The sequence below is a fragment of the Vigna unguiculata genome, chromosome 1 (assembly GCF_037176805.1).
Source record: "Vigna unguiculata cultivar grain cowpea cultivar isolate G323 ecotype 2 chromosome 1, ASM3717680v1, whole genome shotgun sequence".
Taxonomy (NCBI): domain Eukaryota; kingdom Viridiplantae; phylum Streptophyta; class Magnoliopsida; order Fabales; family Fabaceae; genus Vigna; species Vigna unguiculata.
The window spans coordinates 47,643,607-47,710,880 of NC_140792.1; the positions used below are offsets into that span (position 1 = coordinate 47,643,607).

Below are 67,274 nucleotides of genomic sequence, written 5' to 3' on the forward strand. Positions count from 1 at the left end.
ATCACAAACACCAATTCTACGATGTAATCAGTAAATATATATATATATATATATATATTTTGATTACTAAATTTTAACGACTTTCTTTTATAATTTTAGGTGATATCTTTTAAATAATCTTTTATTTTTTTTATTTTAAATATTTCAAAATTATTTAGAAGATGACACATCATATATAAAAAAACTGTCAAAATTTACATATTAAAGAACTCTGTAATTAATTAGGCTATAATTAGACGCATTGTGTTAACATGTTTTTTTCCATCCGAAGGTTCAAGTAGATGTCTCATTGTCATTGATCCCTTGTGCAGATACACCAATAACAATGATTTAACAACTCAACATTATTAGGTGTTGAATCTGAATCTATTATTTGTTCAAAGGAACAAGATGGGTGTTCAACTGTTTATCTTGTTATCTCTGTCCTAGTCACTGTGTGCTGTGGACTCCGCTAAGCATCGTGAACAGAGATTAAAAACAAAAACAAAAAAACACCTATAATATTTTCTACTGAGCCTTCAGATCCATTTGTTTGTGTCTCAACTCAACTCAATTCCAATGAACAAGTCATGTCTTGGATTTGCCGAGTCATCCGCAAAAGACGGTCAAATGTTTGTGCCTTCTTGTTTCACAGCAAATTCATCACTCACTAAACCAGTGCTAGATTCATGGACTCGTGTCTGAACTAAAGGACATGATAAATTGTTGTGTTTCAAAGGAAAATTTTACCCTTCGAAAAAAAAAACACATCTACATTTTTTTTATCTAGTATAAAACAAAATTTGGCTGCATTCGCCATGCACAGTCATCTCGATAATCCTGAAGGAACAAAAACCTGAGGAAGTAGAGTTTATTTTATTTAGCACGCACACACAAAGAAAACTATAGATTAAGGCATTCTTAGTTGGGAGTTGAAGATGATGCATCCAGCAAAATCATTGATTATAAAAGGCACATGCACATGCACATGGCTGTTTTTCATTTGTAGTTGCTTCCTAAGAAATTTGTATATAAAACGTGAAATGGAAGACATGAGAGAAAAGACTAAAGATATATATGTGTGTTAGCACTGAACACAGAGATTCCCTTTTGTTCATAAGATGCTGGTAAAATATGTAACACAATGAATGGACACAGTACATTAATATCTTCACACTAACAAATAATGGGTCCTATTACAAAAAATAAATGGTGGTGGCTGATTCTGCCGCGACCGTGGGAAAGCGACCATTCATCCATCAATACCTCATCATATCATGCACCACCATGCTATATATATCAAATGCAATGTATTTCATTACCAATCAACATCTTCTTAAACATCTTTTTCTTAATAATACTTTCAAATTTTTTTATTTTATTTGTTATTCAATTTTAACTAATAAAAAAGGTGTTGTTATGGAGGTTGTGTGAGTGATCAGTGTCCAACTTCGATTAATTAATTAAAGCCAGAGAAGTGAACAGGTTTTTGTTTGTATTTGCCACAGGACTTTTGGATCTTCTTCCAGCTTTCTATTAGCTGTTCCTCCACATTTCTCAAAACTCTTTTATTATATTTCTCAAACATATTTGCCCTAAAAGATCTCATTAACCTTGCGTCTCTCAAAAACAGAGAAATAAATAACATCAAAAGTAGGTCATCCAGAAAATAAAATAGTGAAAATAGATAAGTAAGTTTGACTCCCCATCCAAGGAAATAAATAAAAATAAAAAAAAACTCATTTTTATAGTCTTTATCTTTTCTTCCTCTTTTTTTATTTTAAGGCCGCAAAAAAAAAGAAAAATAATTGACCCAAGTTGCGAGATTCAGTTGGTTAGACATTATACCAGACGCATCTCCAACTCGATTCCAATTACATCGTTAATTTAATGATTAGAGTAATTAAATCCTTAATAATAATTATTGGAAATTTGATATGTAGACAATAGACGCACGAAACAACTGAACTTATCAGCAGATTGATGAAAAAGGGTGTTGTTGTTTAAGACCATGCACTAAAACAGAGTCTTTTCAATGAAGTAAGCAACGAGCAAAAGGAAAGTGCAACATCACATCAAAATAGGAGTAGAAACAAGTTTTTTTCTTTCTTAAATTTCTGAATACCAATTTCATTCATTTCTCTTTCGATTCTATCCCTTTTGGAATTTTCCCGAAGGATCTTAGCCCTACCACTCAAAAAAGTTATGCCACCACTCAAACCTTTCCCTGTTTATGATAACTTTCCAAGTTATTGCAATTTACGAAGATAGTATTACTCTTATTATTAAAAAGTATTGTTTGAATCTATTATTTTTCCATTAATCAAAGAATTTTCGATGCTAATTTGGTAGTAGCATAATTATTGACGATCATTTGTTCAGGAGTGCAATTATTGATGAGATTTTTTTACACGTGATAAACGACACCTGCAACGGAGGAAAACGTGTTTTCACCTGCCTTTAGATAGGTCAGAAAATAAGAATAAAATACAAGTAAGACATACTTGAAATAAAAATGACTTTTTCATTTCTATAAAATGAATAGTCAAGTTTAAATCTTATTAAAGAAAAACAAGAACTTAAATAGGAGGGGTTTGATTTTTTTTTTTCTGTTGCAGTTTAATTAAAAATAAAATTAACTTGGAGAATTTTATTATTTTGTTTTCATTTTATTTTTGATTTTTTTAATGGTGAGTTCCTAACTTTAGTAAAGTGAACCTGTCACTTCAACAAAATCTCCACTTTTTATACAACTTTACTCTAATTTTGTCTCCTAAAAATGAAAAGAGAGAATATCCCTCAAAATTTCACAGAGAACATCAAAGTGAACTTTCAAACAAGAACATTGAAAAACAAAAAAAAAACTTATTTATAGTCTAAAATTACATATATTTGGCAATCAAATGTGTGGATAAGTTAAGATAAAATTATTATTAGTGATAAAATCTGGAGTTGGAATTTTAGAAGAAAAAGGAGATGATTTCTTGGTTGTTGAAGCTCAATTAGACAAACGCCAAATAGAATAATAAAAGTAGCATATAGCAACACCAAAACACGATTCTTAAAATCACAATTCATAGGTATTCTTATTGCATCATCATCAACCCACCACATTGCACAAGAAGGAAAATCCAGCCACCTGGGTACACCCATGTTGGTACCCAAAACACAGAATCAAACAAACAAACGAAACTGAAAGACCCGAAAGAACCACACAAACAACAACAACAAGGGTCTCACATCTCTCAAATCTCCGAAAAACACCAATAGCAATTATCAGTGTTCCCTGAAACCGAGTGACCCTGTCACCGCCACGTGCACAACCTCTTTATTTAATTATTCCAGTAACGGCAACACGTGACCGCGTTTTAGTTATTTATATATTTTATTATTATTGTTTATATTGCCAGAACCAAACCGGGCACGGATTTCCCGACCCGACCCGATAAGCTGCTCTCCCACACGCAGGGGAAGCGGCCGGTGCCGGAGCTTGCGGGAACAATCTCGCCGGAGTTTTCGAAGCGGGTGACGGTGAGGGCAGTGTTAAAGTACTCTCTCACCTGAGTAATTATCCCATCCGCGACGGTCCAGGCGTGAACCCAGGCAATGTTGCGGGCGGTGTCGCAGCCCTCGACGAGGACGGTGGAGCCGAAGGCGGCGGTGGATTGAGGAACGAATCGGAAGGTTTCGGCGGTGGAATCGCCGGTGAGCATGCGCATCAAAAACTGGTGTGAGGGGGGACCATGGAACCACCACTCGAGGTCGGCGGCGAGGATCTTGGCGACGGCGGCGGAGTCGCCGGAGCTTAGGGCGTCATACAGTGCTAGCACCAGCCGCTTGTTGCTGGAATCAGCGTCCGAAGCACTTGCCTGAGAGTTAGCCAGTTCGAGAAAAAGGTTTCGAGTTTCGGTGGAAAGAAAGACGATTCGAGAATCGGAATTAGCCAAACAATGTCTTGTTTCGTTGTTTTGAGTCTTGCAAGGGGACCGAGGAGGGGTTTATATAGGAAGGCTGCGCCGCGATGTTTGCGATCCGGTGCGGCCAATGTTTTTTGGAGTCGGTTTTGTTGGGGTACGTGTCAGAATTTTATTGGCTGTCGGGAATGATTAGTGGATGAAGTGGGAACAGCGTAGGGTTTTAATGGGTATAAATGTTGCAACGTCATGAGGTATGAGAATGGTAACAAAAGGAAGAGAGACGGTCAAGCCTACTTTTTTGACTTGGGTTTTAGTGATGTGTTTGTGTGTGCCAAAGAGTAGATGTGAGCAAGAAAAATCTTTGCTAATGTTAAATATTTCCATTTGGATATGGATTTCCAATTCCTTAAAAAAGGTTGAATTTTTTTTTTATAAATTCATGTTAAGCATCAATCATTTGAAAAAAATACTGTGTTATTATTAAAAATTAAATAAATGTTTATATTGTAATGCAAATATTTTTGTTTTTTGTATAAACATCTTGTCTTTATTTTTCCTTTACTCGCAAAAAAGTTAAAGATAACTAGTAGTGGTTTTGGAATAAAGTATCGAAACCACTTCGGTGGGTTTAACTGTGAAAATTGAAAAACAACTGTTAACATTATAGGTTAAAAAATGTTGTTACTTTTGTGTCGACTTTAAAAAAGAAGAATAAAGTGATAAGCGAAAGCGTGTATATAAAAATGCGATTGCGGGTCTCTGTTTTTTGGGTTACTTTCTTACGTTAACGGATTTAGCTTAACTTGGTTGGCTTCCTTAACCACAAGGTATGGTTATGGTTGGTAGCAGCAGAGTAGTTGTTAGTAGTTATGTCTTTTTTTTCTCACAATAAATGATATTCTGTTTAAGCTATCACCCATAAAACCTGTTTTTGTTCTGATTAAACATACCTACACTTTCCAACCACACAATAATTAACTTAATTTTTTAGCTTATTTTATTATTATATCACTGTCTTTTCTAGTTTATTATTTGAAAAAGACCAATATTGTTCATTCAAATGTCATAATAAATGTGTACATATCGGCAAGATGGAATACACTTCTACTTACCGGAACCATTCTTAGAACCTAAAAAAGAAGTAAAATATATAATCAATTCATATTAATTCGTTGAATTTGTAATATTAAGTATAAACTCTTGAACTCGGTTTATTAAATAATTAAATTATATTATTTATCTAAAGCATTTCTAATGGATCTCATACACAGAGTTATGTCTTTAAGATATAGATTTTATAGTTCACTTTCTCAGACTCTAAATCTTAAATAAAACTTGAATGATAAAAACTACAAAAATTAATTTTAAAAATTGAGAAACTATTTTTTTTAATGATAGGGCCCAATAAAGTTCACATGAAATAAAATAAAACTCCATATTATAACTTTTACGTTGGAGACAAGTTAAGTAAAGTATCATGTATAATTTAATTAAAAGTGTGCTAAAGGTTATGAAAATCTATTTAGCATTTATCTTCTGTAATTTATTTATTGCGTATGTCTACAGAGAAGGTACGATAAACTTGTATGATTAAAATGTTGAAGATTTATTAGCTCAAGCTATTTTATTATTTTATATAAACTAAATACGTGTATCTGAAAGTATCTGAAACGTATGGATTCATGCATGCTTAAAATATAAACAGAGAGGAAATCATTTACTTTTGGGATTTTAAAGTATTATCAGATTTTATGACAACTGTACAGATTAATATAAATTAAGAAAATGTAAAGACGCAGTTGATAAATTAGTACTAATAATATCTGTTTCAAAGCGACACTGAAATAAAAAAATAAATTAACTACGAAGGTGGTGGTATCTTGTACGCAATTTCATCATTGCAGGAATTAGAATAACACAAAATTAAATTTTAAAAAAAATTGATCCATTTACAACTCGTTTATTTTAATTTTATTATGTTTTTAATTTGTCATTATTAAAAAAATAATCCATATAATTCTTTCTGTTAAATTATTATAAATATTATACTAATATAAGATATAAATAATAAATGATAAAATATTAACTAAAGTCAATTTATTGTTAAAATAATATTTAAGACCAACGCTAAATATTATGTATTACTATAATAATACTATTTTCGGGAATATAACATAAAAAATAGATTGATTCATTAAATTAAATTAAAATAATTAAAACAATTTGGAAAATGTTCATGATAGAAGTAGGAAAGACTGTTAAGATGAATGAAAAAGAAAAAAATTAAAGAAACAAGGAAATCCGCAAAAATAGCAACTTTTTTCGTTTTTTTGGTCGGAAAGCGCTTTCCACCTAATTTTAGATTTCAACCAGCCTACATAACTTTTAATCCTTATTTTTTTTATCCACAATATTTTATTATTATTTTAAGAAGTGAATGTAATGTATAATAGGTGTAAAACATCAATGATTTTAAATATAAAAAAGTAAAAATAGTAATAGTTTAGAGTTAAAAGTGAAAAAAGAAAGACAGTGGTACATGTTATTTATTTTGATAGGTTTGGTGCGTGTAAAGGGAACTAGGAAATATAATGACACAATAAAGAAACAAAATTAAGATGTAATTATATAATTAACAAAAAATTAACACTAACATAAATAGGTGGTTAAGTTGATAGGTTCACAATAAATGAATGGTTTTAAGTAGTTAGCTAGTTTTAGTTCATTTTGCCTAATTTGTCAACTCCGCAGACCTACATACAATAGGACAGGTTCTACTTCGACATGTTTTGTTAATTCTTTGTTTGTTTGTTTCTAGGAATAGATTTAAGGAAGGGATAAACAATAAATTTGTGGAGAAAAATAATAAAAAGTGGTATTGTTTGTATTAAAGAAAATATAATGAAAAAATGTAATAAAAAGAATTATCAGAATTTGTGAATAATTTACTTGATATATTAATATATTTAAACAGTGATTTATAAAAAATAAATTAAAATAATTTAATGAAAAAATAAATTCATAAAACATAAATCTAGTTAATATAAATTATCAAAAAAATTAAACAAAGTGATTTTATTTTTTTATTTTTTTAATATTAATTATTTATGTACTTTGACTAATTATGTTTTCTTTGTTGTGTTGAATTTTATTACTTTTTTCATAAAATTGTAGAATTTTTAAAAAATTACATTATTTTTTGTGTTTTGATGCTTTGATTTTTGGTTAAGGCATCATAAAAAAATAATATACTATTTTTTATCTTGTGGTTTAATTTTACTGTGGATGAAATGATGTTAGATTTTTTTTTTTTAAATTTCAAACTTGTTGATCAATTGTTTTTCTTGAATTTTTTTAATTCACCAATTAATTCACTTTTTATTATTTAAGAAATAATTGAGTTAAAAAATTGAGAAGAAATGAAACAAATCAATCAACAAGTTGAAAACTAAAAGACAACAATAATAACTACAGCATCATTAGGGTGATCAAATCAAATGATGATAAAATTTTAGAAATTTTTTACTAAAGAAATATTTCAATAAAAAATAATTGAAAAATATCAAACAAATTATAAAATGCTTAAAATTTAATAAATCTTTTTCTAGAGAAAATAAAACTCAACCGACATTCTAAAAATACTATTTTTCTTATATTTTTTCTAAGATGTCCATGCTTACTTTCATATAAATAGTCAAATGCAATTTCAATATGTTTGACAAAGATCAACTGATATTTTATTTACGTTAAAAGAATTAGGTACCATGAATCACGAAACTTTAAAGTTTCAAAGAGTCAAGGCAATTTTCAATATTGAACTGCGTGCTTCGCGAAAGCTATAAGACCATAGAGAACATATTGATAAAAAATAAAATCAAAATATATTTGTTTATGGATAAACAGAATAAAAAAAATAGTGATCTATTTTTATAAATAATAAAAAAAAATTGATTAATTAATGTGTTTTTCATAACTTTATATTACTTTATGCATAAATTTATTTTTAAAACTAGTTTATTGAACTTTTCGGATTTTTGTATTTACTTGTGCATATCCTATTTTTATATTACAAGAAAATTTATTTATTTAATTTTATTATGTAGTTTAGAAAGATTTAATATAGTTTAAATTTTAAAATGGTTTTTTTAATTAAGTAGATTGAACTATCACAAGAAAAAAACATTATTAGTGGATATTATTGTAACTTACAAAATTAATATATAAATTTTTTCCTTACAATTGAGAAAATTTAATATTTCTTTAAAATATTTAACGAATTATTTATATCTTATTTGACCAGAGTCTAACATTGAAATCACAACAACAAATAATCCTACAACTCTATTTGACAAAAACGACAAAAAAATAAGTTATTTTTCTATTCTTTTATAGAATCAGAACTATGTTCATTCGTGCATGTGAGTAAGATTGAGTCACATGTGGCTCAATTCTATTCAAGTTGATTCTCTGCATGTTAGTGATCCTAATGGTATATTCATATTCGATGTTCTTGTGTGTAGATAGGATCACATGTAGGAATAAGATATGGGATAAATGTTTTGAAAGCTTTTGGAGTATCATACAAGATAAAGAAATCTAGTCTTTTAACAAAAATGATCTTTACTGCAAACTTAAATAATTGTTTTTTATAGTTGAATATGGTGCATGACTAGTATAAGAACTTGTTTGATTTAAGACTCACTGTATTAGTATTGAATTAATACTTGTGAATAAATGTGGAAGATAAAATGATTGATTTGCCATCATAAAATTGTGTGTACTTTGATTTATTTATATCGAAATATTTCAATTGCTTTGTCTAAAGGATGTGTTTGAATTATGAACTATAAAATAATTGATAAAAGAGTAAAATTCTTTTAGACAATCCAAATTGGATAACTTAATACAGAAAATCAAGATTTTGTATATCCTGAGTGAAAATCAAGATCGTTGAACACTATATTGAGAACATTGGACGTTATTTTAACAAAAAGCATTAGAAAATGTTGATGTTAAATGCAATGCACCTAAAAAAATCATTGAACTTTGGAATTAAAGGTATTCAATAATAAATAATATAATAAGTTCAATTATGATATACTTTAAATAGTTTTGGTACTATATTAATCTTAATATCTATCAATATAGTAAAATAAAATAGGTCAATTTGATTTTTGTTAAAAACTAAAGGGCCATGGATAGTGGTGCAAATGTTGGGTGTGGTGGATGGCAATTCCCAAATAGGCACTACCCCAGAAGGAACTTTCCAGCACTCCTATGTGCCATGCCAAAAACAACCTATTCACTAATGCATCAATGTCACTCTCACTCTGTCGCTATCCACTTCATCTTATGTTTCACTTCAACCAAGGAAACAAGATCTATAACTCCCTTTCCCTGCATTCAAAGTGGCCCCAAACTACCATTTTCTTTGACTTTTTTAGTGCTCCTAAACTTTTAGGACTCGGTGCCTTATATTGCTTTGCTGACTCAGATTATTATTGCAAACACAACACTGGTATCGACTTTTTAAAAAGCACAATTAGTCGTTGTTCGTTTTGATATTTTTGTAGAAATGAATGTGAAAACAACTTAAAAATAAATTATATTATGTGACAGTTATATTTTTTTTATTTGTTTGGTAATGTTATAAAGTGGGTTTGGCAGAGAAAAGAAAACGATTAATATCTCAAGAAGCTTTTGTATATAAAAAATGCATTCCAGCTCATACATCTCAGTGTCGAGTATCAATGTCCATGAAATCAATCACGGCCATGCTGATTTATGCATAAAAGATGATAAGACAGAGTTGAAATCTATGTTTTTTAGTACTGATTAATCTGAATTAAACTAATTTAGCTTTTCTATTAGCAAGATATTTTGGTGACAAGCTCATATCATTAGTTCTGGTGACAAGATATTAGTTTTTCACTACTGATTAATCTGAATTAAACTAATTTAAGACATTGGTTTTCATCATACAAGGTGAAGAGTTGCCACCCACAGAACTTGTGCCAGATTTGGTTGATACTACATCTTCCCTAGCCAAAGCTGAGATCGAAGGTTCGTTGCAAGTTTCATCATTTTGTTTACCATAGGACTTGTCGATTACAAGATCGTAGTTATTTCCTGTTCTTGCTTCTTGAGCAAGAGAGCACCAAGAACAGCATAGCCAAAGTGTGCAATCAGAAGCCGAAGGTTTGCCAAAACAGAAGTCATAGGCAGGTAAGTTGAACCTCTTTCTCATTTGGATCCTCCAAAATCCACCATATAGTAAACCAAGAAAACAAAGAACGATTCCAACACCTCCCAGACCCTGCCTAACACTGTCATCATCTATGTTAACAGAAGCCAAAATGAAAATCCAGAAAGGTGCCATGCAAAATAGCATAAAAGTGGCAATATGGACATACATGTTTCCAAAGCCATGTCTCTCCATATTCCACCCAAAGACACAAAAGGTGCAGAAAAGTGAGAGATATGCTAAGGAAATATCGTTCCATATGTCAAGTATTCCTCCACTCCACTCTGGTCTATTTTCAACAACCCTTTGTTGATCTTTGCATGCAAATGAATATTTCTTCTCACATGGTTTCTCTCTCAGATGCTGTTGCCTCTGAGAGCCACTAATTTGAACCTGTACTTCTTCATCCGTGTCACTGTCATAGTCCTTCCCGAGTGGACTAAGAATGGTGTACAAACCAGCAACTGCAGGAGCAGCAATTGCAAAAGAGATACATATTCCAACTCCAATGGCGGGTCTCTCAGACCTTTCATACCCCAAGTTTAGACCACAAAGTGCATATTGAGCAAAACAATTAACATGAAGGAGAATAACCACTACCATCATATGTGTCCACTCGTGGGGCTTGTAAGTACCATTCTTGCAGTAAAAATATCTAAGTCTAGAGATGTCATTTGGTCTCCATCTGATCAGAAGAATAAGGTGGTAGAACCTCTTAGGGTGTTGATACAAGCACATGAGTGTAAACAATGCATTGAGTATTTGGTTATTTATTTCAAACCATGCATTTCTCTGAGACTTCCTCGGAAGCACACGATTCAACATGCCTGTCATGACCAGGAACAGAATTGCACCAGAAATAGCAACACATGTGATCCACACAAAAAGGGCCATGTTCACTGGACTTCTAATCCACTCCACGCACATCTTCTTCACCGAACCCCCATCAAGTTTCAGAGCAAGCATTCCTCTGAAACGTGCTCTTAGGCCCTTTGAACGAGGAGAAGGCACAGATAGTGAAATCTTGTCTCTCTCAATAGCAAGCCTCTTGAATTTGGCAGATGCCGAACCAAATTTAAGAAAATTTGTCCTTTTAGGAACAGAAGAACTTAAAGTGCCTTGAAGCTTTCTCTGGGAATCTTCACTGCTCAGAAATGTTTCTTGAGTTGTTGAAATATCTATAGAAACACAGTCCTTCACTTTACTGCCACTACATTCCTCAATTTCATCTTTGGGATTCAGAATCCCGTTATCAACGGGTATCATTCTGATGAAAAAAACTCTGATAGTTCTTGATCAAATCAGAACCGTATCATCAATGGATTACGTAAAGAACAAATACTGAGAAGACATAACAGAGGAAACTATGGCAAGATTACAAATCTGTAAAAAATTACCTACGGATCCAGGTAAGTACCGAAGAAAGTATTAAAGCAATAAGAACAGAATTAATTGGTTCAAAACAACTGTAAAACCAGAAACGAAAAACCAAAATCTAATCTAATCTAATTCTAATAATACAAAAACTTCAGTTGACATATGCATGAAAGACAGCACCGAAAATCAGAATATACAAACAGGAAAAGAAATTCCATAATTATAGCATTGAATTTTTAAGGCATAAACTGGTGGTGAAAATCAAGCATACCAATTAGCTGATTCGTCACGCCGATGTGTGAATGCAAGTTATTCCCTCAAAGGCAGTTATATGTTTGATAAAATCCAGAAACAATGAATCATATCGAATAAAAAGTTTTGGCACTAATACAAAAGTAAAGGTAAAACAATAAAGGAGTGTCATTCATAAAGTAAGAAAAAATAAAATAATGTATCCTCGTAGTCGCAGGTAACAATAACAACGCAGTCAAACAATTGGGGAATGGATTAAGACTGTCTGTGCCACCGGCCATATAAGGTAAAGGCAAAGGAAGTACTGAAAATATAGAAATTTCATATTTTGAAAGAACAAACCGAGAAAGAAGAGAAGTAAAAACAATTTGACATGCATCATCTCTTTTATTTCCATGCACGAACGCTTCATTGTGTAATTAGTTATGATTTACGAGAACATACATTCGTTAAGAAAAAAATCAATAAAAAACATTATAATTGAATTGAAAAATGAAAAAAGGAACCGAAAGATTAGATAATGGAGCGAAAAGGTAGAAAAAAATAAGCCGCCTTGTATTTGACGTTTTTCCTTGGAATCTTTCCTTTACAAAAAGAGTTGGTCGGAAAGTAAAGAGTTTGGGGAAAAGAAAAGAAATAAAGCGAGACACGCCCGATGAAAGGAATAATTTAGACAACTCCGTGTGTGTATATCAAATGACAAAGTAACTATGTAATCATATAAATAAATTGTGATGCTTAATTTTTATTTTTTCCTTGGTGAAGAATTATTGTATAATTAAGTAATGGTGTAGTAATTCAATTTATACTCAGCACCCTCGTTAAAACTCATTTCTTGAATTCAGTCAGACCAATTCAATTGAAACCAAAGCAAGTACACTCAGTAAGTAGATGTGTAAGATGAACAACTGAACAGCACGCGTAGTACACCTGTAAATCATCGAACAATAGTTCCAACCACACAATTATCAAGGTTTAAAAAAAAAAAATTTTTGACAAACAAATTGTTAATGAAGTTGACAAAGTTATCAAATAGAGTGATTTTTTTTTTTTTTTTATGAAAGATAATTCAACTAAGATCATCCTCCTCAAATTCTTTCGCTTTCAGGTTTTCCTTCACCCTCAAAAGAGGTGTGGTCTTCCAAGAATCCTGCACAAATCCATGGGCAATGTTGTTGAGCAACGGACACTAATACTACTTATGGAATGCAAAGGAAATACTACTTAAAAATTTACTTTTCAGAACACAAAAAACAATTTCAAAAACTTTTTTCCGGAAAACAAATGGGAGAAGAAATTGACGCAGAAAGTAATTGCCTAAAATTGAATATGTAGTTAAAAAAACAAAAGGTACATATTTATCGTTGAAGGAAAAGAACCAGATACATCATGAGTGAAGAAAACACAATCTTGTGACCAACAGGAATAATTCGAGAGAAAATGTCACTGACAAAAGAAACAATGAAGAGCGTGACATTTACATATAGAAGAATCGGCAGGGAATTTGTAGAATTTGATGAGCTCAAAATAACTGCTTCAGAAACACTGTTGCAACTCATCGCTTTAACTCTTTAGTTGAACATTTTTATGGCCAAAAACAACAAATGCTTTTACGTAAAATCCCACCAAATTTGGTTACATATTTACGTATTATTTTAGCGATGGAAACAAGACTATACATAAGTCGCAGTACTTTGATGAATATCAGAAAACAAAAATTACACTCAAGGTAATCAAATAGAGCATAAATTTCGGGAGATATTTAAGTCCAGTGCAGAACATGAACAAAAAATTTTAGAGAAGTCAAATTAAATATTTTATATATATAATATTATTTCTAATTAAAAAAAATCTTTATTTTTTCTATTTAAAACAAACACACATGATAGTAAAATAAAAAAAAAATGACTATGATAAAATAGTCATAAAAAATTACCATTAAGTCTCAAAGATTACTTAACATAGTCAAGTAATCTCCAAGATAAATTATAGATTTGTCTTTTTTTAGATCCAAAATAACATATTAATATAGGTCAAGCTACTTGCATTGTGGAGTATCACTTACGTACTGAAAAATTGTGCATGCAAGTCAAACAAAAAATAATCTAAAAGTCAATACCTGTTTATAGGTGGCTTAAATTTCACAACAATTACTTAAATTAAATTTGTGACATTATTATATGCTTCTAAAATTTTATATGAAAGTGTTACTACCAAATTCAATTCATATAACAAAACCAGGGTGCACGCTTGGTTTTCACTACAAAGATAACAATAAGCATTGTCTTTCAATGTCAAATATTCTAATCATGACGGAAATAAGTTAAAGCAAGTGTACTGAAATCTTATCGGATAATCATCTCTACCTGATCACGAATAATTTTCTAGATGCATTTAATATGGACTCCATTTTATACAAGTTCTTCGTACCTCATCAATTTGATTGGGTAGGCCTTATCAAATTTGAGAAAGCTTCCCCCGGATCATATGTTCTAAAGAATTTTCAAATTCATTACATGTAACTCTAGAGATTTTACAAAGTTGTTTTTCATTTTTTTTTCAATTCTTGGATTTTATGGAAAGTTTCAAGTTTAATGAATTTTTTTCATCTTCATCACAAGTCTTCCTCTTGAAAAAAATCAATTTTTATACTCTTTATCATGATTTTTTTTAATATAAATTTATCACCTCTCGCTTATTTAGAAAAAAATAAATTTATCATCATCCAGTGGTACACACTAGATATATGTGATGCAATTTAGGATAGGGAAGCTAATCATTTAGAAGTTGTTAGGTGATAAATTTATATTAGAAAAATTATGATAAAAAGTAAAAGAATTAATTATTTTTTCAACATAAAGGCTTGTGATGAAGATGAAAAACATACATCTATGTCAACTAAACTAGAGAAATTTCATGAGAATCCAACCATTGAAAAAAATGAAAAATAACTCTATAAGATTCCTAGAGTTACATATAATGAATTTGAAAATTCTTTAGAACGTGATCTAGGAAAGCGTCGTCAAATTTGACAATACCTACCAAATCAAATTGATGAGGTATGAAAGATCTAAAATGAGGTTCATATCAAATGCATCTAAAAGTTTATTCGTGGTTTGGTAAAGATGATTATCCAAGAAAATTTCAATATACTTGGTTTAAGTTATTTCCTTTATGGTTAGAGTATTCGTTATTAAAAGATGTTGCATAATATATACTGGTAATCATTTTAGTAAAAACTCAAGCAAGCGCCTGGGTTCATCATTTGTTCTCATTGTAATTAAATTTGATGATAAACTTTATGTTACTATTTTATATCAAATTTTAGATGTATATAACAATATCACATATTTAATTTCTAATTCACAATAAGTACCACCAAAACATAATAAAACACTTTTATGCCGAAGGCCGTTCGAAGAAGTCCACATTATCTTTATATAATCTACTTGTCCATTCAAATCTAATAATATAATTCCAAAAATAGTTACCCACCACCAACAATCGGCACTCTCGTGTTCCCGAAAATGTTGGATCTAATTCCTGCAAAATAAATACATGTCCAAAAAATTGAGCAACCAGTAATATGTCCAGTCTCAAGATAAGAATTATTTAAAAACTTAGACCTGATATCGTTCTAACGCATTGGTTATAGCAACAACGTTCCCTTTACAGAGTTAGCAGACGCCAGCATTCAGCAGGTGTCCCTTTACACCGTACTTCAATAAATTATTGAGAGATTGACGATCTATATCTTCATAAATCTCAATTGACTTTTGATATCTGAGGATCATCAAAAACCATTAATATTCAATTTAACATAACAAGAAGGTTCTGATAAAGCTCCTTCCATTTAAAAAATATGTTTCCATTGTAATTAGAGCAAATTATACAGAACCACACGTGACCCATACCAGATAAAGGAATGGACCGACTTTTGTTCACATCCTGTACCTAAGCCAACATATTATGGATTGTCAAAAGAAAGATGCAAGAATTCCGTTAAGATCATAATAGGCCCTTCCAATAAATTCTCAGCGTACCAAAATCCATACAGACCTAAGCTAATGCTAACCCGAGGAGTGTGGGTTGGACAAAAAAAAGGAACATAACAAAATAAAAGGCCAGAAAGATTGTTTCCAGAAGAAAGTACTAAGTTCTAACAAATTAAAGAATGAATCTGAGTTGAAGAAATATAAATCAAGCCATCACTATAATAATATAGATACAATATGCAGAAAACACAATCTTACTGTTCTAACTGAGCAGCAAATTGAGCAACTTTTTGTTTGCATTGGTTCGCAATAGTTGTCACCTCTTCATTTTGAAAAATTTCAGCTGATTTTTCTTAGTAAACAGAGCCTGCTCAATATTCTGTTCAGACTCATACAATTCAGAAATTTCCTGTATTTCAATTGTGAAATAGTGAAAACAAGTTAAAACAAGATGACAGTAACTCAAGCAAACTCAGAAATCAAGCAAACTCATATACTTCAATGCATTTAATTCAAAATCAATTTCCATAAGCTAGGATACGAGTATTAAATATTAGTTATTAAGAATTAATATGAAATGTAGAAGGTCTTGTCTAATTCATCCTATAAAAAGATATAGTTGCAATACAAATAACATAAGCTCCAAACTAATAATTGAAACAAACAACAAATAAAAAATATTGCTATCCAATATAGTTGTTTTCATTTGTTTCTTCTTAGGCTTACAATCATAAAAATTCCAATCTAATAATTGAAACAAATAACAAATCAAAATATTGCTATCCAGTATAGACATCCATAAAAGGAATGAATCCCTACTAATGCTAGTTAATTTTAATATGGCCTTACACAAAAGATAAAAGTACGAACCCCTACTTGTAGCTTATAAATACAAAACCGGTATCTTATTTACACATATGGAAAGATTGACCAATGACAACAGATGTGTTTCACATATTATTTGTCCAGGCATAAATGCAGCAACTGTTTTCTATGATTCACATTGATGTCAATACAAAGAAATAGAGTTTAAAAGGAATTGGCCTTGCTGTGTGGAAGCAAGATATTCGTTTAGACCAGAAATCATAAACGACAAAAAATTCTGGTGCATGCATACCATTTATATTAGTTTTCTTGTAGCAATGTGCAGCATCAACATGGACCTGTGAAGCTCAATGCTTGCTTTCCATCTAGAAACAGAAGACAAGACAGCAATGACATTTCCGGCTCAATAGAAAATTAAAGGATGCAATGTAGATTCAACGGTATAAACCCCACCCCAAAATCCCAACCCAGAATGATACCTTCAAATGGCAATTTGCCAACTTTAGGTATGTTGCTCCAGCTTTGTCCCAATGCCACAAAATAGATCAAATCAAGAACAACAAACAGAACTATTCACTACTCCATCCTCGATTTTAAAGCCAGTAACATTCAACAAAATAAAGCGAATAAAAATTCATCAATATAAATGTGAGAACAGTCACAACATAACAGAGTATGGTTAATCAGTTGATCATAGTATCAAGCACTTCTTCTACAACTCTAATTTTTCTGTTCGAGTAATTGATCAAATGGAAAAACAATTGAAAGCTCTTTCCCGTAAAATCATATAAAACTAATTGATTAGGGAGAGTTCAACATTTGGAATCGGAACTATAACACTCGCCGATTGTACTAGTACTAACAACTATAATAAAATTATAACCGGTATCAAAATTAATCATCTTAATAAAAAAAAAAAGTTGAGAGAAAGAGAAAAAACATGATTTGGCGAGCTAGAAGGAATTGGCGGCTTTATCAAAGAGATAGACGGCATCCTCGTATTTGGAGCCAAACAAGCCCCAGCCGCCGAGCTTCTTCTCAGCTTTCTTCTTGAATTCTTCAGCCTTCGACAGCTGATCCGCCATTTTCCCTACTATCGAAACTGATAGCGAAGGATTAATTAAGAGGGTTTTGTTTTTTTTTTTTTCTATTTATATTTATCCAAATACTAACCCTTGTACTCTCTTCGCTTGAGAAGATGATTTTGAAAAAGAGTGTGAAAATTGATTCGTCGTAGGTGAATATATGTGTTTTTTTAGAAAATTTAGAAAGTAAATTGAATATATTTAAAAGTGAATTTTGTAAAAAATCAGTGAATGATTTGAATGATATGATAGATTAAATAAAAAATTATAATAAATGAAATTTGAATATTATTAAAATACTCTCTATAATAAAATTATAAAAAATAATTCTTAAATTAATTAAAAATATTATATTTTTAAAACTATTATTTAATAAAATTTAATAAAAATAAATTATATTAAATTATTATTAATTATTATTATTATCAAAATATATATATATATATATATATATATATATATATATATATATATATATATATATATATATAGATAAGAATTACATGGTTGATTTTGAATAGAATGAAGTTATATGGATAAATTTTGCATTGATCCTCTTAAATTTTTTTTGTAAGGAATGAACTTTTATCCTTATCTGCAAATCCATCTGCATTAATATTTTAAAACAAACACAAATTCTTTTTGTAATCCATCTTCAGAATTCAATGTATTAATTGGATTTACTCATGCGACCTCATTCTCTAACACTTCCTTTACGGTTTAGGAAGTAAAATATGTCTAAGAACTATCGAATTTTGAAATTCAACTTATCTATATACCAAATTTAAAAATTATCTGATTTTGAAATCTGATAAAAACAATTAATGAATTTTAAAATCTTTAAAATATATATGATTTTGAAATTTGGTATATATATAACATTTTAAAAAACTAAAACAAAAACTAAAAAACAAATAAAAATAAGCATATATATATATATATATATAATTTCTTTAGTTTGTTTTTCTTTATTTTTTGTTATTTTATTTTTTAATTTTTTTTCAATATTCTAAATAAAACAAATTAAAAATATAAAACAAAAGATACATGTAAATATGTTTTTGAATTTTATTTATTTTTCTTTATATTATATATAAAAACAAAAATTAAAAAAAGAAAAAAAGAATATAAATATATAATCCGGTAATTATTTAAACCGAATTTCAAAATCCGATAATTATTTTAACCGACTTTCAAAATCTGTAATTCTCTTAATAAAATTTTGAAATTCGATAATTTTTTTAATTAAATTTTAAAATTCTAAATTTTCATTAATCAGATTTTAAAATCCACTATTTACCGGAACAGATTTTAAAATCTAATACTTTCCTGAACATATTTTCTTTTTTAAATCTTGAGTAAAGTGAGTTCTTATGAGTGAATAAATATAAGGAGAAAAAGAAAATAATTTTTATCTTAGTCAAAAAATCAAGGGATTTAAAAAAAAAAATTGGGATGCAGAATAAAAGTTTGAAGGGCAGGAAGAACATCAAAATCTCTTTGGGCTTTTTTCTCCTATCGTGCCCAGGTATCGTACCCAAATTAAATTTACTTATAAATAAGACTTCGCAAATTAATTAAGAAACCGAAATTACACATTAAGGACAAAAAAATAAGCCAGCAAAGTTACAGAATACGAATGAAAAAATTAATTGAAGCCAAAAAAAATTAATTAAGTTATAATATTTTACAATTTTAGAATTATTTTTTAAAATTTAATTTACTATAATCATGTAATTTCAGTAAATATATATATATATATATATATATATATATATATATATATATATATATATATATATATATATATATATATATATATATATATATATATATATATATATATATATATATATACAAGAATAAAAATGCAGGTCAGTACTTTGGAAGCACTGAGATCTGGCCTAATACATTTTACCTGTGAATTGCTATAAACAGTGATGTAAATACCATTGATTTCACAAACATTATTGTGTAAATAAAAAACTGATATAGCACTATGTTTCAATTAAGTTTTTTAAGTAATGTAGGACATTTGAAGTTATTCTATGTAAATTGGTGTAAATAATTATTTAATTTTCAATTGGAACATACTCCAGTTTAAACATTTAAAATGAACATTAACTACATTACATAATTAAATGCAATAAATTGGTAGCAAAAGGTTTCTAATCGATAATGCCCTTTCAAGAATATTTGTTTTGTCTCATGAACCATCTATGCACCTATTGTATTGTATAACAATTGAATGCATTAGTTAAAAAGCTTTTTACTACACTTAAATCAACTTTGTGTATTTCGTTAATGTATTTAAAAAAAATTATTTAGATTTAAAATACTAAATGAGGTTTTTATATATTACTCGGTTAAATTGTTTAACAAATTTTATTGTTGATTTAATTTTTTAAGAAAAGTTATTTTATCTTTACATTAAATTTAAGCAACAAAAATATCATAAAATTAATATACAAATTACATAGGATAGAAAAACGTGGCGCATGAAAATATTTATATTAAAATAATCAATATTTTATTCAGTATTGATTTAAAATGATCTTAATTTTTTTATTTGAAGTTTTTTATTTAATTTAAAATGAAATTAAGTTTAATTAAATGTTAGTTTAACATTAGTGATTCCGATTTCTTTTAATAACTGTATACAAAATTAATAAAAGTTCTATAGAAGTTTAAAATTGTATTAAAACTTTAATTATTTTTAAATCAGTGTAATTTCATCAAAAGTCATTAGCAAAAGAAATTTAAATACTATTCACAATTTCTTTTATAAAAAATGATTTTTGTGATAGAACTTAAGTATAAAATATAATTTGCAATTTTTTTTTATATAAGAGATAACTTTTTCGTGTATTCTGAAAATAAAAAGTATCTTTCCAATTATGTAACTTGTAACTTTTATTTATGTAAAAAATATCTAACACTTATGATTTGTAAGTCTATTAATTGGTCCGATAGCTTTAAAGACTGAATTATGTTAAAAATGTAATATTTAATTATAGTTTAAATATAAATTTACAAAATAAAATTTATTCTCATTAAGATATTATAAATCAATCTTATTTATACTGATTCATTTAATAAGTCTCATCCTAATTTGTTCATTTATTTTTTCCTAAAAGTAATATTTCCGGACGTGTAATTTCTAGCAAATTCAGCAGTTTTTAACAATTGTTCTGATATGAATATGGTGTGGATAATTTTTCTAAGATATATATTTATTTTGTTGTTCAAAATGAATCCATTAAAAATGTTATCTTAGATAATAATGTAATTATTATTGGATAATTTAGTCTGTGTACAAAGTAAAATAATTTTGTCATAAAAATAATAAATATTTTGTTTTAGACAAAAGTGCACTGTGAGGAGAAATTAAGATATACTGACTCTTTGTAGAATGAAAGGAAATTGTGATGACCCAGTGACTATAATTTTTAGAAGACTTATCATTTATAAAATGTAAGTTATCCATGTAACAAAAGCACTCTCAAAATATAAATTATTCATCTAAAATAAAAAATAATACCATATTTAACATAAATTCTTAAAAGTTGTCTTTTTCTTTGTAATATATGATTTAACATTCTCTCTGTTGCATTTATGGTGGAACTTTGTTATCATTCTTCAATTCATTCTTAAAAATTATAATTTGTAATTTGGTTTCTTTAATTAATTGGCCATATGATATTGCCTTTTTGACTTCTCAATATTAAATTATGGCAGCAAAATCAACATGAATGATGATGATGATGTATACACCGCCTTTATAAAAAGGAAAGAGAAAGTGTGATTGTTGTGACAAAGCATAACCATTCAAAGCCACAGCCCAACCTCCGACTGTTCATTATCAAATCCGACAGTTTATTCGCCGTTATGTTTCCGACCGTGGGAGTCAGCGTCCCACTATTGGGCGAGTCCGATGGAGCGATGCCGCCGGCGTCTGTTCCCGGAGCGGTGTTCAACGTGGCGACGAGCATAGTCGGCGCCGGAATCATGTCAATTCCGGCAATAATGAAGGTTCTTGGCGTGGTTCCCGCTTTCGCCATGATTATCGTTGTGGCCGTGCTCGCGGAACTCTCTGTCGAGTTCCTCATGCGTTTCACGCACTCCGGTGAAACGACGACGTACGCCGGCGTCATGAGGGAAGCGTTCGGATCGCCGGGAGCGTTGGCCGCGCAAGTTTGCGTCATCATCACCAACGTTGGGGGCTTAATTCTTTACCTGATCATCATCGGTAACAGAATCTTCCCTTTGTTTTTATTCCTTTTGAAATTATGAAAAAAAGGCGGAAATGTGTAGATTTTTTTAGATTTTGGTTAGTTGTGCCTAATATGAATATTGCCGGGTTTTGGGTTACATGCATTGTGTTTGGTGAACTTTTGCTAGTAGTTTTTTTTTTTTTTTAATTTTCCTTTTTAATATATATTAAACTAACCAGTTATTTTCATTAATGTCAGTGCTTTAATTATTTTCAAGCAATCGAACTTAAGATCTAGATTTTCTTTAAGTACTCCTGATTTACTTTAATAAATTTAATTTAAAAGTTTGTATTCGAAATGTATGAATAAGTGAAATTGGATAGAAGAAAGATGCAGAAAGGAAAAAAAGAAGTTACTGTGGTAGGAAAATAAAGAGAAACATAAAATGAAAATTTAGTACAAAAATAGCTGAATTGCAATTATTGCCTTTGTTGAACAACAGGGGATGTGCTATCTGGAAAGCAAGATGGAGGGGAAGTGCATTTGGGTATTCTGCAACAGTGGTTTGGTATTCATTGGTGGAATTCTCGGGAGTTTGCTCTTCTCTTTACTTTGGTCTTCGTCATGTTTCCATTGGTATTGTACAAACGTGTAGGTCAGTGTTACCAATTTAATTCTTTGCAGAGTTTCTTGTATTTGGAATTGAAGAGTTCCGTAACTAACGTGTGTTTTTGCTTTTGGTGTTTTGGAACTGATAGAGTCCTTGAAGTACAGTTCTGCAGTGTCAACTCTTCTTGCAGTGGCATTTGTTGGCATATGTTGTGGGTTGGCTATTTTTGCACTGGTGCAAGGAAAGACGCAGACTCCTAGATTGTTTCCTCGTTTGGACAACCAAACCTCATTCTTTGATCTATTTACTGCAGTTCCTGTTGTTGTCACAGCTTTCACATTTCATTTTAACGGTAATGGACCCGATTCCTATGTCAATTTTTGAAGGGCATGCCTAGAAGATTTCGGTACTGATGGTTGATCTTTGTTGCAGTGCATCCAATTGGGTTTGAGTTTGCCAAGCCATCTCAAATGACAACAGCAGTTCGATTAGCATTATTGCTTTGTGCTGTGATCTACATCTCAGTAGGCCTATTCGGGTACCTATTATTTGGGGATTCAACACAATCAGACATTCTCATCAATTTTGACCAGAGTAATGATTCTGTGGTTGGTTCCTTGTTCAATACTTTGATCCGTGTAAGCTATGCACTCCACATCATGCTGGTGTTTCCTCTCTTGAACTTCTCTTTGAGATCCAACATAGATGAAGTTCTCTTCCCCAATAAGCCTATGCTAGCCACAGACAACAAAAGATTCATGATCCTCACTGTGGTGCTGCTTGTATTCTCCTACCTTGCTGCTATAGCAATCCCAGATATTTGGTACTTCTTTCAGTTTCTTGGATCAACATCGGCAGTGTGCCTTGCCTTCATTTTCCCTGGCTCTATTGTTTTACGGTAATCTACCATTTAACTTTAAGTAGATCCAAATTAAAAATTGCATTGTACAAATATGTAAACCAGTGTCTTATTTTTCTCTGTTACTAATTTCAGGGATGCATGTGGTATATCAACGAAAAGGGATAAAATTATTGCTCTGATCATGATTATACTTGCCGTGGTGACAAGTGTGCTTGCCATTTCCACCAACATATATAATGCTTTTAGTAGCAAGTCATAAAAGGTGGTTCTCTCATTTTCTCCCCTAGTATTATTTTGTTTTTTTAATTTTTATAGAAAAAATTAATTGGTGAGAGTGGGTGTGGCTGGGGAGAAAGACAATTGTAGGCGCATTTGATTGCTGTGATTGTGTTACTTTTGTATCTTGGATGCCTCTGTTGTTTATCATAGAATTCATATATGATAATGATGTATTTTTGAACAGCATTGCTTTGTAAATTACAATTTATTATTAAAGAAATGGATCCAAAGGTCCACCAGATTGTGCCGTGTAAGGATGGTAAAAGATCGATGATCTCTTGGGGAACTGTTCTGATTGTCTCAGTGATCAACATTTGTCACATTGTTAAACTTTTTGAGTGATGTAACATCCCTTTCACCATCATCTCTCTCACTTCCGTGTCATACTCATCAAGAGACCAAAGAAGAGGAAAGGCTGTAGAATAACGCTTATCCAAAAATAAAAATAAAAAATATTTGGATAATACCCTCTTGGGTCGCTGGAAAGTGCTATAATATATACACATGGAAAATACGGAGCAAATAAACTATGATTAAATAAAATAATGTTATCAAATCAAAGTTAGGTACTTGTTGAATTATTTTATCTACAACCGTGTATTGTTAATAACATTTTCGCATGTGAAAGAAAAGGATAGTGATTTGTGCAGTGTGAACAATAAGATTGGATTTTTAATTTTATATATATTTAAGATGATTGTGTAGAATAAATAATAAAGAATAACAGCCATCGTGACAAACGCAATCCCTAAAGCTGATAACTTTCTTTAAAATAATACAGGCCATGCATTGTAACCAGAGAGTTGGAATTCTTGCATTAAGTCGAAAATCTGTACTTACTCCCATTTGAACATTTGAACATGTGACACACTGACACATTTGTTATGTGGTTTTAAAATAATATGTGGAAAAAATAAGCAATTATTGAACATTTGTTATGTGGTTTTAAAATAATATGTGGAAAAAAAAAATGCAATTATTGATGGCGCGTAGTGTGATCAATATGACCAGCAATTGTTTTATCCTCAGAGATGTGTCAGGAGCATGGGGGAAGTGATTGCGGCTTTCTCATCTTATGAATACAATGTAAAATGAATTTAAAAATAACTTCAATTCATTATACTTTATATAATGAATTTGAATTTAATTTTAAATTTTAATAACTATTTTTCGTTCATAATATTAAGTTTGCATAACATACATTTAAAAAATAATATATATATATATATATATATATTTATTTATTTTTGAGGAAAAAATAAAATAAATTAAATAGAGTACTCAGGGATACTCTAACCTTTATACAAAAAAGCAGGACCTGGACAAATAGATGCATTAGCTTAGCATCATGGTTCCATCAAAACAAAAGACCATTCAAAACTAGATGATCACAATTTGGAACAACTTTATGATCCACAAAACAAAGGGGACAAAGAGTATGCCTACCTAAAGCACAGACCCCTACCAAATTTCCGAATAGTATAATGATAGTGTACATTAATCAGATGACATTCTTCCTAATGTCAATACTTTAAGCGTTTGAACACGTCCTCCACCTCATAAAAGGAGGATAAATGCATCTAAATGACCCTCCAAGATAACAAGAAAGATTAAAGTACGCTTAATACATTTCATTCTCATTGCATTTGTCAAACTGGGCAATTTCACTTCTGACGCGAAGGAGATTGATCAACATGTATTATTGTATTTATGATTTGTCTTGGTCCCTTCGTCAATAGTGACCTGTATAAGCTTGCCTGGCATACTTAAACACACAACAATTAATCATATCACAAAGATTTTAAGCATACATAAGGAGAAAGAATTCAATCACTATAAGAGAACATAACAGATGAACTTTTATGTTTCATCCAAACCCAAGCTGTTACCTGAGCAAGGGCAAATATCTCTTCAGGATCAACTTTCCTATGTTTAAAAATTATTCCATTCCTATGTTTCCATATTTCCCCTACTATTGCTAACCACATTCCTTACCAAATCTTATTTTGTCTTCTATTAAGGTTCACTAGATGGAAGTGTTGAAAATTATTTCTTGCATTAATATGATGCACTGAACTCACCCCAATCCATCTATCACACATATTCCACACTTTTTGGGATGCACTACATGAGAAGAATAGGTGTTTTGCATTCTCTTCACTTGCTAAGCACGTCTCACATAGGTTATTTTGTAATTGAATTCCCCTTGGTGCTAGTTTAACCTTTATAGGTAACTTATCTAGGAACAACCTCCACCCTAATAGTTGTGCCTTCGGAGTCACCCTAATACTCCACAATGTTTTAAACTTTTTATCCTCTTTATTCTCTATATATATGAATGAAATTAAATCATTTTAACTGATTTTCTTAATCAGTATAAAATTATTTTTTCGTGGATTTAAGTTCAAAGAAAACCGTGACCATGAATAATGAGGTTTCAAATTTAAATATACCAAAATATATATCACTGGGTGACCTGAATAAAGTTTCACACAAGAAAAAAAAAAACTAGCAACATTTAAATCAACCGATGAATACATCCATTTGCATGAAAATAAGTGGATGCATTGTCAACGACTTCATAATTAATATTATAAAAAAATAGTCATAATTGAGAATAGTGTGAAGAATAAGATTTACGGGAAATCATATTTCAGTAATTCATTCATCCATATTTCTTTTCATACAATTTCTATGTTTAAATATTGATTTAGTTCCATAGTTTTTAAATAAAAGAAACTAATAACGAGTTTAGAGTCTTCTATCAATAAAAAAAAGAAAAAAAGCTTTCCTTCACAAATATTTTTCCTTGAAAAACATCCATGATCAAAGATGTACACGATTCGCTAGCTGACCATAAATAAATAGCAACCTATAATTGCTGGGTCTAAAGATGAAGATTATGTTTTACTAAAAATTGCATACAAAAGATTTTAGAAGTATGCACACCATATTTCATCCTTAATCAGTTTCGTTTCATAAGATACCTACACGAAACTACAAATAAATAAGCAGTTTTATAATACAGAAGCTATAGTTAAATCGCATAAGACAAATTTTCCTTAACAGAGTGAAACTTAGTTTTAGATCATGACAAAAATAGTATAACTGAGAATAAGGTAACTTTTTAGCTTTAACTTAGTTGACTGTTAATTAAAATTTTAACAACTATTTCATTATCAGTTCAAAGGTAAAATTTGGATTTATATCAACTCTTTGAAGTTATAAAGTGACTTAATGATTAAAGTTGGAAGGGAGAGAGAGAGACTCTATTCTACTAACACTTGAAATTTATAAGATTGATTTGATGAATTTGGTTCGAAATGTGAAAAATGTTGTGAATTTAACTCCCACACTAATAAATTTTAACGACTAAAATTTGTTGATAAAAAAATTATATTAAAAAGTTGAAAATCTCCCTTTAACCATAAGTTCGTCATCTAAGAATAATCTGAGATTAATATATACTATTAAATGACGCTATTGTTAGGCCCAATCGGGACTTGAGATGATTTTAGCCCACACTTCATTCGGGTAAGGAGCAATTGCTTTACATATCCCAATTTTTTCTTCTTGCACCAATTCCAACATTTATCTTTTAAATTGATGAAAACAAAAAGTTACCAATCCATAAGGTAAAGAGATTAAAAAATAATATTTTAATTACGGAAAACACATGTGTAAACAAAGTAATCCATAGCTTCTTTTTTTAACACTTTAATGTATAATTCATATTTTTTATTGAAAATGTTATCCTAAAGAAACTCACTAGACGTGAATAACATAGGATGAAAAGAAGAAGTGGAAATGAATAGTATGATCTAAACTTCACTTTCATGAGGGAAAGGAAAACAAAAGAATGTGTTGTATGAAAAGAAAGGTAGGATGGCTCGTGTGGAGAGAGAATGAAAAAGAGACAAAGTTTGATTGGTGGTGATTGAAGAGAGCCTTTCAAATTCCCCGTGAGAACTCTTTGGATGCATTCCAAATTCAGAACCCTTTTCACTCACCACCTCACCATTCTCCTCTCACAACTCCATCATATTTATCTACACATTCAAAATTCCTATTCTTCACTCATAACAAATTTACGTTAATAAATCAACTCTTAGCAAAAGGGTATTTCTGGAACTTCATATACATTTCAGACCCCACCCCCTCTTTTAAAACACCGTATATCTATCACCATATAGTTCATTGCATACCAAAATTAAAGCGTAAGGAGAAAACCAATCACTTTATAGAGAAAAAAGGAGCACAAAATGGTTTCTAAAGAGCAAAAGAGAGCATCACTGCATGAGAAGCTGCAACTTCTTCGTTCTGTCACTAACTCTCATGCAGTAATTCATATCTTTCATTTTGTTTTATTTTCTCCATGAAAATTCAGTCAACATTGTAGTCTTCCCTTCAGTTCAACTCCATTTGTTCTCTATTGTTGAATGACATGGATTCTTCTCTGCTCTATATATACCTTAGTCCCTTAATCTTCTACAAAGTTCTTGCCATCTGGATTGTCTTCTATGTATTGCATGTATACTGTCATTATTTCAGTAGAAAATTGAAGCACAAACTTATTACAATGTTAAATATATTGTTGAAATATTACCTAACAGTTCTTGTTCTTTTTGCTGGGTGGTGGCAGCTAAAGAAAACCTCGATCATAATAGATGCGTCAAAGTATATCCAGGAGTTAAAGCAAAAGGTGGAAGAATTGAATCAAGACTTAGCCAATGCACAAACTTCAACTGACCAAAATACTTTGCCTATGGTATTTAACATCATCCACATGTATATGTGTTCATTTCGACAGTTCTTGTTAATTTGCAGAAATTTTTTTTGATATTTTCTGGATGAACATAAACAGGTGACGGTAGAAACCACGGAGAAGGGTTTTGTTATTAATGTTTTTTCAGCAAAGAGTTGCCCTGGTCTGTTTGTTTCCATATTGGAGTCATTTGAAGAGATGAGTCTTAATGTGGTTGAAGCTAGGGCTACTTGCACAGACACGTTTCTGTTTCATGCTGTTGGAGGAAAAGTAAGACACAATCTTTTGTAAGCATAAATTTACACCATAGATGCTTTCTAGGCCAGTTCATTATATCATTCAGTGTCTCTCTTTTTCCCTCTCGTTACTCCATATTTTTGTAGGTCACATGCCTTGTCCTTTTCTTCAAAAGGATGAGGGACCACGTTGCTGTGATTAAAATGTTTGCATATACAGTCATGTTAGGTTTAGTTAATTACTTGGTTAATACAAGCAGAAGCTTGTTAGGTTATGATTTTGAAGTCACTAAAATGTTTTCTTCAAAGTAGAATTTGTCTCATTCTCTCTGTGTTTTCATGCATCTAATAATGACAAATAATATTGTGACTTGTGCAGAATGAAGAACAAGGTAAGAATATTGATGCACGAGCTGTGAAACAGGCAATGGGACAAGCGATAAAGAATTGGAGCCAAAATGCTGACCAAAAGTAATAAAATGTCAGCTTTTACATTTATGTTATTTATATCTTCTGTGTGCATTTTCTTTATCTAGTTTAAGCATTTTCTTCCATTTAGACCTAACTTGTAGTTTTGTTGATCGAGGAATCAATCGAGCTTCTATGATTCATATGTTTGTAGAAGACTTCACTGAAATATCTAAATTTTCAGATGTTTATGTGCATGGTATGTTAGAGTTTCACAACTTCAAAAGTTTCTTACTTGAAATCGTGCACAAGAGCTTTTCTGTGTAACAAACAAAATTTTCGGGTAAAGAGTAGTACGGTTGAATATATATATATGATCCAGTTACACAAATAAACGTGAAACGACACCGTACATAAACAATAAGAAAATGTCCCCACTTTTGAGGGATAAAACGAATGAAGTACTACAGAACTAGGAAAGAAGTGACCTTGCTCGAAGCACACACTCAAAGTTGACACTAGTTTGCACCTCTAAATAATGTTTTTTTCAAAGCAATACCTTAATCATAATGATGATTTAATGAATACATGATCTTAACTACGTACTGTTACATCTTCTCAGCAAACAAATCATAAAGGAAAAAAAAAAAAAGATCATTAATTTAATTTCGAAATATCATTTTAAAGGAGAAAAAATTAGTAGGAATCAGGGTACAAGTGCAGTCAATTTTAATAGTTCTTGGCAATATTCTCTTTTGAAAAGAGTCTTTTTCAAACATTCTCTTTATTATTGATTAAAAATTATTAATTTTACACATATAGTTTCCTATTTAATAATTCTCTACTCATCTTAATTATTAGGTTCTAGTAAATTCAACCTAATAAAAAAAGGTTTTGAGAAGAATGTTAAAAAATATTATCTGATTGGTATTTTTGGAGCCATGGAAATATTTTACGCTCAAAATTTTTAATGTGTTTTAAAGTTTATTTATCAGCATAAAATTTGAGTTTTTCTATCTTTATTTAACAACTATAGGTTTAATAAATATCACATTGTTCCACCAATATAACAGAAAACATTATATATATTGACTGTTTTTTTAAGGGATAATGATATTTTAACTCATATTTTTTAATTCATTTTTAACCTACTGTTTCAATTATCATTAGATCATTTATTTTGATTCTTTTTAATAATGTGATGTGATGATCTAATAATGATTAAAAATGGGTCAAAAAAAATGGGTTAAAGTATCATTATCTTTTTTAAAAGAAATGGATAAACACATTCAACTTTGTTATGTCATGTGTGACATCATATATTTTATCTTAGAATCCTTAGCTACTATCATATCATATTATTGTTGAATTAACATGAAATTAAAAGATAATGAGAAAATATATTAAAGGTAGGACCTTATCACATGCAATGTTACAGGGTAGAGCGATCATGTCAATGCAGCATTTTTTTAGCAGGAGAGGGAGGCCCATTGCTTGCAGTGGTGACTGTTATATCAGTGGGAATTTCTTCACTAAATGCTAAATCCAGCAACAAAGTTCCTGACAAAATCCATGTCCTCTATTCGTAGATTGATTGTGTTCTGTCATTCAAATCTCACATCCAATTTGTAAGGCTTCATTAGCAACATCATTTTCCAAGCTTTTCTCATCTTTTCTTTAACAATTTATCTATAAAGGAACATCAAATGTTAGAAGTGGGACTAAAAATGATGGTCCGATAGCAGGTGACTTTTAAACCTAACTCATCAGCTTGTAAGATGGAGTTTGTATCCCACTTATATATTATAAAATTGTTTTATATCTAATCGACGTGAAACTTCCAATTATATTTATTATTGCATGCAAGCGTGCTCGATTATGTTTGTGCCTTCTTCTTCTTCTTCTCAACAGATGTTCACATACATGGAGTGCATGGCTCATTTAGTTTAAGAGATTGAAAGGGAAGGAAACTGAAAACAAAAAAGGTTTTGCTAACGATTAAAAAAACATTAAACTCTAGCATGTTTTTAATTCTTATAAAATTAGAGAATTTTTGTTTTGTTTTCATTCAATGAAATTGTTCTTGTTTTCTCCAAATGGGAAAATGTTATTTTTACCTTCTTGTATTATATTAATTAATCATGTACGTGTTAAATAAAAGATTAAATAGTCTATTTATCTCATAAATACTAATATAATGTGAGTATGAATCATTTAAAAATATTTAAATTTATAAAATAAATTGTAAAATTTAAAAATTAAAAACAGTGATATAATAAAAATTTGAAAGAATAAAAGTAAAACATATTTTTAAAGAATTAAAGCTAAAATTTACACATTTTATAAAATACTAAAAAAATTGAGCTGCTATAAAAAAATTATAGAAATTAAAATAAAAAATCACTAATATTAGAAAACTTAAAAATATATTTAAATGACAAAAAACTAAGTCCTATGATGGGCTTCATACCGATTGGGTCAGATCTTGTTAAATGAGGCCTCAATGGACGGGTTTACCTACTCTGGACACATCAACAGAAAATGTAGTTTAAATGGAGGCTACTTCTTCCTGCACCCCTATGTTTCTCGTCGTACCACCATAAATTTTTTAAATAATTAGATATATAATGTATTTCAGAATATATATATATATATATATATATATATATATATATATAATGTAAAATAAAATAAAAAAAATGTATTTCATAATATAAAATTTAAAATAGAAAAAATTTATTTCAAATTTTTGAAATATATATATTTTTTTATAGAAGTGCTAGTGGAAATTACGGACATACCGCAAATGGCCTTACTTGACATGAGAACAAACAATCAATAAGATTTGTAAAATGATTTATACGATACTCTTTTTTTTCTGTGTTTGACTGTCTTCTTTTATTGGCGTCTCGTTTTCTTAATTACGGTAACATGAAAGCAAAAAAAATGTCAATCAATAAGGTTTTATAATTTATATAATCTTTTAAAAAATTATCATAAAATTTAATAATTCACCATATATGACAATTTGTTATTAGAGAGTGATACATTTTATTCGAAGAAAAAGGGAATATAATAGTATTTTTTAAGTACATATGTTATTTACTTAAAAAAGGAAATGCGAGAGGTGCTTTAAATGAAAGAAACTCATGAATTATATTAATCTGCTAAAGGATATGGTTTAGGAAAATGACTTTTTACTACTAAATTTTGACAACTTTCTCTTATAATATGAGGTGTTATTTTGTAAGTAGTTTTTCATTTTTTCATTTTTTTATTTTTAATATTCCAAAATTATTTTTTAAAATATGATACCTCATTTTGTAATAAAAAATTGTCAAAAATATCATTACTCTATCATTTATGGGTCTGAGCAATAAATACACTGCTGAATTTAAAAAAATAAAGCATCGGTAGCTCTTAAACATAAAGAGAAATGGATCATTTAGCACCATTGACAAAGGCCCTTGTAACCAGTTGCACAGTAAGGTGCGGGCTCCTGTGAACAAAAGCTTCAAATTTGGGTGAGGACACAACACGGTCAATGTTCTTAACCAAGAAATCCAAGGTTGTCTCCTTCAACTTGTGGTTGGAACAAGTGTCTGCAATCTCAAGTGTCTCAAGGCCATTGCAAGTGCTTAGCGAACTCAGAAGGTAGCGTTCGCAGTGTTTCAGCAAATGTGGGATCACATACTTATCCGCTGCTTGTGACAACGCGTACACATGTTTCTCCAATTTTTCCTCACCCAATCTTCCACTGTACAGAAACTCAAGAAGACACTCAAGTTCTTCATGCTTCAGATCGGGTATAGTTATGCTCTTACTCGGTGCTTCTTTGCATTCGTCGCACTCTAGCATGTTCTTAAATATTTCTGATCTTGCAGCCTGTAACATTATATCATGCTCTTATCACCTTGCTAACTAGAATCATACAGTTTGATTCGTTAAGAATCTAAGTGTAAGTCTAAGTTTTATATTGACTAAAAATAAAGAAGAAGAGCATTGTAAAAGAATAAAAACTCGTAAACCCATTGTCTTAAGGTTTTGGGTTAAGAAGGTGTAGATGCCTTATTTGATTCTGAAATTACTTAAAAAAGAGCTTACCAAAATGGACTTATGTGCGGGGATAGGTGGACCGTGTCTTCCTGGTGTGACCAATATATCTGTGTGAATCTGTGTTTTGAAGGCTGCAACGAAGCCTCTCAGAAAAACCAAGTCTTCCTTCTGTTCATTAAACTCTTCTATATGCTCTGAACACCATCTTATGCAATCATCAAGTGTCTACAGAGAGAAAACAAAACAAATAATCTAACTAATATAGTTCTTTTTTGTTAATCAAACGTTTGAAGAAGCAATGAATCAGAGCTTGCCTTACTCGAATTTCTTCGCGAAACTGGAGAAGGGTTTGGATTTGGATTGGCCATTGTTGGTTTTACTTTCTCAGTTTCGAAATTGCTCATCATGTTGATTATGCTCCTTACTCCTTCGTAACATGCACCACATATTGTATTCCTCGGAGGCCTTAGTATCAGTGGCATCGTCGTACACACGCAACAATCCATGTCTGTTTCTGCTTCTCCTTACTCCTCTGCTTTCTTAAATCGCAGCAGAAAGAACTTGGTAATTGAAAGAGTTGCCACTTTCCTCCATTCTTTATATAATGCATTTCTTTGACCCATCGTAATAAATGATGTCCAATTCATTTAGAAGATGTACATCATTATCCTATATGCATACCACACATTATTATATAATCAAAATTGGCATATGATAAGTTTGTAAGAGTAGTTTATTGTGTGGTATACATTTATTAAAGTTTTGTATGATTAAAAAAGTATATATATTAGGTTGAATGTCCCATCATTTAGTTTTTGTAGATTAATTTATAATAAAGGAGTAGAGGAAGGTGTTTGGTAGGCTATCTCTATGGAGTAGTGTTAAGTAAAGTAGTTAACAGAAAGAATGATGCAGTTAGGCAAGAGAAGACTTTCCAACCACACAACAGCAGAAATGAGCAAAGCAAAGCCCATTCCTCTAACCACCTTTGTATTTTTGATTTCCCTGTTGTTGTTCCTGGAAGCATTGTTAATTATTGATATTAAGATTAGTTTAATGTAATGTATTTTAAGGCCAGGCTGGATATTTAGGTTATACCCGAAAGGTGGAAGGAACATTATTAGATGGCATGATTAATTGGTGAATCATGGTCATTGGTTATGTATTTGGTACAACAGCAGCATGAAGGATTAATCAATTCAGCATCGGCTATAAATGAGAGCAATAACTCACAACTAACTACTTATGTAGTTTTTATACGTGGTTTAGCTTAAGGCAATGATCAAGAATGACAACGGTCTAGAAGGGATAATGTCTTCTTCTAACTTGACTTGTAATAAAAAAATTTATTTATTATTTATTTATTACGTGTTGAATTTCCGTTTAAAAATGTTTATGGATTTTTTAAAACCTACATACACCCGTAAATTCATAAATATATTTTAAAAAATGTATTTTATAAATTTTTAAAATAAAATTACAAAAAATATAAACTAAATTAAATTTTAATTTTAATTAAATTTAATCTAATAAAATATTAATTAAAATTAAATTTTAATTAAATTTAACTTAATAAAATATAAATTAAATTTTAATTATTTGTTTCAGATAACAAATATTCATATGTACTATGATACTTGATGAACGATTTGGCAAGTGAACCAATCGTTAACGTAGTAATCAAATATCATCCTCTGAAATTGATTTGTTGAATACTAGATTTCTAATTAACATAATTTTGAGCAAATGCGAATCAATATAATTGCAAGCATAAAATTTATAACAAAAAATGTAATCTCGAGAAGAATTGTTAGAGGATTGATTTCGTACTTTTTTCTATTAAATTCTACTCGTTTTCAATTGATGTAAGTAATGTAATCATCCACTTGAGTTTACTGAGAGTTGTTTTATCCCTAATCCCTTAGTAGGTAAAATCTATTTATTGAATTCGAACCCCCAATTTCTTAGTTCAGTTTACAAAAATTCAACAAAATCATGAAAAATCAATAATGATCTCTATTGCAAATTAATTAGATATGCCTAATTTTTCAATTGTGACATAATCTAACCTGTCTCGTTTATAGTCGCAACCAATCCCCAATTTCCCAATGTGAAATTGCTCATAAATAAACGATAAAACCATAAACAGAGCACTGAGATGAAGAACATTAACAAAACATTAAATGTAAAGAGTAGAACCTATAATCTAATGTCTTACATCAATCCTCCAACAAAAAGAAATTAGTTCTGCATACTGAAATAAAAAACTCTAAACGGTAGCCAAAACAACAGACGAATCCCAGAGGAAGAAGAAGAAGAAGTTTTTTTCCGTGAACCCTTTTGTCTTTTCCCACACGTTCTCCTTTGCTGAGATGATTCTCTCTCTCTCCTCTAACCGTTTCCCCCTATCTCTCCTCTTTATATTTTCTTTTCCTTTTAAATCTTTGTGAGTTCACGTAATCTTTAAGTTTCTCGCTAGAAAATCCACAGGTTATTTGTGAAAAAATCCACAGGTCACCTATGGAACACTCTGTTTTGCGCAAGATCTTTTGAAGCAAACTCCACAGGTCGTGGAAAAACTCACCAGGCATCTGTGGAACATCCTGTTTTGTATCCTCCAATTCGCTGCAAAAAACCACAGGTCGTGGAAAAATCCACCAGGCACCTGTGGAACAAATTGTTTTGAAACTCGTATCTTTGAAGCCAAATCCACAAATCGTGGAAGACTCCACCAGGCACTTGTGGGACATGCTGTTTTGCTTCTAACTTACTCCTTTCAGACCTGTTTACACAAACAACGCACCAATCCAAATATATGATCCGAAACTAGATAATGCATGATGAAATGAGTCTAATAATGCACAAATGAATAAAAATGCCCTAAACTAATGCATGAATATACTTATATATTATGTGTTCATCAATACTCACACTGAATTCATCTATAAACGGATATTCAAACATTTGCTATCCCGATATTTGTGAATAATAAATACTCATGACTATTAACTATTCGTCAATCACAAATTTTATTCACATATAGACACCAATATTTTTGGCACCGTAAATATAATTTTTTTTGTCCTTTATTTTTATTATGATGTTGATTTTTGTACAAGACTTATAAATCAATTTTTCATATCATTGTCATCAAAATTTGAAGTCAAATAATAACAAGTAAATATTTCTTTTTTCCAACATTGAACAGCATGTATTAAGAGTATATTACTAAGTTGTAAAATATATTGTCATTATTAAATTTGATGATAATGGTAAAAAAAATTACATGATGTTTTTCTAAAGTTTTATTGTGAATTTTTTCTATTTCTTTTTCTCATATCATTGATGTTTAATAATTTCACAAATTAATTTATCTTTCTAAATAATATTTTCTCTCCTTTAAACTCCTTTCTTAGTTTACACTTTTTTTTCAAATAAAACACTGGTATGTTTTTAGAAAAATACTATTTTTTTTTTATATTGGATTAGTCTATCATTGGTTACAAAACTCTCTCTTTGGCACCTAAAACTTAAATTAAAAAAATTATAATACAATATAGCTTGGTATGTGCTTAATGATTAACCAACCTACCTTTTATATGTTGTGTGTTAGGGCTTATTTGGTTCAAAATGTGATAGATAGGTTATTAATAGGGGACCGGAAACAATTGTTTAATATATATATATATATATATATATATATATATATATATATATATATATATATATAATAGAAATTTATTTACATATATAACAATAAATTATTTAATCTCTTAAATAATATATAATCAATAAAAGTAAGAGATATTAGATTTTGACTTGGGTTGGGCCAATTGACGCAGGTTGGTTCAGTTTGTGGGTAAAATTTTGTTGGCTCTTTCTTCTTGCACTCTTTCAAATTTTTTTCCAGCACCCCATCAAAATTTTCAGATTTTCAGAATACTAAAAAGTGAGAAAGTATTTTTTTGGAAAAATATTTCTAGAATTGATTTAGTGTACAGAAAAAAAAAAATCTACAATGATTTGTTACAAATTTACTCGAGTGTGGTGGAGAGGGAGAAGTCGAAAGAAAGGAGTTTAATAACGACAGATACTTGACTTTTTAACACATTCCTTCTATTGTTTAAAACTTTCAAGAGAAATTATAATATTATGTTGGTCTCATTTTTTATTTTTAATTTTTATACGTGTTAAATTATGTATTGCTAAAACTCTTTCTTTCAAACTTTGGATGGAATGCACGTGTTCTCTTTACTCAGTGAAATTATAGATGCTGTTTTCTGGATTTCATTTTTTGAATATCGATGCTTGTTTGTTTTTTTAAGGAAAACCAAAACCGCTAAAGTTTATGCTTGTTTGTTTTTTTCTAATGTAATTATAATGAATAATAGACTTTATAAGAATAATAATGCAAATCAAGCTTAAACTTCTCATAAAAGTTGTTTATATACATTACACTTCTCATGAAACTTCTCAGAACAAACACACATATATGCAAATTGTTCTGGAGTGTGATCATTATCCGACAACATTCATTCTAGGAAATAGCAATAACTTAATAAAGAACATCTTAATAGCATGATCCTTATTGTTTTTACTTTTGATTTAGAAAGGACAGTGAATTTCATATTGGAGAAGGTGGTTGAAACTGGTGGCAGGAATATTATCTGCCACTGGTTTTGGTTGAAGAGAAGGTTTCTCATAATAATGGTAAGCAGCTGCACCAGATAACACTGCTAAAGTTAGCGCCTGAGCATGCATCCTGCGAAACCATATCATTCATTAATTACACTTACAATAGATTAAAAAATGGTTATTCTTAAGCTAAAGTTTTCTGAGAAAAAAAGGTACTGTACCTGGCATGGATAAGCCTGAGACTAGGCTTCATTGGCGACTTTTTGCATGAATAAGTCACAAGTGATGCTCCAATTCCAGATGCCCAGAGCGCCCCTGTAATAATAATTAAAATTATCATCTTTTGCATTGAACAGTGTAAACTAGTTTTAAAGGTGAGTAAGTGCTTACCAATGGTGGTGAGTTTGTGGTCTGAAACCCATGATTGAAGTGCCTCCATGTTGTGTTTGATTGAGGAATTAGAAGTGAAGGTGATGAATGGTGTGAGGGGAAGGGAGAATATTTATAGAAGGGTGGGTGAGGGTGATGTTGAAAATTTGTGACTTTGTTTTTGGTGCTTGGGTTGGCCCATGGGTTTAGTGGGGTTTTGGCTGTTTTATTGGAGATTGGAACGTTGGAATTGAGTTAAACTAGAGGCTTGTCTGTGCTGGTTTTGTTCTGTGGATCCACTTTTGCAAAGTCTATTGATTTGCTTTATTACAATCATGTGGCATGCACAGGGAGCCAACGGATTTTGTTTTACCTGGATCAGTGGTGCTGATACAGATGCTCCATGAAACCGCTTGTATCGTCATCGCACTGCAACAATTCCTGCCAAATCATCTAAAACATTACTTAATAGAGATTATTGATAAAAACATGAACTGTCATTTTTCTTTAACTTGTCGTGCAGTAGTTAAGCACTTTTCTAAGCTGAAAGGAATTAATAATTTTTAAATACTTTCTAACTCTTTAATGTTATTTATTCTAAGAGATTTTTTTAGTAATTGTGATCTTTTAGCTTCTAATAAGGATCGAAGGCCTATTGATATCGAGTTCTAAATTTATTAAAAAGCCTACAAAAATCACTTGACCGTTTAGTATAAAATATGTTTATTCAGAAACATATACTTTGAAAGCTATATTGTGAGAATCAAAAACTCACCGGTCCAACCAGCTTGAACCTCTTTGATTTTTTGATTTAATTGAAGTTCAACATTGTTTTGAATTGAGTAAAGATATTGAAAATATCAGACTTATTTTTAAAGAAATAAATCCATGTGTGTACCTACTATAAACATCAACAAATAAATCCATATAATTTCTTATAAATAAATTGTTATCGATGACATTACTTATCTAATAACAAAATTAAGTGGACTAAATCATAATTAGATTTCTCACTTTTGGATAAGTTTATAACTTTTAACTAATAAATGTTTGATTCAACAATTAATATCAAAATTAAAATCACGAGTTTAAATTAGTTCCTAATTAAACAAAAGTTGAAAAGATGAGACGTGTTATCCAAACAATATTAAGTATCAGGTAAGCATAAAATAACCTTTTTCATTCTTCAATTTGTTAGATCATGCCACGTAAATAAATAAATATATATATATATATATATATATATATATATATATATATAATATTGGTAAGTATCGTTGCATCGGAAAAATAAAATCCTCCATGGCTTGAAAGGTAAGTGAAGGAAAAACATGACATGAGCGATCCAAATTACGTATCGTGTTTTGCCTAAGCTTAACTTTGCAGTCCAAATAATGACTTTTAAACACCTTAAATATGAGAAATTGGATTAGATAGGAGAAATCAAAAAAATAAATAAATAAATAAAAGAGCTATCCATGTAACGTAAAGAAGTGTAGAATAGTAGTGGATAGATAACGGTAAAATATTTGAAAAGTAATGAAAACGTGTTTGAGGGCGCTCCTATTCCTATTTCTATAACGGTGCATCAGTTTTCAAAGTTGTTGTATATATGCAAATGCCAATGCGAATCCGTATCCCATTTGAAGGTTGATGAAAAACGTGATCAAAGCTGTGAAGAAACTGAGGTTGTGGTCCAAAAAGAAAAGGAAGAAGAAGAGGCACGAGCATGAACCACACTACTGTTGCTGCTCTTGTTCCTCATCCAACACCCAGCCATCAGCTCCACCCTTACCTTCTTCGTGGATTCATGTTGAAGAACACAACTATGGCACATTCATGCCGGAGACGGAAGTGGCTCAACCGCAAAATCCCAGCCCTTCATCACCATATCACCACTATATGGTAGAACCTGTTTATGGGATTCCAGTCCCAGTAATTCATACAGTTACAATACCAGAAAGAGAAAGATCAAGTGGTCAATTTGGACGTGTTCGTAGATTTGGTTCTTGCGTATTTCGCTGCTTATTTCCATGTTTTCAAAGCTTATTTCCATGTTTTCAAATCTGAGTAGTTTGATTTCAATCAATTGCCCCTTTCCCAGAAACATCGTAGCTTCTTTTAAAATAGAACTCTAATAGTGTCAAGGGTTTGTTTCATCCTTCAGCTCATATCCATAGTTTACATGGATTTTCGCCTTGTTGAATTAATAATCTTTCAATAAAACATTCTTGTAGTGTTTGTCTCATTCCCTTGTGTGAATTTACATTAATCATAGTGCTGTACGCTTTTCGCAAAAATAAAATTGGACAATGGAGTTATGGCATTGGAGGGATTTTAATATGCGTCAAGGTAGTTTGGGTGCATCAAATCAAAGTCGTAGATATATTATCAATTCTAAATATGATCACTTCTTTTTGTGATGATCTCGTTTGTAACTGTCCTTCCGGGACCCATCTCTATCAACTTTGTCATTTTGATCTCTTCTTTTTATAGATACCTGAACACCCGATCTTCTGTGTCTGGAGCTTTTCCTAGAGTAATCATGTTGTGTTTCCATCTCCACTCTACCAAACAAATCTTTGTCGGATTCAGAAGCATCACCACTCTGATGTCCTGAGCTTTCCCTAATACGGTGCCTTCTCACATCTCTGTCCCCATCCAAACCAGCAGCCTCATTAATCCAGACCCTGGTGTCTTTATCGCACTTTCTTGGGTTTCTTCCATGCTGTTTTTCATTGTCCCTAGTATCACAATCCACATCAGAATCCTCTTCATGGCTTCTGCTATTTTCATCCCTGTTCTTGTTAAATGAGCCATTCCTAGGGTATTCATGGCGTCTTTCCCTAATTTCCTCCTTGTCTAATTCTCTGTCAGAATCAGTATCTGGAGTTCTGCCTCTGGATTTTCTTTTATGAGTGTTTTTTAAGCTAGCATTCCGATCCTCATAGGGAGTTCTTTGCTTTCTTTCATCTTCATGTTTTCTTTTACCAGAATGACCACAACTTATCTGATCCATCTCTCTGGATCTTGACCTTCTACAGTGGTACCTTCAAAGCATTATGATAGAGAACAAGTATAAATTCACACGGAAAAATATACAGATATATTGACGTAATTAAACAAAATATGATAAAATAAATAAAGACGTTGAATAACCTGAAATTCTATCTGAAGAAAATTATTCAAGTCATTTTCTTCACAAAATTTTTTTAGCCACAACACTTTAGTTGTTTCCCTCAATGCAGCAAGGGAGAAAGCAAAACTCTACAATGGAGTCTTCAAAAACTTTTCTTATATTTGTTAGGAAGTTTTAGGTAGCTATTCCACAAGTCAAATAGCTTAAGTATCTAGGATTGATCATACAAGACATGAAGAAAGTAAAACTCTACAATCTCTTCTAAAACTTTTCCTCTGTTTGATAGGAAGTTTTAGATAGTTCCTCCACGAGTTACATAAGTATCTAGGGTTTATCACAAAAGGCATAGAGAAATAGGTGATGTAAACCATAGGATTCATGCAGGAAGAAGTGACTCAAGTGTTATTCACGTTAAAACGTACCCACTTAAAATCAAAGGAAAATTTTAACATCCACTATAAGAACTGTAATGTTGTGTGGAACTGAATGCTAATCCATGAAAAGCTGACAAAATTAAACTTAATGTAGAAGACATGAGAATGCTACATTCGATTAACTAGACAAGATAGTATTAGAAAAGGACGGATTAAAGAAAAAGTTGCCTACTGTACAGAAGCTGGTAGATTCTTATTATTGATGGTTTGGGAAAAACACAAGGAGAGTAAATCAAATGGAGGATAGATAGAAGCAGATCCTGAAAAACCAAAGGCAAAACAAATAAGGATTTTGAAGCTAATGGTTTGTCAATAAGCATGATACACAACAGAATATTATGGCTCGATTAATCCATCTAGTGAACCCTGCCTAGTGAGAAAGGGCTTGATTATTATTTTTTGTTTGTTCTGAAACAATAAAGAAATTCAGAATTGAGTATCTAGTGAAAACAGCAGCAATCTCACACCAACGTTCTCCTCCCCAGATTCTCTCTGGAAGATTCCTGACCCTGATCCTCGATGAATTCTTAAATACAATATTATACAGAACTTGCATCACGCCTACCCTAAAAGCCTTGCCCTTACTTGAACCTTTACAACACCAATCGCAAACAATCATCCCCCATCATATCATGCTAAATTTACCACAAATTTGCTTAATTTACAACCATCTTAATTGGTTACAATGTGTCGGCAACCAATTTAATCCATCATATGTCATGTAATGAGCAACATTAAAATGAAAGCACACCTGTCAGAATCTGTTTTTGACAAACTAAAATTTCCCTGCTCCCTTGAAGTCTCGTAATCATCAGAATAACCAAATAAAGCGATCATCTTTTCTACCCAAAATTTTGGGGGAGGTTTGTCAGAATCAGCCCATTCATAGTCTCCACCAGGATTACGAAAACAGTGAATAAAATTGCATGCTGTTCCGTGAGAACACGTCTGTTAAGATGCAAGAAAGGAACACCGTTGTGAGCATGCTTCATAATATGAAACATTTTCTAACATCTTTTTTGAAGTCAAAAGCTTCTGTTGTTAACCAAGAGTTTATATTTCATAAGATTTGCACAATGAAACCCAGAAGGACTTGGCAGAATCCAAGAAAGAAAAATCATAAGATGGTAGTCATTTCATATACCTTGAAACCCGATTTCATATACTCTCCACATATGGCAACCTTCCATCTTGTCAAGTTAACAAATTGACAAGTTACCTGCCATAAAGCATAGCCTGATGAGATAAACATATGAATGCTAAATCTATGAACAAAAAATCCATCTTTTGGAAAAATTCGTCTGAACATTCAATGTATCAAACATTTATGCTTTTTATACAGAACTAAACTTCCACAGCCCCATTCGCATCAAAATGTGCTCCACCTTGAACGAGTTTTGTATCAAACATTTTAAGATTTTTCTCCAATATAACACGAGTTACATGATATAAATTGAGAAAACCATTAAATGGATTAGTTATCGAAAATTACCCAAAGGCAAGTGAATTGCTTGAAGCTTGAATGATATTTCATATAATCATACTTGTAGCATTAACAATTTCATTTGACAAAAACAATATAGAAATGTGATACCCGTTTTCCGGCAAAGTCATGACGTTTCATTGAGTTTGCTGCGAGCAGAGCAGAATCCAAAGCTTTGTACTGTACATACACATTTCCTCGCAAGTGAAATGAACCATTTTTACACACCTGACAAGGATACACAGACAACAAGATTAGGACCATAAGATGAAAGAAATTGTGTGAGTAGGAGGTGCTGGGAAATCAAAGAGACAATGACCCAATCTTCAAAATGTTTTAACAAGTGCTTCTTCCATTTTGGTTTTCAAAATTTTGTTTATCTATTCATTCACATAAAGTGACAATTCCGGGCGGCTGATCCTGAAATGGCTGCATGTGATGCTGGATAGCAGAATGGTTGCAATGGTTGAGTTTTAGATCAGTCTTAAATAATAAAGATTATATACTATGCATGCCAAAATGTACCAAATTATTCAAAACTAAAGCATTCATTAATAGCGAGAAAAAAATAATTGCAGAGTAAAAATGGAAAGGCAAGAGAGAAAGAAGATAATTAGCAAGAGAGAGCAAATTATTATCAAACTGAGGTCTACAAATCTGATAAAGGAAAATAAAAGGAGAAATGCAGGTGGAACTGGTAAGTAGGTTACTGATGTTTTTTTTTTTTGGTTTAAATCGGTGTAAGTGACATGTGGGTCAAGGTCAGGTCTCTCAAATATGTTTTGTGTACAGAAAGGGTGTTTTCTATTTTTTATTCTGTCAACAGTATAACGATGTATTTGTGAACACATTCTTGCCAAGCACACATTCTTCACAAAACCTTTTCTCGAACTCCAAAAATGGTTGATGGCTAACCCTGATAATCATAGTGGGAACAGGAATGGGCAGAAAATACAGAACAGGGCCATGCTGACAAAGGTCGGGCATAGCTGCAAACTATTGCTACAAAAAGATGGGTGTTGGTGAGAATGAACGTGCTCGAGTTAGTGGGAAAATTAGGCTTTCATTTAAAGTTGAAATCTCCAATTCAATGGAAGAGAGGTGAATACCATCACCCCCGAAAGCCATAGGTGACACTTACAAGGCTCAATTAAGGTTCTTGCAATGCCTTACCACCACCCATAAAATGCCCCAATTGCACCATTTATCACAACCACTACTTAAAATTGTGATGATATTTAAGTTTCATAGTGACCAAGAGCGTATCTGCAACACTATCCCACTATATCATTCTATCGATAACTATGTTTTCAAAAACCACAGAATTGTTTTTCAAAATGTTGGATATAAACACACACGCACATATGGGGAGGGGTCAAAAACAATGACAAAACAAGACAAATAGATCTAAAAAATGGCTCCATTTTATTTATTTTGACGTCTCTGTGTAACTAGATATAAATCATATTTGATTAGCTTTTGTGATATTACAGAGAACCCATAAAATTTTATTCCGAGATATTGAAAATTGCATTAACATGTTAGTATGAACTAAATGCCAAACTGAAATGAGAAATATATTTTCAAAATTTCAGAAGTTAAACTTATACACACACAGCAGTAAAAAATAACCTTGAAGTTCACAATTTCCCCAAACTTCAAGAATTCTGTGTGGACATCCTCATAAAATTCTTCAAAGCAGCGATCAATCTCTTCATCTGTATACTGGCAAAGGGGTTAAAGAGGTCAAAAAAGATATTATGCATTAAAATATGATATTACATAAGGTTCTTTATACAAGAAATAAAGAGGTGTCATTTTCTGGCCCTAATTACAGAAAATATACAACTATTCTAAAATATATTAATTGATAACTTCCTTTTATACACTTAATTTATTGTGAATTCTATTGATGAGATATTAATTCATTTCTCATAAAGGTGGATGCATGCATTGGACTATTAACTATATAATAGTTGGTGGGAAAAACTATCCTTTGAATTAGTAATGTCAACATATATAATATAACTAACACTTACACTATTTACTTCTATGGGTGTTTCTGAAATAATATTTTAGTTTGAAGCATTGTCAATAAAATTAACTAACTTTGCTATTTTCCCCAAATTCAAATCAATTATTTGTTTCTCATATAAAGGAATAGAGGTAGTAATAATACATATAAAGCATTAACCAACCAAATACACACATGTCATTTAATACTTTTTTTTGTATGATTCAAGCATATATCTTATTTTATTTTTTGATCGGCAAATATTAGTTGTTAGTTTTTGTTAGGGGGAAGTTGAACCCACAACCTCTCCCACCCTCCCTTCTAAACTCACCAAATCAATCTTATTTCTCTAAATTATTAGCAGAAGTGATCGATTCCATGACTTTTCCCTCCTTTCCCTTCCATCTAACCGCTAAGTCACCTTATCACTCCAAACATAAATTTAATAAACCTGACCATTGAATCATGGGATATTATCTCTATGATCATGCATACACAAACTGTGGAACACTGATAAGTATGCATATTATTATAGAAAAGCACTCCCCTACAACAGTTTACATAAGTAGCCCAGAATGGAGAGTCCAGCGCTCCATGTTACAGTAAAAGTTTAGCTATCTAACCATGAAATTGGTAAAGGAATGATAAATATTTTACGGATCATTGTAGTAATTTTAACCAAAAACATCAGTTATATATTGTTCAAATTTGTAGTATTTTTAAAACAATATTTAATTTAATATTAAAATAGTATAATTTGATGATAACTAATACATTTGTTCTACATGAAACAGATCTTAAGGGCACTAGTTAACAGGAGTTTTGAAATAACCAGATTTATTACGAACTGTGTCCTCTAAAGGTCTTGAATTTTGTGGTTCATAATGATATATAAGGTCTCAGTACCCTGATAATGTGGCATCTGATATGAAGTGCAATGTCAGATGCACTTTTCTAATTAAAATTCTACAATGATTCTGTCTAATTATACAAGAACCAAAAAACATGAAAACATAATGCAAAGCATGACTTGCAATAGAGACGTCAGAGCTTCGTTGACATAAGCAGATCAAACATAACACAAAATCCTTTATGGGAAAAATTCTCCATCCCTCCTGCAGGAAAAAGACAAAAATAGAAAAATCACAGTAACAAGTTATTTTAACAATCACTAACTGAGTAAATATTTTTAAGCTCTTGCTGCCGCAATCTCAAACACTTTGAAGGTCATGACAATTAGGCTGCGACATGGGTCCATAAGCCAAGACTTGGATAACCCCTGACAACTACGTACGGTTAAGGAGCATGAACATGGAAATTATTAGAGTATGAAATATTGGAATTTTATAGCAAAGATCTGGAAGAAAACGTTTTAAATAATCAATCTAAACATTTTAAAATGGTATGCTGCCATAATATTAATTCAGACAGTATCAGAAACAAAAATTCTTTCCCTCCTACCAGAAAAACAAATTCTCACAGAAGTATAATGCGAAATACATTGTGAACAACAGACTTGGATTGCTAATAAAATCAAGGAAAAAGGGACAGGTACAATAAAAGTCAAACGAATTCAGCGAGTAACAAGGAAGGTGGGATTAATAGTAAAAGCTTATTCTCAGGCTCAGCAAGTAGGATACAACAGCCAATATCTTTAACATTGAGCAACCAAGGCCAATATCATTAGCCTCCAGCAAAATGAATCTTGCAATGAATCTGTGATTATTATTGAGTCCAAGAATTGAATAGACTCCCTTAAAAAGAAGAAATATCAGATGAAGAAGTGCGTGGATTTTGGAATGATGAAAAACGAATTTAAGCATATAAAACGATGCAAATTGATGTATATACAATATGTAAGGGGGAGGGTGAAAATAGAATAGAATAGTTTGAATGGAGGATTTATGATGATGATGATTGCGAAGAAAAAAATAGCAGAAGGGAGTGAGATATAGTTGCTGATTATCAAGAAAAAAGAGCATTGGCTTATGAAAGTAAGTGAAGAATGAAGAGGATACGATGAAGTGAATGAACAGACCTCGAGGCCCTCGTCTTGGTCCCGATCGCATGCAAGGCCAGGACCGTTGTACATGTTTTCGATAAGAAGAGTGGGTGATTTATCAGGGATAAAATGGACTCTGCTACAGCGCCTACCAAAGCGGCACGCTCCCGTTTTTAGATGAAAAGGGCAATGAGCTTTATCCTGGAAAAGACAGAAGCAGTGAGTGAGTGAGTGAATGAGTGAGAGAGAAAGAGGATTACTGAAATGAAACCTGTTCAGTTCCGAAATTGGGTATTTGTTGAGCAATGTCCTGGAGGTTCTGAGTGCGCGATTCCGATTCCGATTCCGGGGGTAAGGGATTGGACGTAGGTCTAATGTCGTCATTCTGCTGCGAATGGTTATTGTGGTTGTCGTTGTTGTTGTCCGGAACCCTAACTCTGACCTGTTTCTTTTTGAAGATGATCTCGTTTCCTTGCCAAATAATCTCCGGAGGGCCTTCTTCCTGAACCACGTATTCAAATTCATGGTCGTGGTCGATGTTCTGCTCTTGCTCTTGTTCTTGCTGCTGCTGCTGTTGCTGTTGCTGTCGAGTGATTATCATATCCATGAAAGCCTTCTCCCTCTCCTGAAAGAGGATGATGTCCCTCTGCATTCTCTCCGCCTCCTCCTGCTCCAGCAATTGCATCCGCCTCTGCTCCTCCGGATCGTTGAGGCGGCCCTCCTCCTCCCGTCGCTCCCTCTCCGCCGCCTCCTGCCTTGTCTGCTTCCGCTTCATTTTCTTCATTGCCTTCCTCTTCTCCTTTCGACCCATACTCTTGCCGTCTTCCATTTCTCCCTTCACCCAACCTTTGTCTTCTCTTCTCTTCTATGTGTAATGTGTAACTTTTGTTCTATCTTTTCTATATTTTTTGATTGTTCATCGGCAGCTTCTGCGTCATTAATTTTTTTTTTAAGTTGCTAGAAGATTCTGTAATTTAAAAAATAAAATGTTTCAGATTATACCATCTAAAAAGATTTTTTCTCTGTAACTTCAATCACTTCTTCTATAATTTCGAAACAATTTTTACTCAAAATCTTCTTTTAACCAATATCGAAAATCTAATACCTTATTTTATTTTACTGATATCATTTGATATTATATATTCTTTTAATTTTTTTCATTACGCATGTTAACATTCAATATATAATTTTATTTTTTTTATGACGTTGACATCCGATTAACAAAAATTTTAAAAATTTTATATAGACATTTTGTATACACATAAAAAAAAGTGTTTTAATTTTTAATTTATTTTTATACTTTGTTATAAAATATGTAAATATTTTATTTTAATTTTAAAACATTAATTAAAAAATTAAAAAATATAAATATAAATAAATTTTAAAAAAAATTAAAAGTATAAACTAAACTAAAATTAAAATTAAACTATAAAAAAGAAAAAAATGCATATATATATGAAAAAAAACGGATCTCAAAATATGTTTTCATATATATACCTATATATTTTATTTTATTTTCCTTTATTTTTGTTATTAAAAGATTAATTTTCTTAAGTTAATTTGTTTCAAAAAATTATTTATTTTTAATATATAATATAAAACTAAGTTAAAAATATTTTAAATAAATATATATAAATAGTTTAATATTTTATTTTATTTTTTAAATATGAATTAAACAAATTAAAAAATAAAAATAAAATAAACTTTAAAAAACATAACACATAAAAAAATAAAAAGTAAATAAAATAATAATTAATATATATATATATATATATCTTTTTTTTCAAAAAAAATAATTTTTTAATTTAATTCATTTCAAATATTATTTATGTTTATATATTATATAAAAATAAATTAAATATATATATATATATTAGTATTTTATTTTATTCTTAAAATATATATTAAATAAATTAAAGAATTAAAATAAAATTAAAAAATAAAAAGATTAACAGTAAGAAAAAGAAAATGAATTAGAATGTGAAATAATAAAATTAAAGAAAAGAAAAAAAATGTGTTTATATATTTCGAATATTGATCGGTACAAAAAATAAGTTTTGAATGTTGAACCGTAAAACAAAATTAAATATCTGGATGGCAACATTTGTAGATAAAAAAATTATGACAATGAAAATTGACATTCGTAACGGATAAAAATGAAAAAAAATTAAAGTATTAAATATCGATATCCGTAAAATAATACAATGTATCAGATGTTGATATCTGTTAAAAAAATTAGGGGTGGATCGTGAGAGGGTGAAAAAGTAATTACTTTAAATGAGGGGCTAAGTGAGAATTTTAAAAAAATTTAGGAGTACAAAAGAAGTGTTTGAAATTACAGGGAGAAGGTCCCTAAAATGTAAGAATGACAATTCGGGATAGACCATAGAAACTGGTCTATAAACCTGTATATTTTTTATGTTTTTAAATATAAAATATCTTTTTATATATTTATGCATTTATACGTTTTTAGATCCATGTTTATTAATATCACATGTTACTATTATACATAGTTATAATCCTAACAAAACCACCGTCACGAAGAACACACAAACTTAAGAATACGGATGAATGAAGAGAGCTTATAAAAAAAAAACAAAAAACGAACGAAGAGAGAGACAAGAGTCAAGAAATCGAAAATCGCCATCATGCACAATAGTCGTGTCATAGAAAGTTGAGAGAGAAAGAAAACATTACATAAAAACCGAGCACCGTATTAAGAAAAACAAAAGTACTGAAAGTATAAAATACCAAACCAATAGATTAAATGACAAAAAGACCTGATATTAGACACATGTCAACTAAATAAATAGGAGTATAAACTTAATATCAATTCATGAAATGACAGAGAAACCCTTAAAATAGAACCGGTGTCAACTAACTAAAGTGGAAAGTGGAATATAAATGTAAATTACTTCATATTTGTTTAACACGATCAATATATAATTTGTGTACACATGAATTATGCCAAGTGATTTTTTTTTTCTTTTTCAGTCTGTATAAATTGTAGATAGGTGACAAATTGGATTTAACTTGACAGGTTGGCCTGCTAAAATAATGGAATGGATTATGATATTGAGTCCATTAATCTACATAAACCCAATTCGTATAAGAAAATTTGTATTTGACGTATATTGATTATTTTTCTTCTACATTTCTATATAAATGTTCAAAATTATTATATGATAAAAAAAGACAAGTATAAAGTATCATGTATTATATATTTTGAAAAATATAATGTATATGTCAAAGTATATATATACAGGTATGATGCAAATATTGAAATTATCATTTTATTATTCAATTTTCTAAAATTTTTACTTAATTTTGTAAATTTTTTAAAATTTTTTAATTTATTAAACATTAAAAACGTCATTACAAAAATAAAAAAAATAAAAAATTAACCTACAGACCCACACTTATACTTAATAAACCAAACTTTTCGATCTATAATAAAAATACAGAAGGGATCAACTCGATATATATTTTACAAGCCAAATAAGGATGAGACCTAATAAAACTGGACCAACCCTTACTATCAAAACCTAGGAAATTGTTTACTTTGAATTAGGTTGCCTTTTTTTTTATCACCGTACTCGGGTAAGGTAAAATATTATATCTTTTAAGTTTTGGTTGTATATCATTTTACATTTTACATAAAAGAGTTTTTAAATTTAAATATAGATGAAGATAAATGAATAATTTATAACACTATATAAATGGAATTTTTTTTTTCCATATTTTAAAATATCAAATTTATTTTTTAAATATAATAATTTTTAAATTTTTTAAAATTGACCGTTACTTTTACAAATTTTTTATAAAATTGATTATCTGTTTTTTTTCTTATTCTTTATTTATCAATGGTCATTCTTTCATTTATTATGATATATTTCACTTTATTTTTAATAAATATAATTTTATTTTATATATTAACTTAATAATATTACAATATTATCATCTACTAATATAATATCACACATATTTAAAAAATACATACACACAGAAACGATAGCCTGTGTGTATGCTAGTATAATAAATAATGATTTTTTAATTTAATATTGGATAATGATACTTTAACCTATATTTTTTGACTTACTTTTAATCTACCACTTCAGTCATCATTAAATTACTATATCACATCATTTTAAAAAATCAAAATAAATGATCTAATAATAATTAAAAAAATAAATTAAAAGTTCATAAAAAAAACATTAAACTATCTTTATCCTTTGATGTTAAACGGCAATTACGATTATAGATAAAAGTGAAATCGAATTTGAAATTAGTTTAGGTGAGGAATAGTGAGGTGGCAGATGGAAAGGAGAGAGAAGGGTGAGTGAGAAAGAGAAAGGGAAAGAGACAGAGAAAGAGACGTTGATCGCATCGATTAAAGAGTGATCGGGTCATTGCATTGAGAAACAGAGTGAATCAATTGGCAGTTGAAACGGTGGAGGGTGATGATGGCTGATTTTTTGTCATATGAATAAGCTTTAAAAATTTTACTGTGACAAGCTTTTTTCTTTTTTATGTATTTAATTGAAATAAGCTGAAAAAGCTTACAGGAAGGTCATATGTCCAATGTAGTTCTTTGAAAGGTTCCCTATAATATTAGGACCACTCTGTTCATATACATTGGTAACATAAATAAGGGTATGTCAGGGCACATTTTTCCATAGTACACTTTATGGACACGACATATTATACAATTGAATACGATACAAAAAAATATTTTAATAAAATTAGAATAATTGCATTGAATCGAAATTTAACGAAATATACCATTTGTCTAATACAAAATATATGAAAGTCGTTGATATTGAAAAAGAAAAACGATATATCTTATACGAAAAGAACTTATCATAAAAACTAATATACAAGGTAAAAAAATGAATAAGGTCAAATTTGAAATATAAAAGATAGAAAATGGAATGATAAAAATGTTTAAATTATAGATTTTGATAAATTGTTTAAAAAGTTTTATTGGTAAAATGTTTCTTAAAATTGTTCCTAGAAATTATTAAATGGTTGGATTATTTTAATTTTCTACTTCTTACAACACTAAAAGGCACAGACAAAGATCTGTTTACTTTTTGTAAATTGTAAATATCATTTGATGATTAATACAATGTTCTGTTTTTGAAGGTGATGTTTAAAACAGGGTGTGGTTAACAAAGGGTATACAATTGTAAAAGAAGATAAGAAAGGGTGAAAGAAAATCGTAGGCTGGACTGAAACCCTAACTCCACTCGACTGTGCCCAACTTGATCGCCGCGGCCACCGCTGATTCAGGTTCGAAGGTTTTCTGATGCTTTCCGTACTATCTCTTCTCTCTTCTCTCTTCTCAGTTTCATCTATTCCTTTTTTTTTTTATTACAATTGTTTTGCCTATTTTTCCACTTCCGTCATTCACCGTTCTGTGCTCCCGTGATCTGCTGGATCGCCCTCTCCGTTTTCATGAGACCCTTCCTTTCTCATTTATTTAATTTCAATCTGTTCAAGAAATCAAGATTGTTAGATAGATAGATAGATTCGCCATCCTCGTCTATTGTTTTTATGCTTCTTCTTTAATACTTGCCTGCACCTTTCTATATAATGTATTTGATTTCTTTATTCATATATGAAACTTTTATTCTTACATCAATTCTGTAATTTTAACTTTGCATGGCTTCAATTTAGCTTCCTTCTCCTCATTTCTCCTCTTTAGATCACACCCCATGTAATGATTTTATCACTTTCTGATTCCTTTATACTTTGGCATCTGGTTGTCCAAAACAGATGTGTAGATATAGACAACTCTTGCATCTAATAAAACGAATTGTAATTTATAAAGTTGAAACACGACGTGTTTAATTAACTCATGTTACTCATTAGAGAAATTGATTGAAAACTATCAATGGAATATCTTGTAATCTGTATTCAAGAAAGTACACGTTAGAGAGATAGATTGAAATACGACATTTTAAATTTTATGTGCAGAGCCTATATTAAGGTCATTTTAACATATATGTTCGCATTTACTATTGACTCGCTCAGTTAACAGTATTTATTTGGAAAAGGGGCATAGCAGTAACCGTGTATGGTTAGTTGACGTAAATTAAGATGTTTTCTGCTTGTTCCAGTCTTCTACAACGGTGTATGAATTCAAGGGCGAAAGTGAGCCAGTGATACAAGTGAGCGAGTGAAAGTGGCTGCGGCGGCGTGGTGTTCTGGATCGGTGGATCAGAAGGGAAGGGAAAGGAAAGGATGGGTCGGAATTACAGGGGGAGGGAGGAGGTAGACAAGCACGCGGGGCTCCTCAAATTGGCCCAAATCCTCACATACCTCGTTGTCTTTGCGGGGGGAGTCGTCATAGGTCTCACCATCAGTTCTCACATCCACAACACCAATTTCATATCCCAGCCCTACCGCAACCCTTATCACCCTAACAGTTATATCCCTCTTCCCAACTGTTCCTCCGCCGCAGCCTCCTCCTCACCACCACCACCACCACCTTCCCCTCCTCCTCCTCCGCCTCTCGACATGGGGGACTTCCTTCATCCGCCCAACCTCACTCATACTCTGTCGGACGATGAGCTCTTCTGGAGGGCTTCCTTGATGCCGAAGAAAGAAGAGTACCCTTTCCGCAGAATCCCCAAGGTGGCCTTCATGTTTCTCACCAGGGGTCCCCTTCCCATGTTGCCCCTCTGGGAGAGATTCTTCAACGGCCACGCCCCTCTCTTCAGCATTTACGTCCACGCCCCTCCGCGATTCCATCTCAACGTCTCTGAGTCTTCCCCTTTCTACAGGCGCCAAATCCCCAGCCAGGTAAATCACAAATACTCTTCTTTTTTTTTGTTTGGTTCCATGATGTGCTCAGACATGATACTGGATTGTGATCAGGATGTTTCGTGGGGCACAGTGACGCTGGCAGAGGCTGAGAGACGGCTTTTGGCAAATGCTCTGTTGGACTTCTCCAATGAGCGGTTTGTTCTGCTTTCCGAGAGCTGCATCCCAATCTACAACTTCCCCACTGTCTACCGATATCTCACTGACTCCGCCCACAGCTTTGTTGAATCCTACGATGATCCCACCCGCTATGGCCGCGGTCGCTACAGTCGCAGCATGCTTCCTCATATTCAACTTCGACACTGGCGTAAAGGCTCTCAGTGGTTTGAACTCAATCGTCTTCTTGCTGTGTATATAATCTCTGACACCCAATATTTTTCCCTCTTCCGAAAATACTGTAAGCCTGCTTGCTACCCAGATGAGCATTACATTCCAACCTTCTTGAACATGTTCCATGGTCCTCTTAATGCCAACCGAACCATCACATGGGTTGACTGGTCAATGTTGGGTCCTCATCCTGCAAGCTTTGGCAGAGCCAATATCACTGCCGATTTTATTCAGGCTTTAAGGAACAACGGATCCCTCTGTCGATATAATTCCGAGATGACTTCCATTTGTTACCTCTTTGCCCGCAAGTTTGATCCCAGTGCCCTCGAGCCCTTGCTAAACCTTTCTTCTCAGGTTATGAACTTTTGAACTATTTCTTTTAGTGTACACACAAGAGATGACGAGATATTTAACTTATTTCTCCATCTCTAGATTTTGGTAGAGAATTTAACAATGTTATTACAAAATCATTTTTTCTCTGTAATAGTTGTACAGGTGTTGTTAGATAACTTTGTGTTCTCTGATAGAGAATACCAAATTCTTGCAGAAAATGCATTTCGTTCCTTCGAAGAAGGAACCCATCAATATAGAAATTTTATGTACTGATTTATTTTATGTTGGACCTTCCATCTTGAAAGTAATGGAAGTATGTAAGTGCTTCCTAGAGGTTTGAAGTATTGAAGAATCCTTCCTTAAAACAAAGAATTGAGAATCCTTTAATTTAGTTCCTCGGTGTTAATAACATATATCAGCGTGAAAAGCAAATTGATAAAATATTCACTGTATTAAGGATTACTTGTACATTTTCAGGTGAGAGTAATACTTGAGAGACTAAAAAGATGGTTTGTCAAGTAGATTGGGGTGCCAACTTGTAAGGTTGAACAGTAATGAGATTGGGTAGCAGTTGTTAAGACTATTTTATGGCAAGAATGTTTAATTTGTTTTGACTTTATAATGTTGGGAGACATTTATCAGAAATATGAGATTTTTAAACCAGATATCAACTTTCTATGTTATTTTCATAAAGAAAGTCTGCGTATTGAGCAAAAATTGTATGAATTCTTATTAAGGAGTCATGTGTGGTTAATCAGAATAAGATGAAAAGTAAGAATTGTTCATCAAGTCACTCTCATAGTTGCTTTGATAGCTAGCTGAGTATGTGGGACCTGAGCAATGATAGGACGCTACGCTCAGCAATGACTAGCTTTGATCAACAAAATGAATATGGAGCAATTTGTATTGAATTCTGGATTCCTACAGCCACACCTTTCATAAGTTCTAACTATCGCTTTGGAGATTGTACAAAATATAAACCATATATTTTGGAAGCATCAGAAGTCATGATATAATTTGGGGGTCCTTTATCTATTAATGACTGGAAGGGAAGAAAAATAACATGTGCAAGGGCGGCAATGAATGCTTAAGGAATTTATTGACAGTGGTAAGGTGTTCCAACAGTGGGTCCAAGACAAAAACTGAAGGAGGAATGAGAGAGAGGTGCAAGATTGGTGTAGGAAGAAGATTAAATGAAGAAAATAAAGACAAATAGGTCATTTCACTCCGGGGGAGTGCAGGTTGAATTGTACGGAGATCAAACAAATCTTAGGAAAGAGACACGAGGGAAAATGACAACATTGACAGGCATATTTATTAAATAGGGAGATCAAACATTTATTGAACTTTTTAATTCATGTTTTGAAAATTTTTAGATTTTTCCTTTAATCTCAACTTATATTTAATCATAACTATGTTTTGTATATGGGTAACACATCTTATCAAGACTAGGTATCATTTGATATAAAATTTAACATGTAATACATATAACACATAAATAAAATGATTTTGACATTTTTTTCCATCATATATAACAATTACTACTTTAGTTCTTTTATTTCTAGATCAAGACTCCACTTAAAGGAAACTTAACTTATTCAACAAAAAATTGTGAACTTCATATAGTTTTTTAAGAAATCTTCCATTGTGGCATAATTTCTTTACGAAATTAGAGGAGTGAAAAAATCGACAAATGTCAAATGAACTTGGATATAATTAAAAGGAACATAACATAACACAACTTTTACCTTGAGTTGAAAATTTTTCAGACCCATCTTCTTTTTGGATTAAACTTTACCTGAAAATCAATTTGAACTCAAATAAATCCTATAGACACATTTAAAGTGGCACTGAAAAAGAATTCATGGAAACGGCATTAGCAAATGGTTGTTTTCCAACTGTCATTTCCCGCCACCACGAGAGACAATATAACAGAAAAAAGCATGAGAAGTGGGAGTGAGTGATTTTCACACTCTCAGAAACTCAATCGTTGAAATGAAAAACGCTAATGGCAGGGAAAGAAAACGAAAACCTCTTTCCGATCTCAATGTTTCCAACCTCCTTCCATCATCTTCTTCCTCCTCCACAATCGATTCCAGACGCGGTACTTTCATTTTTATGCAATCACATATTACGATATATATTACCTTTGCATCTAAATTTCATATTGAACTTTTCTTACTCTGTATAATCAATCGTTTATGCTCTGGTAACCCGTGTTCCAATTTTGCATCAATTTTTGTCACGTCAAGCCAATAATTATAGCTTAATACCACTGTGTTAACGATATCTGTTTCTTACTTTTCGACGACGCGGTGATTTCGAGCTTTGACTTCAGGTACTGTTGGCCTTGATGTTTCTGAGCCAATTTCAGCATTCTGCACCCGAATACATACTTTGAATGAAAAGAAAAGGAATGCAAAAAAGGAAATAGCCAATTCAAAAATCTCTAAGATTCGGTAACTAGTAATAACTATTCTCTGTTTTCAGTCATATTAGGTTCAATTTTACAATACGTAAGGGAACCAAGTACAATTATTACTCTCTCGTCTTTTTTCCTTTAATTACTCGTTTGTCATCCAAGTTTCTTTGCTGGCTAGCAGGGACAAAAGTGATGGAGTTGAACTTGAAGGTTTGGGTCTACGTAAGGCTAGGATTTTAACAGTTTCTTGCAAGAAGGTATAGATTTTTAATATACACTCTGTTTATGATGGTTCTGCAGATTTGTAAGGCATAATTGAGTGTGGTGTAATTAATTATCACTGGAGTAGTTTACATGAATGGTGAATTTTATATGGTTCTTAATGGATAATTTGCTCAAGTGTTTGATGATATCTGCTGAGTTTCCAGAAGAAGAGTGCTGTGTCGTATGAAGAAGACGTGTCCAAAGATGCCCAACTTCAAGATTATATTGAAAAACAAAATGCCTACTTTAAAGAGGTTGATGAATTTGAACTACCAGAAGAGGAGGTTGAATCTGTTCATGAACTGGATTAAGAGGAACGTAGAGCAGCAGTGGGACTGGCAGCTTGAGTCTCCTAATCCTTGTTTTGGTTCTAATGAAAATGTGATGTAACCAGGTTAATGTATAAATGTGAGACAGTAAGTTCAGGACAATCTTCCCAATTTTCTAATCTAGAAATCAAAGAAAAGGTGTTTGACCCTGACCAGTTATAATTAACACTTTAATTGGCCTTGGATTTTTTTTTTTTTCACTTTTGATAATTTCTCCTGGGAGATTTTTGAGTATTCTAACGATTCAAGAAATTGTGATTGGATATGACTTGCCTTTTTTGACATAGATGATTCTTCTGAGCTATAATATATACATATAGATCTTCTGGAATTTTAACTTGACAACTGTTTAATTTCATCTAGTTGCATTCCTGGATCAGTTATAGGATCCAAATACTGTATTTCAGTGCAAAAAAATTTATGGATTGGCATCGATGATATTATTTTTACGTCACTTCTTCATGATCGTGTAGACTGCAGGTTCTGCTGATCGAATATGTTGTCAGGGAAGATAGGAAGCTTAAAAGAGTCATATAAAATGAGGTAGTTTATTATTGTATTAAGTAACGCCAAATTAAGCAAAGTAGAAGACTAAAGTGACCACAAATTAATGTATATACTAACGTTTAGAAAGCAGTCATGGAAATGCAATCTGAGTAAGGAAGCTCCTATGCGAGTTTCATCTTTAATGCCTTTTGTGACTCCTTTTTTCACTATAGGCAAAGCTACTGGAGTAGAAGTCTGGGGATAGTTGGCAATACAAGTGTCTGTATACTTTTTGCTTTTTTTCTTTTTCATGATTACCCTGACTCTGGATATGTAACAAAAAATTTGTGAGTATAAGGCTAATTATTATTTAGTTTCACCGTTTGTTTTAATTCTAAGAAATTTGATAAATTAAATGCACAATTATTGTCTTGATCAAATTTTGTATCAATTTGATTGTATCAAATTTTGACTTGGTTGTACCAGTGCAGTGCCTGTGCTGTGATTGTATCAATTTTGACTTGGTTGCTCATATAGGGGCCCCGATCCATGTTATTTTTCGATACGAAGGGTCCCGAAAACCTAGAAAGGGATCTAGTGGATCAGAAGACTGTTATAGATCAGCCCAGAACTCACATTTGCTTTTGGACCTGTTTATAAATCTAACCAATGTCAAGTAGTTACTACTGGGCCAGCTATTGGCACTCCCCTGATTGTTTTTCAAACCCACAAGATCTTGGTGTTAGTTTGTATGTAATAAAAAAGCCCCTAAAAAAAGGAAAGTTTCTTTTGTCTACTGGAGAGACACTTACAAAATGGAAAATATTTCCATTTTTGCAGGAGAGTAAAATAAACAATTTCTCGTCAAAACATAATTTTAAAAGAAATTATATATATTAATGCTAGATGTCAGATTCTTAGAGATAAGAAATGTCATTATAACGTTATTCCTATTTTTATCTGATCAGTTAGTCTTGTTACTTGCAGAGAATAAAATTATCCACGAATAAAAAATCATACTAAAATTAGTTAAAATTTTAGATTTAAATATTATTTTGGTTTATATTTTGGTCGATTTTATTTAATTTGGCTACTTTTTCTTTTATGTACTAAATTATATTTAATTTCATTGTTTCCATGTACAAGTAAATACTGTTCACAAAACATAGCATTATTTATATTTTAATTGATTGTGTTTTATAAATTTATTCGATCTAATCTCGTCTTCCATTTCATTTTTTTTTCAATTTTTATTGAATAAAAAATACATTCTATCTATATATAATTTTCACTTTTTTATTTTTCTGTTATTTCATTTACTTTACTTATTTTTTGTTTCATCTAAATACATCTTCAATAATAATATACGCATACGGTGTTTTGTATTTTTCTAATTATATCTCAACTTTTTTTCTTTGTCACTATAATATCCAACTTATATTACTTTAGATAATTAAAAAATTTATTTTAAGTCTAATTCAATCTCATTTATTTTATTTTAGGTTTATACCAATTTATTTATATATATATTACAAATTGAGTTTATCTCTAGTCACGATGAAACATTCAAAAAAATTTTTCACGCCATGACAAATACATTTCAAGCGTGAGAATAAACATTAATAGGTAGTACGATAGCGGGTAAAATAATAAACATAACAAATAACAAACTTTGTTAAATTGTTAAGATGTGTTTTAACTAATGACTCTGATATGATGTTAGTAACTAAATTTTACGTCCAACTCAATTTTATACAACCAGTTTTCAGGATAAGATTTACACTCGATTACATATTAAAACATGTGGCATCTTTTAACGCACGGAAATTTCCAACTGTGTCCCCGAATTTTGTGATTGGTATCTCAGAGTTACAGAATTGGGATCTGAATGTGGAAGGGTGGAAGGTTATGAGTGAGAGACAGTGATTCCTTCCGTGCTATGCTATTCTGCTGTCTACTTCACTTTTGTAATTTCTATTCTTTTGTGACTTGACATCCAACGATCCATGTTAAAGATGCTGTATGCATATGCTGTCTTTGATGTCTCCCATGATTGTTAGTAGTCATGAGTTAATGAATCTTATGCCGTTTCTCTGTTACTCCTTCATTTCTTGCCAATTGCAAAGGAGCCACCATTTCACACGCATCCTAAATCATTGGTATAACAATTACGTATACTTTTTCTGATTTTGACTTTCGATTACTACCTCTATTATTCATATCACCACTAAGGGGGACAACAAAAACTATCATGGTGTTCATCAATCTTTAATGAAGACACATTTTACTCATTCTTTTTATTATTATATATGTATATGATGTGAAAGTTGACGGTAGTACTCGATCATATAACAAATTTTCAAAACTCTTAACTTTGTTGTAATTAAGTGATAAGAATCTTAGATAGGCATTGTCCTAACAAGACGGGTATTGATTAAGGTGTAATGAAAGTTGAAAGATGTGAGGCTAAGAAAGAAGGAAAGTACGTAGAAAGCAGTGATGTGTATGGTTTATTTGAGGAATGAATGGGTGTGTTGAATTTGGAGGGAAAGCATTATCTTGTACTGTTGTTGTGTGAGCCATAGAAGTAGTCTTTTTCTGTCTCTATCTTCCTCACCATTGCCACCAGGGCAAACATCTTTCACCAGGTTTGGCCTTGGGTAGGGTTTATGTCATTCACCTATTTGCCCTCCTTGCTATGCAACACCTAATTATTTAGGACAATAAAATTAGAATTCTTATTTTTTTTTTGACTCCTTTTTTATTCTATGTGATTTAACGATAATCATCGATTAATATTTCACTATTTTTTAAGAATCAATGATTCATACTAAATCACGTCATAAAATAAAATTAAAAATTAAAAAAATAAGTGTTAAAAGTATAATTTTTTAATTATTTAATTATGCTCTACTCTCGTAGCTAAAAGTTTTCACAGATTCTTGCAGTGCTTGTTTCTTGGCATCACCACACATATATACAGGATATATACCCTTCCTTCAACTATTGATAAAAAATTGTAAACTGGTATTGGAAAAAGGTAAATTTTAATATCGATTATGAAGTGTGACATAAAATATGTTACTTTAATATCGGCTAGAGCACTAAGAAATGTAATGTATGGCAGTTTTTTTTCTTCTTCTTTAAATATGATATTATTTTTCTAAATCTCCAAGTTTTTTTTTTTTCAAACAAATCTAAGTAATACAATGTAACTATTAAACCCTCTAAATTTGCAAGAAAAACACACAAATACAGTTTAAAACTAAAAATTATCAAATTTGTAATAAACGATGTTGCGTTTCGAGAAAATAAGAAACATATATAAAATCTATAGGGTGATGGTATTTGAAGATGATTTGAATGAGTAAAAAACTTTTAAGTTAAAATGTCCATACAAGTTGAAACAGTTTTGTTAGAATACTGAACAAAGTTTGGAGTAAGACTATTAAAAAAATACCTGAGAACAGAGGAATTTGATCTTGTAACATATCAAGGAAGTAATACTTTGGCACCAAAATTATTTTTAGATTTATCGGACACTATCATTTTTTTTAATTTACGAATACAAAAATCTAGTTTTTGTTAAGATTATTTTATTTTTATAATAGATTTTCAAATGATAGTTATTGATGTCAAATAATATTTATATATAAATAAAAGATTCTTTACAAAGATGATCACAAAAATCGAGATAAAGTAAGATTATGATAATTAAAAATGAGAAACTTGTTATATTGATAAAAAATATAGGAAGATATATAAGATTGAATCATACTATTTTTGAAGCTAAAATTTTTTACACTCATTTGATATTTATTATTTTATCTTTTTATTTGATACTTTTACAAATATAAAATTTACGTTTTTAATGATCATCCTACCCTTCAAAGTGGGGTTTTAAATGACACTTATGGTGTCAAAAAAACATTTTTTTATGAGAATTTTTGACCGTTACTAGTTTTTTCATTCTATGTTGATTGAATTAGTAATATTTATAATTCATTTATTAACAACTAACATCTAAAAACTATATATAAAAGATTTATATCAACCAGTTAATTTACAATATATAGATAAAAATAATAATAATTTTAATATTTGTGGTATAAAAGTAAGTTAGACTTAAACTAAGTTGTAATAATTTATGTATTATATAATATAAATAATATGATAATGGTTAGCCATTTAAAATGAGGAGTATAGTATCTTAAAAATGTTGTAATTGAATGCATTGACCTATATAAGCTATGAGAATGAGATTCTCAGAAAATATCTCATTGCATTCAGAACTTCATTTATGGAGCCAACAAAGTGTGGTCCATTATTACCCAACTAATACTGTATTCAACACCTTAATTTTTCAACTTATATATACTTAATTAAGTTCTGAATATTTATTAATACTTCTGTGCTTAGAAAAAAAAAATCTTTCAGACAAAATTATAGACTTTGATTTCTGTTACCCATATATTATATCTATATTATATCATTAAAAATAAATTTAAAATTTAATTAATTTTATAAAATTAATTTATAAAGTAAAATTTAAATTTTACTTATATATATTATAAAACTATTTTATTTTTAATAGACATGATATTTTTGAAAACAAATAAATGATATCGGTAACGATTTATGAGTTGGCATGATGGGAAAACTCAATGGTAACGAGAAAACGTCATTCTTTAGAATATAGGCAACTTTTGTCTCAGAAACAGGTTTATGGTTGTTGGCTACCACTACATTCCTGTACCTTCATTATAAAAATCATCGGAATAGATTTTTTCATTAAATTGTCCAAAGAAAAAGAACAAATCACCCATATATTCTTTAAACTACTATATTCTCTTTTTCTTACATATTTTTTTCAAGGAAATACTTAAATTACTGGATGTTATGTCTAAATATATTTTATCACTTTAATTATTAAATTGATTTACTTGTATAAAGATCAAGATTAGTTAAGAGGATTTTTTAATTATTTAAAATAAATGCAAGTGTGTTTGGAAAGAATACTAAACTAGTTACTAACTTATTTTATCCGCTTATAAACTATTTTATCATATTTCATAACTTCTAATCATGAATTATAAGCTATTTTTAATTATGTTGTGTTTGTTTCTATGTAGTATATTATAAGGAAAGGAGAACTTTTAATGTTTATTTATATTGATTTGTGAAAACGAATTTAAAAGAGACTTTCATCTTCGTATGCGTGAAAAATTACTAAAGAAAGCAAATTAAACATACATTATTTTACACAAAGATCTTTTATTTTTAATTAAATTCCTTCACTTTTAAGTGAATTTTAATTATGTGATGAAATGTTTTTAACTCTAATAATAATAATAATAATAAGATAAATATATTTTATTTTATATTAATTTTAATTAAAATAAAATTATAATCTAACCATTTTATCTATTAAAATATTTTTAATTTATTATATTCGTCAAATAATTTACAACCTCTTATTTTTACTTCTTTATTCTTTAAAATAAACAATATCACAGTGGTCTTCCTGTTCCTCTTAAATTCATTATTTTTCAAATCTATTCTATCTATTACAAAGCGATAACAAATAGTTTCTATGCAATAGCATGCAACTTATTTGTTTTTATTACTATCCTATATATTTAAGTATTTTTGTTATCCTTCTTTTATCTGTTAATATTTTTTTTAAATTTTAATGGGACAATTAATTATTGCACCATTTTAATTATTATTTAACTTAATTTATTTTATGTAATTCAAATTAAAAAAATAACATTATAGATTAAAGTAATTAATGTTGTACTGCATGATAGTTATATGAAAATTTCACATAGTGAAAATTCAAATTAAATACAATTATCTTTTAAATCGAAAAATAAAATTTTTAAATTTGATTAATACTCATAACATCAATTTACATAAATAAAAAATGTATATAATTCTTAAAAAATAAATAGAAGTGCTAAAATATTTAATAAAGAATTAGTTTCTTTGAAAAATTTTAAAATTATTATTAAATAATAATACTCCTTTAAAAAACATGAATTTAATTACATAATGAAACTTATATATTATAAGTTTTGTCAAACAAAACTCTTAAATAAGTAATTTTACACTTTTAAAAACCACTCAGGTGAAAGAATAATATTTTAAAAATAAAATTGACGGCTAAAATATTAATAAAATAGTCTTCTCAAAGTCAAAAATATATTTTCGACAATCATGTACATAAACTAGTCTTTTTACAGAAAAAAAAAAAACTAGTTTTTTTTATTTTTATAATATGTTACAATAGAATTTGAATTTAAAACTTTATGAAAACTCTACTTACTATATTTGTTTTAATGGATTTGAAACTAGTGATAATACATAAACATTACTATATATATATATATATATAACTATTAAATTTTTGTTTACATTATCAATCACTTATCACTCTTAACTTTGGTGGGGAAGATGTTGACGACTACATGGGTGTGAGCCAAATGTTTATGATGTTTATGTTCATATGTAGTTTGTATTGTACAAGTTGGGTCAAAGATGTGCACGAGTTAAGATGATATAATTATAGGATAATGTCATTTTTATTTTGATTTTGCAGAGATAATGGGTCGGTGCAAATTTGTACCCTCCATGCCTCATGTGCCCACCATTATTTGAAAATTTGATTATGTGATGCACTGCAAAAGTTAGGGCATTTCCACTCTTATGTGGTTCCAGATTTTCCAATTTTTGTCAATGCTTAATTGAGTCATGGCCACAGATTTTTCTAGTTTCATTTATATTATTTTAGTTCAGCTCAACTATAACCTCATACAATAACTCTGTTGTTAAAGATCATTAACCAATTTCTTTTGATCAAATTTTAGTCATTGACAGAGATATTAGGTACTTGTAATAACTTTACACTTTAATTCTCAAAATTTGAACTTGAATTGAGTTTACATGGTCAAGTTGATTTGTATGGGTTACATAATTAATTATATTATATGACTTAGTGATAATTTTGGTTTGTTTTAAATGTGGAATAATTACACTTTGTTTTCGTGAGTATGCTTACTAATTTGATCGAAGAATAAACTTATTTTTATGTTTTAAACTTAATGAAAGAGTTATAATTGATAATTTTGGGTTTTGGATCAATATTGTGAATTTTGTCAAAACTTCATTTTTTACAAGAAAAAACTACGACAAGACAGTTATCTCTTCTCAAAGGTGAATAACATTCAACGAGAAAGAGAAAGAATATGAAACATTCACTTTTTAAGTGGAATATCTTTTTTTTCTAAAGTGATAATTAGTTATTTAGGTAACGTGTGAATAAATATACTTAAATTTAAATTGATTTATGTGATATATATATATATATATATATATATATATATATATATATATATATATATATATATATTGTTCCTGCAGAGAACAAACAGATAAGTTAGGCACAAGCGTCACCTTACCCATGTAGTCCGTTATCTCCTCAGTTGGTCTCTTTCCGATTGGTACATGTCGGTTTGGACCCAGGAGGAATTACCTGCATAAGGGACTCCAAAGCTCAAGTGAGTCAAAACTCTCAAAAGGTCAAATCTGTGATTAATGAATGCGTACCTTTAATAACTGGGGTCCATGTGTATTTATAGAGCATTAATTATGTCTGGTTATCCCATGGGTCGGGCCTTGGCTTGGGCTCTAGCTTGGGTTGTAAGTGGGCCTAGGCCCTAACCCAGGCCCTTAGGACCTATTGAACACGGGGGGCTTCAATTTTACTGAGTATATTGAGGTTGTCGGCCTAAACCGACTACTTTCCTTGGCGGTTTGTGTTGCTCATGTGCTGTCTTAGGCAGGTTGTTCCTCTAGACGTCTAGGTTACCAGTTTTGGCCGGTTAGGCCAGCCTAGGCCGGTTACTTGAATGCTTTAGTATGGTGATCGTTTTATCATTATTTTGTTAAGTTGGCTTGGTGTGGTACACCAGTCCCCCAGCCTTGACCGACATAGGTGTCGGTCAAGGGTAATATGTGTTGATATGCTAGCGAAACCGGCTAGGTGTGATACACCAGTCCCTTAGCCTTTAAGTGTGATGAACAATGTTAAGGCTAAAAAGTGGTAACCGTTTGAAGGTATGTGAATGGGTGTCAGGGGTCAAATCAGGAAGTTCTGGTGTCGTCGTTTTTAAGAGTCACGTCTCTTGTAATGATGGTGTCGATTGGTATGAGTTGTTGTTTTGGCAGGAAGGGGTTTTCGCCGTTTGGGATTCTGGCCTATAAATATGAATTTCAAAACAAATGAGGGTTTACTTGGTTAATTTGCGAGAGTTTGGTATTCAGAGGTCTTGTGTGCATTTTCCTGTCCGACTACTTCTCAATTTCAGCCGACATCTTTCTGGAAACACGAGAAAATGTATGTCTAGTAGTGATAGCGTGTCGTTGTCCACATCTAGTAGTGAGAGTATAGGTCGGAGGGGAGTAGAGGTAGGCAAGTTGATGAAGAGGGTACCAGTTCTGGAGGTATGGTAAGTGGGTTCCCCATGGAAACGGTGAGGGAGGTCCGAGAAGATCCCCTGAGGAATTGGCCGAGAGTGACTGGCCGGCCAAAGGCGGTTATGGGTGTGTGGCTGCCGATGTCCGCAATCAATCATCTTTATTCCGGTGGTCTTGCTTATTGAACTCCTGGTTGAACTGTACGCCTGTCATCTCAAAGGGTGTAAGCGGGGATATCGTTTCCCTGGAGAGGGTTAGCGCTATTGACCGTGTGTGTCACGGGCAGGAGGGGGCTACGGAGAATTTCTTCTACATGTACATGTGTCACTTTTCTTAGCTACATGTGCGGCTACCGTTAGATGATTTCACTATAGGTGTGTTGCGTGCGCTGAACGTGGCACCTACACAGTTGCACCCGAATAGTTGGGCTTACTTCCAAGCCTTCCGCATCTTGTGCCAATCTCTATACCTGGAGTCTTCTCCTTACGCTTTCCTGTACTTCTATGACACCAGACCCCGCTAGCCGACTACTTGGCTGTCTCTGATAAGTCGTCCTAGTATCAGCAGACTGGACGCATTTTCCCAATCTTTCAAGCACTTTAAGGATGGGTACTTCAAAGTTGTGGT

At 30.9% G+C, this 67,274-nt stretch overlaps 10 protein-coding genes and 1 long non-coding RNA gene across 13 annotated transcripts; 5 read left to right on the plus strand and 6 right to left on the minus strand.

The window, feature by feature from the left end:
* Window positions 1-3,037: 3,037 nt before the first annotated feature.
* On the minus strand, window positions 3,038-3,962 carry SAG20 (senescence associated gene 20). The gene has a single exon (XM_028080430.2). It carries the CDS (start codon window positions 3,696-3,698, stop codon window positions 3,378-3,380), a length of 321 nt encoding a protein of 106 aa, XP_027936231.2. The 5' UTR covers window positions 3,699-3,962; the 3' UTR covers window positions 3,038-3,377.
* A 5,615-nt stretch (window positions 3,963-9,577) lies between these two features.
* LOC114180279 (uncharacterized) lies at window positions 9,578-12,181 on the minus strand. The gene is made up of 2 exons (XM_028066675.2): window positions 11,789-12,181; window positions 9,578-11,422 (listed from the first exon to the last, which is right to left on the minus strand). The coding sequence occupies exon 2, from the start codon at window positions 11,404-11,406 to the stop codon at window positions 9,850-9,852; it is 1,557 nt and encodes a 518-aa protein (XP_027922476.1). The 5' UTR covers window positions 11,407-11,422; window positions 11,789-12,181; the 3' UTR covers window positions 9,578-9,849.
* Window positions 12,182-15,142: 2,961 nt separating this feature from the next.
* LOC114174655 (uncharacterized) lies at window positions 15,143-17,788 on the minus strand. 3 transcript variants are annotated; one of them, XR_014996497.1, is made up of 6 exons: window positions 17,069-17,779; window positions 16,882-16,954; window positions 16,023-16,173; window positions 15,684-15,723; window positions 15,396-15,552; window positions 15,143-15,312 (listed from the first exon to the last, which is right to left on the minus strand). It is a non-coding gene; the product is annotated as an uncharacterized LOC114174655 (long non-coding RNA). The 3 variants fall into 3 exon arrangements; XR_014996498.1 differs by lacking the exon at window positions 15,684-15,723 and having other exon boundaries at window positions 17,069-17,778; XR_014996495.1 differs by having other exon boundaries at window positions 15,396-16,173; window positions 17,069-17,788.
* Window positions 17,789-21,465: 3,677 nt separating this feature from the next.
* Window positions 21,466-23,893, plus strand: LOC114163866 (amino acid transporter AVT6C-like). Its single transcript, XM_028048238.2, has 5 exons — window positions 21,466-21,923; window positions 22,391-22,543; window positions 22,647-22,850; window positions 22,931-23,396; window positions 23,493-23,893. The coding sequence occupies exons 1-5, from the start codon at window positions 21,563-21,565 to the stop codon at window positions 23,617-23,619; spliced, it is 1,311 nt and encodes a 436-aa protein (XP_027904039.1). The 5' UTR covers window positions 21,466-21,562; the 3' UTR covers window positions 23,620-23,893.
* Window positions 23,894-27,849: 3,956 nt separating this feature from the next.
* LOC114165367 (uncharacterized) lies at window positions 27,850-29,305 on the plus strand. The gene is made up of 4 exons (XM_028050015.2): window positions 27,850-27,979; window positions 28,282-28,407; window positions 28,504-28,674; window positions 29,020-29,305. The coding sequence occupies exons 1-4, from the start codon at window positions 27,902-27,904 to the stop codon at window positions 29,113-29,115; spliced, it is 471 nt and encodes a 156-aa protein (XP_027905816.1). The 5' UTR covers window positions 27,850-27,901; the 3' UTR covers window positions 29,116-29,305.
* Window positions 29,306-32,382: 3,077 nt separating this feature from the next.
* LOC114194470 (BTB/POZ domain-containing protein At3g56230-like) lies at window positions 32,383-33,764 on the minus strand. Its single transcript, XM_028084725.2, has 3 exons — window positions 33,419-33,764; window positions 33,153-33,329; window positions 32,383-32,933 (listed from the first exon to the last, which is right to left on the minus strand). The coding sequence occupies exons 1-3, from the start codon at window positions 33,608-33,610 to the stop codon at window positions 32,490-32,492; spliced, it is 813 nt and encodes a 270-aa protein (XP_027940526.1). The 5' UTR covers window positions 33,611-33,764; the 3' UTR covers window positions 32,383-32,489.
* A 3,749-nt stretch (window positions 33,765-37,513) lies between these two features.
* Window positions 37,514-38,294, minus strand: LOC114163535 (uncharacterized). The gene is made up of 3 exons (XM_028047841.2): window positions 38,130-38,294; window positions 37,961-38,054; window positions 37,514-37,866 (listed from the first exon to the last, which is right to left on the minus strand). Exons 1-3 carry the CDS (start codon window positions 38,176-38,178, stop codon window positions 37,710-37,712), a joined length of 300 nt encoding a protein of 99 aa, XP_027903642.1. The 5' UTR covers window positions 38,179-38,294; the 3' UTR covers window positions 37,514-37,709.
* A 1,408-nt stretch (window positions 38,295-39,702) lies between these two features.
* LOC146889024 (homeobox protein) lies at window positions 39,703-40,356 on the plus strand. Its single transcript, XM_085675457.1, has one exon. The coding sequence runs from the start codon at window positions 39,762-39,764 to the stop codon at window positions 40,176-40,178; it is 417 nt and encodes a 138-aa protein (XP_085531583.1). The 5' UTR covers window positions 39,703-39,761; the 3' UTR covers window positions 40,179-40,356.
* Window positions 40,357-40,413: 57 nt separating this feature from the next.
* LOC114176487 (Zinc finger C-x8-C-x5-C-x3-H type family protein) lies at window positions 40,414-48,089 on the minus strand. The gene is made up of 7 exons (XM_028061542.2): window positions 47,452-48,089; window positions 47,217-47,381; window positions 44,797-44,889; window positions 43,276-43,392; window positions 42,826-42,900; window positions 42,433-42,629; window positions 40,414-41,158 (listed from the first exon to the last, which is right to left on the minus strand). Exons 1-7 carry the CDS (start codon window positions 48,007-48,009, stop codon window positions 40,516-40,518), a joined length of 1,848 nt encoding a protein of 615 aa, XP_027917343.1. The 5' UTR covers window positions 48,010-48,089; the 3' UTR covers window positions 40,414-40,515.
* A 4,159-nt stretch (window positions 48,090-52,248) lies between these two features.
* On the plus strand, window positions 52,249-54,950 carry LOC114165168 (Core-2/I-branching beta-1,6-N-acetylglucosaminyltransferase family protein). Its single transcript, XM_028049833.2, has 3 exons — window positions 52,249-52,472; window positions 53,303-53,987; window positions 54,063-54,950. The coding sequence occupies exons 2-3, from the start codon at window positions 53,427-53,429 to the stop codon at window positions 54,702-54,704; spliced, it is 1,203 nt and encodes a 400-aa protein (XP_027905634.1). The 5' UTR covers window positions 52,249-52,472; window positions 53,303-53,426; the 3' UTR covers window positions 54,705-54,950.
* A 140-nt stretch (window positions 54,951-55,090) lies between these two features.
* LOC114165176 (sororin-like protein) lies at window positions 55,091-58,492 on the plus strand. Its single transcript, XM_028049841.2, has 4 exons — window positions 55,091-56,772; window positions 57,007-57,127; window positions 57,272-57,347; window positions 57,519-58,492. Exons 1-4 carry the CDS (start codon window positions 56,664-56,666, stop codon window positions 57,663-57,665), a joined length of 453 nt encoding a protein of 150 aa, XP_027905642.1. The 5' UTR covers window positions 55,091-56,663; the 3' UTR covers window positions 57,666-58,492.
* The last annotated feature ends 8,782 nt before the right edge of the window (window positions 58,493-67,274 follow it).

Coding starts and splice junctions, on each gene's coding strand:
- LOC114180279 (XM_028066675.2), bottom strand. CDS start 11,406: ATGATACCCGTTGATAACGGGATTCTGAATCCCAAAGATGAAATTGAG.
- LOC114194470 (XM_028084725.2), bottom strand. CDS start 33,610: ATGGATTGTTGCGTGTGTACGACGATGCCACTGATACTAAGGCCTCCG. Junction 33,330..33,418: donor CGCGAAGAAATTCGAGTAAG/GCAAGCTCTGAT, acceptor TTCTCTCTGTAG/ACACTTGATGATTGCATAAG. Junction 32,934..33,152: donor CCGCACATAAGTCCATTTTG/GTAAGCTCTTTT, acceptor ATAATGTTACAG/GCTGCAAGATCAGAAATATT.
- SAG20 (XM_028080430.2), bottom strand. CDS start 3,698: ATGCGCATGCTCACCGGCGATTCCACCGCCGAAACCTTCCGATTCGTT.
- LOC114163866 (XM_028048238.2), top strand. CDS start 21,563: ATGTTTCCGACCGTGGGAGTCAGCGTCCCACTATTGGGCGAGTCCGAT. Junction 22,544..22,646: donor GGTATTGTACAAACGTGTAG/GTCAGTGTTACC, acceptor TGGAACTGATAG/AGTCCTTGAAGTACAGTTCT. Junction 23,397..23,492: donor CCTGGCTCTATTGTTTTACG/GTAATCTACCAT, acceptor TACTAATTTCAG/GGATGCATGTGGTATATCAA.
- LOC114163535 (XM_028047841.2), bottom strand. CDS start 38,178: ATGGAGGCACTTCAATCATGGGTTTCAGACCACAAACTCACCACCATT. Junction 38,055..38,129: donor CCACAAACTCACCACCATTG/GTAAGCACTTAC, acceptor TTATTATTACAG/GGGCGCTCTGGGCATCTGGA. Junction 37,867..37,960: donor CTCAGGCTTATCCATGCCAG/GTACAGTACCTT, acceptor ATGGTTTCGCAG/GATGCATGCTCAGGCGCTAA.
- LOC114165367 (XM_028050015.2), top strand. CDS start 27,902: ATGGTTTCTAAAGAGCAAAAGAGAGCATCACTGCATGAGAAGCTGCAA. Junction 27,980..28,281: donor CTGTCACTAACTCTCATGCA/GTAATTCATATC, acceptor GGGTGGTGGCAG/CTAAAGAAAACCTCGATCAT. Junction 28,408..28,503: donor ACCAAAATACTTTGCCTATG/GTATTTAACATC, acceptor GAACATAAACAG/GTGACGGTAGAAACCACGGA.
- LOC114165168 (XM_028049833.2), top strand. CDS start 53,427: ATGGGTCGGAATTACAGGGGGAGGGAGGAGGTAGACAAGCACGCGGGG. Junction 53,988..54,062: donor GGCGCCAAATCCCCAGCCAG/GTAAATCACAAA, acceptor GATTGTGATCAG/GATGTTTCGTGGGGCACAGT.
- LOC146889024 (XM_085675457.1), top strand. CDS start 39,762: ATGAAAAACGTGATCAAAGCTGTGAAGAAACTGAGGTTGTGGTCCAAA.
- LOC114165176 (XM_028049841.2), top strand. CDS start 56,664: ATGAAAAACGCTAATGGCAGGGAAAGAAAACGAAAACCTCTTTCCGAT. Junction 56,773..57,006: donor CACAATCGATTCCAGACGCG/GTACTTTCATTT, acceptor CTTTGACTTCAG/GTACTGTTGGCCTTGATGTT. Junction 57,348..57,518: donor TAACAGTTTCTTGCAAGAAG/GTATAGATTTTT, acceptor CTGAGTTTCCAG/AAGAAGAGTGCTGTGTCGTA.
- LOC114176487 (XM_028061542.2), bottom strand. CDS start 48,009: ATGGAAGACGGCAAGAGTATGGGTCGAAAGGAGAAGAGGAAGGCAATG. Junction 43,393..44,796: donor GGGAAATTGTGAACTTCAAG/GTTATTTTTTAC, acceptor TATCCTTGTCAG/GTGTGTAAAAATGGTTCATT. Junction 42,630..42,825: donor ATATGAAATCGGGTTTCAAG/GTATATGAAATG, acceptor GCATCTTAACAG/ACGTGTTCTCACGGAACAGC.